We start from the raw sequence: 56200 nt of genomic DNA, 5'->3' as shown, positions 1-56200 counted from the left end.
CACCGGTCGGTGATTTTTCTCCGGCTACAACGACTTTCCTAAACCAACAATCCTGGCACGTCCTTAAATCATCATGGTTGTTAAAACTAAGAATTTAAGATCTTCGACGTGCGATCGTAGTGAAACCAATATTGTATTTCCGTTGATGACGGTCGATGTAGAAAGCATGACGATTTTGTCATTTTTTCGTCAATGCATCATTTTATGCTCTAATTATCTGTATTTTTCGTTCAGTAAAACGTTCCGGAATTACAAGGTTTAAGGATAGCTTAAATTATTTATCCAAAGACAACAAAATATATTATCTTTTAATTCATTAATGCATAATATACACAATATCTTCGAGAAAATAAAGTTAATATATGAGCACTCTTATCGCCAGATCGCAATGTTTTGTCTCTTGATTATTTAATTTTCTGAAATTAGAAAAAAGTCTAAATCGTGAAATTTGGCCCACTTTAAAATATGCAGCTATACAGTAGTTTAAATATACAATAAGACAAAAGTGATAATACTCATCATTCTTGTATACTCATGTTTAATCGCATGAATACTTCAATGTATAATCCAGAATCCTAGTAATAACATCATAACCTATTCTCCTCGATACTCTAGGGTTTACTATCACTATCGTAATATTCATCCCTGAACTATGGCATAGCAAAACTGAAAGCTCTTTGTTCGACGACAATTCAGCAAATAGTTCAGTCGTTTGATGTACGTCGAAAGAATAGAAAAACGGTACTCTGTGTTACTTTGAAGTTTTTCGCCGCTCTCTCTTTGATCTTCAAATTAAATATCTGCAGGCCTGTGATTGGTCAGGTTTTTCTACCTGAACTGCCTTCAGGATCAATATGAGATAGTCCAGTGGTGGATACAGCGACAGTGAAAGTAACCCCTGGAGTATCGATGATTATTCTCATTACACATATCTGATGGGAAATGACATGCTGGTTGATACACTACGAAATCAAAGTGATATGTAAGTTACAAAGTTACTGATGTTTTTAGAGGTGAGGATAAAACCATATGAATGCAGTTACTTTTAAAAGTTAGTAAATAAATGTTTTTATATAGGTTATCAGCACATATACACTCTCATACTGAGGATGTAGTTCAAAATAACAAATCACGCTCACAATTTGAGATTTCAAATTCCGTGTAACAAAAGTTCATTATTCACGAAAACGAAAGCGGGTACTGCATTAAAATATATTTTAAAGCACTTTGACGTTAGGTTTTCCCACAGGAAATGAATAAAAAGTTTCCGCGTTATAGAAACTATTTGTTAATAGATATACAGAAATCCAACTGAATACACGAATTCTATTACCCAGGTGCGCTTACATTCAAAGCAATGCTAGATTGTCAGGGAATGACATGACAGAAACCGGCAATGTGAACAAAGTTCTTCGTACATAATCCGTATACACATTGCTGATTTAAAGCGACTGTTCGTCATATAAATACAAAACTAACGATCTAATCTAAGAATAAACAAGGTTTCTGCGAACACGTGTTATGAACGACCTCTACAATGAGCCAATATACAAAATGTATTAATGTTTCACAGTTTAAAGTTACACACCGTTTATGGAAAATAAAACTAACTGCATGGAAGAATATTCCTAATCATCGAAATAGTTTGGCCACACGTTTTTTTTACAAAGGAAACAAGCATAATGCAGACAAATACTATGGTTACGACTTTGCTCGACTATGAATCAAACCACTTGTGTAATTCCTAAATCACAGTATTTCTTCGATGTTATATTTCTGTCACAATTTTGTCATTGAAATGACTTCTTGTAGCTCATGTTCTCTATCACAAATTCACTTTTTACGATTTATCAACATAAGAAACGTGTGCATGTACACACACGTGCTTTGTAACTTTTGAGAATGTTGACCTAATTCCTGTCTAAATACAATACACTGTTGTTACGGAGCGAATATTTCCTTTGTGGTAAGTTCGCGGTCTCGTTCCTGCTTTTCCTTCGAACGTATATAACGGGCCTTTTTTGCCTCTTCGTAACATTTTTCAAACTTTGGAAGTGTGTGCATTGTCTTTAGCGAACCGTCAACGTTGTACATGTCTGGATCCAGCACAGGCTTTCGGAGTAATTCATCAACCTGCTGTTTAGACATCCGGCGTTCTGGTCGCGGCCGAGGCGCATCTTCCGCTTCCGTTTTGACTGAAGAAGCAGACGTGTCGTTATTGGCGACATATCCTGTGTCAGTCTTGACCTCTGGGTCGGCTGATGTTGTTCCTTTACGACTGGACTTCCTATTCGAACCAGGATCTGATAACGCCGATCCTTTACAACTTGTATAGTCTTTGGACAGCCTCTTGGTCACCTTAGTTCGGACGCTCGCCATGTCAACGGTTGCGACTGTTGCCAAATCTAAGAGCTCGTTTTTCGGTGTTAGATGTTGGTGCGATTCACTCCTCAGCGTCGTTTCTGGCACTATTAATAACGATGTGGAGGTATCGATATGTTCCCTTTGGTGCTTTGATGCTCTCTGTTTGTGTTCTCTTGGTGTTTTTGTCGTTCGTTCTTTAGAAAAGCCCCCTTTCACTTCCCTTGATCGAGCATCAGTGCTAGTCACACTGCTAATAGTTTCCTTTTCTGTACCTTGTGGTGTGGCCTCTGAATAGATCTGTTCCGCTTGATCAGCGTCAATTTTGCCAATCTCCGTCAGCCGTTTAAAAGCTAAGCGTGGTGTATCGATATCACCTTGATTGCTTGGGGAGCGATACACCGGGGACTTTGTGCCTCTTTCACTGGGCGGAGGGGTTCTGGTGTGGATCTGTGTGTTATTGTGCAAGTCACCGAGATATTTGATAATCATAAACCCATCTACCTCTCTGTCGATACTATCCATAGGCAAATGTTTTAAATCCACGACAGAGTTCGTACTTTCTTTCAGTTTTTTCATGTCATACGTACCCGCGTTTGTGTTTGTTTCGTGCACTGGAATATCTGTAAAATTGAATACAGGATGATGGAATTTCTTATCTGGCGTCAATAAAGTTTTATTAGTGGGTTTATGTATACCCTGTCGGATTTTCTCTAATTGGCGTTCGGCCATACTTTGCTCCTTAGTAAGCGTCTGTAGGTCTCCTGGGGCTCGTGTAGGACCCATCGTTCGTATCCGGCCTAGCTCTCGTGCAATCACGCGCTGCTCATGATTCACTTTGTCCATATTCAACCTATAAACTGCTTCCGGTCCATTTTTGCCACTTAAGTTCAAATTTAATTTCCTGTCCTCGCGCTTGTTGCGCTCACGTGCGACTTCTTGTGAACGGTAAGCTTTAAGCAAATATCCACTCATGATGACCAGTCTTGATATTTTTAATTATAATTTTGAATTTATTACCAAATCACGTATAAAAATCAATATAGAACTGATGCACGCGCACCACACCATCTGCATGCGTCATTGGAAGTAACAAGTTCTGATTGCTATTTCCGACGTTGCTCTCCTGCTGAACTTCATTTTTGTTATTTCCAGTCAACTTGAAACACGTCAATTTCTTATTTCAAGTAGATCCTTCCAAAATTTATTCTTGTCATGACGTGAGTCAGTTGTGACCTGAAATGGAAATGAACAAATATTAGACATACAGTAATTTAGACTGTTAGTCATATATTTTGTTATTCTTTGATTATTTTTCTTTCTTTCTTTCTTTCTTTCTTTCTTTCTTTCTTTCTTTCTTTTTTTCTTTCTACAAAAAATATACATGACAAATCAACGACCATAACTAAATTTGAAACAATGCGACCAGCACAATTTCAAACTGGTTAATAGCCAACATACCGTATACATAAACAAAACTACCCATAGATAGCACAGGTTAACCATTGATATGATGTTTATTTCCTCCCGCTTCATTCATATTTTTAGATTTGCTTCAATTGCGTAAGTCATTGAAGTGATACATTATGTACAGTGAAGATCATTCGCCTATGTGTATGACAGCATGATTAGGAATCAGAGTTTCCGCTACATGTGACTAGCATTGGCATTTACGGTATAATGTGACGTGGCTTATTGTCATACGTTTGAAATTAAAGGGCCAACGAGAATACTGATTATACCCAAATGCAAGCGTATCTCCCCATAGTCGAAACATATATTGTGTGATAAAGAATTAAATGAAAGTAAACACTTCGTTTCTTATTTACATTTGCGTGTTCGAAGTGTTCGTTTGTTTGTTTGTTCCATGGAATACATGCATTAATCTAGATATGATTAAATTGAATGAAAATGTATGAATTGCTTGCTACAATGTCGTTCTTATATACAATATAACACAAGCAACATTTAAAAGCGATGTAGAATTTCTTCTGACGTACGTAAGCGATTGTGTACCTTGGTAAACAAATTAAGACGACATTTATTGTGGGTAATAAATCACTTTCAGTTTTTCCCTCAGATTTACGACTTAAAGTTTCATTTTAATGGGGATATTACCGCACACAGATTTTAATTCACAGCAAAACAACGACAATATGTGGAATTTGCCGATAGACCGTTTAATTTATCCAAACAATGCTAAAGCAGCGACATTAATTCAAAGCTAAATTGAATTAAACAAGAGGAAACAATAAATAAACCGTCCGTCAACCCGTCCGTAAGTCAGCATTGCCTTTAAATAAAGTTCCGCCTGGGTTGTAACCAAACCCTTTGGCCAAAAACAGTCTTGGTGGAAGCGAACATAGTCCTGTCTCCTCCACACCGGGGCAGGGGGAACGGGACCAAATAGGAGAAAATATATGTAAATCCTTTAAATCGCAACTAGTCATTGAGTTCTGCATGGAGTGTAAAAATTGGTCAGAAACATCTGTTGGGGAAGGGGAGTAGAATTTGTATAAATCTTGGATCTGACTCCATAGAGCAGGTGGGAGGGGGGACCAGTAGGATAATGCGATGTACATCTTTAGAACTCTTGAGGAAATAAACACTGAACCTGTATCCAAAACAGTACTATCCATAACAAACCAGATAGACGATACTTTATAAATAATCCAGTAATTATTAATCTATTTCATTAGTTCTATCCATGCAATGTTGTTTTATTATTATGTTTTTATATTTTTTTGGTTATTTACTTTTTAATATATATATTTTAGGTGTTACTACATATATGTTTATCAATTGATCTAAATGTTTTTTGTATTCAACTTTTTTACCCATTTCTTTAATGCTTTAAGTAATCAGATTTATCAGATTGTTATTTCCGAGATTAAAAAGTAAGCGTTTGTGCTTCTTACTTTACACTTCACGTATCAACATTTCGATCGATATTAAAATCATTTTGGTATGGGTCGAACTCAAGTTTTCTTTGTGTAAGAGACGTATGCATGGAAATATCGCTGGTATGTTTTTGAATCATAAAATTGTTTTGGATTGAATGTTCGATACCTTAGTCTAATAGAGATAAAATTGAAATACACATTCATAGAGAAATAAAAATTAATTACAACCAAGAAAAGGTTTTTGATATTTCAATTTTCTCATGGGTATATTGAATAGTGTTCAACATTTTGAACTATCATTTAAGAAAATCCCTCCATGCAAATACCACATAAAATTATAGTCTCATATATGTCAAATTAAGCGTTGTCTTATTCAATCTATAAATGAAACTGCATACACTATCCGTGATTGTAAAACCGTTATCAATAAACCTAGCCATATTTCCGTGAAACTTTCTTACACTTAATTTGTATAGGTAGATTATCACCTTTCTGTAGGAATTACTCTGGCGTATGACACGTTTCGGACTTTGTGTACAAGTGTCTTAAGTATTTTCTCTATCTGCATCGCCTACGAACGCTTTTGTGAGTGTGTATTTTTACCTTGACGCGACAGGGAGATTGAGGGGTGGGGGGGCAGTAAGGTATGAAATAAAAATGTAAAATTACACTCTATGTCAATAAAACGTGAAAGAGTATATGTTTACTATGGTGAAACTGTTGTGTGGACACACCAACCGAACTTTTGTAGACGACAAATATTAGAGGATGAGGGAAGCATTAAAATGCTATTCACAAAGAATTAAGTTCATGAAAATATCAGCAAGCCGATCATATAATAAGAGAGAAAATTTGAAATTTTCTTAGGTGCTTAAAATACACGTATCAATGTTATATCGTGTGGCACAGTTATTGCAATTTAACACAGCTGTAAACAATCAACGTGTTTGCGTAACAATCACTATTTCTTGGAAAGAATTGTATGTTAGCCATGTAAACCTACCTCTGTATAAAGACCACCTGCTTATTAAACTACTTTCTTTTGGTTACAAATGACCATTTATAACATAATTTGGCCTTTGTGTTAAGACCACTTGGTTATAGAGACTACTTTACCTTTGTCACTGAGCGATCTTTATTGAGAGTTTGACTTTAATGAATATTTAAGCACAGATCTGCAGTCTTGGATAACTCTCGATTAGGGCATACTCAGTTTTCTAATCAGATAATCGATTTTTTAAATTAGGCAAATTTATGCGTGTAGCATCGCGACAACAGGAAGTACAAAAAACAAGAAGTAAGAGGCATTAATCGCCACCAAAAAGAGATACAGTAGAAGCATAAAGTTTGCTGGTCACAAAGTCGCCGCGAAATGATTTGGTTAACAGTATTGAATTGCTGGATAAAGCATAGTATCTATCATTTTCGGCCAATAAAACTTTCCACATCGTAATCCCCTTATTAGGTCATTAGGCCATGCGCCGTGCGTAAACTGTTCATATTTTGAGTTCTTCGCAAGTTCTACCAATGTGTTTTAGCTGAAACTTGCATGAAACGATCCTGAAATGGTCCTGACCACGTGTTATTTTTCAGGTTGGTCCGAAATTCAAGATGGCCGCCACAGCCGCCATTTTGAAAACATAATTTGACATGAAATGATCCTGACATGGTCCCGACCAATTGTTATTATTTTTCGGGTTGATCTGAAATCGAAGATGGCCGCCATCTTTAAAACTCACTTTGAATTTCTTCTCAAGTTCTACCTGTGCAATTTAGCTGAAACTTGCATGAAATGATTCTGACATGGTCCCGACCAAGTGTTTCGGGTTGATCTGAAATTCAAGATGGCCCCTACAGCCGTCATTTTGAAACCACATTTTGAACTTTTTATAAAGTGACATTGGTGCAATTTGGCTGAAACTTGTCTAAAACGATCCTGATATGATCTTGAAAAAGTGTTGTTACATCTCTGGTTGATCCCAAATCGAAGATGGCTACCATGACACCATATCTAAATAATTTCCTATATGACTTTTGCCAAGGAAGTCAGGTGACCGTTAAAACCCCTGGGCCTCTTGTTGTTTTTATCATATTTTCCACAATACACACAACACTGTGAAAATGATTGAATGTGTATGGGATTGAAATCTCTGTATTATATATAATTTTTTTTTTATTGTTTCCCCTTTTCAATATTAACAATCGAAAATACTTAACATGCTTGACATTCCAATCTGATAAGTTTTCATTTGAGAATAACTGATTTCAATTATGCCAATATTTGTATAGCGGGTTGCGTCATATAACAAGTTGTGCTTACTCTTTCGGAACGCCATATACCACTTTATTCGTTTTCAGATGTTTACCTCGGATTTTCGATTAGTCAGTATTTATTTGTGGATTCACATCATATCCATTGCATTATGGTTACAAGGTACGTATTTTTGTCTTCGATATCGAAGTACATGTTATTTTATCATAGACGTCCGTGTTTGAGCAATATATGTTACGTCTATTAGTACTTTAACTGCTATAAACTATTACTGGATTTTAATTTCGGTACAGATAGTAGTTTGATTTTAGTTTCTGTCTGTATTTGAATGTACAAATATATTCTTCTGTTTTGAATGATAAACTCCCTTCAATCGCCTAAAAACTACATTCTACATAATAATCGCATATAAGTGCTATTCCACTAAATAAACGCTATCTAAAGTAACAGTACAGTTCATTAGCTGGCCTCAATGTATGATAGCTTGCCTCCAGACGAGGTATAGTTTCGTATTAACACAACAGTTCATTTCGGGGTGTCCGTAAGTGCGAAATTTCAATACACATTTCCATATTATCGGTCGATGTATTGAACTTAAAGTGCAATGTGCTAATGGGAATAGCGGATAAACGACACACGGAGTATGTGAATTTGAAGATCTACGTTCGAGTTATTGATGCTGGTGTCAGTAATACGTTATATTATCTGTTTCATAAAAACGTAACAGATCTGTGATAGTTGAACATTGCCTCTAGCGATACCGTACAGTATTGATTTACAGAGCCTGGGTTTCTCATATTCCTACCGGCAGTCATGTAGTGCACCTGTTGTTTAACTCTCAATCAAAGTGATATTGATTTTAGGTTGATCAAACCATCAGTGTTATTAAAGTGTTTAGAAAAAAATGTTTTATGATATAGCTTACATGATAATTCACCTTCAACTTAAAAAAAATCCAAAAACAAAACCAACCAACCACCCACCCCCCCCCCCCCCAAAAAAAAAAAAATAAAATAAAAACAAACAAACAAACAAACAAACAAAAAAAACCCGAAAAAACCGATGAAATCTTTATTTTTTTCAATTTTACAAAATGTTTATTATGTCTTCTAGTTTATTGCCTTAAAAGGTATGTAGGTATAATTGGTCATTTGATCATGGCTAAAATTATCTGTATATTACTTTTATTTCTTGATGACAACAAAAATATAGATTATGGAATGTTATAGGACTTAGGAATATAAGCATCTCTCAGATAACGATTTATTAACTACACTTATTTCAATCAAATATTTAAATATTTAAATCTTTCATCCCTATCTCAGTGTCAAATAATGAATTATGCTTAAAGGTTGACAACTCTTACAGAATTTATCTAATGTGACGCAAAGTATGTGAATGGTAGAGTAAATAATATCCACAAAGAACGTGTGGAACAAATAATGAGCCTAGCTATGTCACTATACATGTATACATTTTATTTAAGTGGGGAGGACTCTTCGATATAAATGATCCGTCTTTTGACATATTGACTTTATGAATATAGTTACGAATACAGATGAAAATAAATAACAAGTTCATAGTCTATAGAAATCACTCATAAAAAAAGTTTTTTCTTCATAGATAAAGAAAACTCCATCATAGTTTTAACTCATTAAACCCCGAACTCATTTGAACTCTCAAAAATCTTAAAAATGCTCCACCGCCGACAGAGCATACATCATATTCATTACTTGAAAAATAATTGGTGTTTAACCGTGTATATATATGTATTATTATCACAAAAAATAATATAAAATAATTTATTTTGCCTTAAGTGCATGTGCATATAGAATATATATATAATATATTGCCACGGAATACTTTCGGGATGCAATTAATATTTTTTTTTGTAATTTTAACTTGAAGACGGCGTCGGCGTCAGCTTAGGCGTCCCATTTCATGTTAAAGTTTTTGAGCAAGTTTCTGTTTCGTCAATTGTTTAAGCTTAAGTCATCATAAATGTTTATGGTTTATTTTCCTAATGTGTATGGATGCTGAACGTGATAATACAATCAATTTAGGGCTTTTTTGAGTCTGTTAATTTGTCATATTTCCATTTTAAAGTTTTTGAGCAAGTTTCTATTTTGTCTATTGTTTACACTTAAGTCATCATAAATGTTTATGATTTTATTTTCCTAATGTGTATGGATGCTGAACGTGATACTACAACCAATTTGGGGCCCTTTAGGTTGTTTTTGAGTCTGTTAATTTGTCATATTTCCATGTTTAAATAGTAAATACTTGAACATCAACTTCTTCTGAATGGGCGAGCTTTGCTGTTCTCCAACACCTCTTGTTTTATTAAACAGCTTAACGAAGTAATGTTTAGATCTTCACAGCTTCTACATTATACTGATATGAAGATTGCACCAAACGAGCTCGGAAATAACAGTTTAGTAAAAAAAAATATTTAAAAAAACGAAATCTAACTGTTCGGGGATCACATTTTTCTGTTCTATCTTCATACAAAAAATTTAAAGGATCCATTCAAAACTTTGACAGTAAGCAAGATGTATTAGTAGTTTGCTGACTAGTTATTACCAATGTTGTAACCGATAAACTATTGTTTCATGTCCTGAAATTCATGATTTGCTCAAACCATATCCACTCCTTTAAACAAATACATTTCTGCCCATAAGGTTTGCCCAGGAAGAAAGAACACATGTCTCTAGTTAAACTAGTAAATCAACCAACTACATAAGTCTTGGGTCAAAGTCCCAGGATCATGAAAGAGTCCTTTTGCTAAGCCAATCTAAGTCATCTGTGATTCCCTAGGACTTTTTCAAGATCTTGGGCTTAGTTTTAGTCCCTATATACCATTTCCTACCTGCCAAATCTAGTTTTATTTGATTGAAAGTCATATAATTATGGGACCTTCAATTCCATTCCATTTCAACCGTATTCTTTTAAAACTTACATTCATACACAAAACTAATTAAAACTTCACTAAATACAATTTGAAAAGAAGAGAACTTTACAAAATGGAGAGGACCGTATAGTCGTTCCTTGTTTATTCTAGTGAGAGGAAAACTAACCGGAACCCTCCAAAATTTCAAAACGTTTAAAATAATCAAAATAAAAATCATAATTGAATTAAAAATGTGTATATTCAGAAACATATTGGCATTCAAATATCAATTGAACGTCTACACAACAAGTCGATTGTACGAGACGCTCACCGTTATCCTCTATCAACGCTACATAAAATCTCAGCAACTATTTTGACACATGTAACACACATAAACAGAACACACCAGGGTTATGTGGATATTAAATGTCACGTTTTACTGTGTGGTACTGGACGACAACTCAGAAACAACCCTATGCAGTACACAGAAATACCATCATATTGTTGAGTACATTGTTGCATATCTCAGCAGGTGCTCCGATATGTTAACGGTGGAAACTACAGACATTCATACATAATCCATGACACTTAATCAAACCATATCATCTTCAAATGAAAGTAACTCTGATTATTATTATCCTTTATGTACTAAATCTGCAATATGTACCCTTACGTTAATGGATAAAGATTGTTTTGAACATTTGAAATTATATCAAGATATTTCCTTACCGTTTGGTGTTGCTTGTCATTTCATATTATTATCAGATGGCTTCATACTACACACAAATGTACGTATTCCAATAATGAGGCATATCTACATTATTTTGTGTCACTGATGGTCCGTCCAGGTGTATTTGGTTACAAACGATTGACATTTAGATCAGTCACACTGCACTGTGAAGTCGTCCCTTTAAATAAAATTACCCGAGAACAGGAAGTTCAGCAGTTGATAAACTGATAAAACTGTATGATAGTTATTAAATCTTTAAAACGTCACCAAACATCAATTGATTGGGAATACCATACATTTCGTTCACGTTATATATGGGACATCTCTGTGTTTATTTTAAACGAAAAAAAAAATCTCAAAGAAATTTTACGAGTGAGCATTCACTGCTTTAAATGGCATATCCAATAAAGTGCTATCAATCTTCATTGTGCCGTGCTAAGGTTTCTTTAAGTTCAGCTTAGCGTATTTAATATACTACAAACGAAATCAATTGCTATTAGGGTAAATACTATTACTTACAGCATGAGCAATACATTCTTAGCGTATTTCAAAATGTGCTGAACGATTGATGGTATTTTCATGTATGACTTTAAATCGACATTCTTTTATAAACCCATCCGTCTAAGAAAATACTGTGCTTGTTTATTTTGATAAAATATATACACCAAATATCCTCTGATTATGTACATATATATAGAGTCTAAGTTAATGTAAGACACGGAATATATTTGTAGAAAAAAATCAAATAAGACAATTAGCAATGAATGTTAATCTTAGTATTCTTTGTTGTTTTGTTCATTTAATGTTACAATGCGATTCTATTGCCAATAATTATAAATAAGTTCAAATTACCAATACCAAAACATTAATCAAACAATGTTAATGTTAACGGGTATATTGGTGATATCTTTGTTTAAGGATTTCAAGAACGTTATTGTCATCCAAAGCTTGACCTAAAATGGTACTGAACTTGGTAACCCACGAGTTCAAAGTATGACCAATACTAGCCGGAGTCATGAGTCTTTTTGGAAAGGTTGAATATTGTACTGATGTCGTGTGTCGTGTCATCTTCTTTACAGATATATGTACTAAATATCGTATGGTATTACGGAGGAATGTAGACAATCCTAAAATTGTATTTAAATTATCTATTGTTCTCTTTGATTATATACCCTTGTACCTACCGGTTAATTAACCCACGCATATACATACATCTGACATAGTCCTATTCTGTATGATCATCACGGCGGAGGAAACGTTGGCTTCTCATAGTCTCAGTAAATGCTCGTAAAAGTAAACGAAGTGTAAATGATAAATAAATATCCACCAAACTAGTAAGTTACACGTGTTTGCATGCTGTTATATCTACCTTTGACATTTTTTATGATATGTATTGAGAATAAAGTTCAGAGAAGCAAGAACATTCTTCGTTATAAGCGTAGTGCGTTGTACACTTATTTAGATATTTTCCCCATTTTATAGGAATATTGACGGGGAATGGAAAATGTTACGTTACATTTATAAGCATGGATGTTTTTTATTGTACATTGTACTTCTAATTGTTCCTTTGTAAGGAACAATTGTTCCTTTGTAAGGAACATTTCTGAAACATTTGGGACCCTAGAAGCAAAACATTTTCATATTCTTCACAGAATTATATAAATATTCCCCACAGAGCATAAACGACTCTCATCATTTGAACAATAATGGGTGTTTACTCGTGTAAATATATGTCAATTTAACACAAAAATGAGATTGTTTTTGATGGATGTGCAATCAGTACTTCATTCCATCCAACGGCATAGTGACATGAACTTATTTTGGACGCAATTAATTATTTTTAATATTTTATCTTGAAGTAAAATAAGAATTTCACACTTTTCAATGGTGGTAATGGTGGTAATGGTGGAAAGTAAGTAGCTTTTGCAACTGAAGAAAAATAATCATTCGTCTGCTCAATTCATAAAGAAAAAACTACCGAACGTCAGCGATGTGACATCTTCAAATATTTTCTATGATAATTTTGCAACTTACCTAAGTAAGATAAACACAGTGTGAAGACTCGTGTCGATACAACAATCAAATACAAAAACTGAACATATTTGTTAGGGAGTGGGGCATCCTGTCCAAAGGATTACCTTATTACGTGTGTAAGTATTATATAAATTGGTATCGTTATCAGGGGGTCCTATGTCTAGGGTGTTTACGTGTGAAAGGAGCATATAAATGTGGAATGCAATGGGTTTTTTATTTACATTGAAATACCATAAATATTATTATTGACGTCAGAAATGTTTGGCGTTTGTAACAGAATAAGGTGATTACATTTCAGTGTGCACAAATTTGATTCCATATGATCAGTGAAATTTGCTCTTTAAAATCACCGTGACTGTGATTGGATTTAAAGCCATATCGATACTGAGTAAACCCCTTGAAACATTGGTTTTAAAAGTGATAAATAATATGCCGCTTTATGGCATTACTGTAAACTATATTCAGAACTTAAATCCACATATACTGATAAAGCCAGTGCATTTTTGTTTGCAACGTAAAGCTTACAGTATTGAATTCTGGCATGTTGATATGCATTCCTTAAGGAATGCGGCATTGAACGCAAAATCGTCAAAAAATGACATAATTCAAAGATACTATGTGAATTCTTAACCGACATATTTAAAATGTTCGTCATCAAAGACGCAGAGCAAAGGACTCTAATGGGTACACATATATTTCGTTAAACTGTCTGAATAAGTTAAATTTAATATCGCCAATACGATAAATCATACTACCCGGTATTTGTTTACAGCGATCGTTTAATTCATAACTCACATCGTTTCCCATAATCAGACTTTCGGAATTACAGACGATACCTTCAAGTCCGAGATACAACATACGAAAAGTATTTGATGTCTTTCAAGCAGCAAATAATCTATGTCACAAGAAACATGCATATATTATCCTATTGAAGAAAGGTTTGGTGTTGTCATTGTTTTGTCATTGGATATATTTATCCGATGATTTTCTCTTCCCAGTAAGCAAATTTAACTTGGTTTTAGTACTTTAACAGTTATATGAACAGTTTTTGTTTTAAATCCCTATATCAAAATTAAACGTGTCATTATAAGTACACAATGCATTTGTATTTCCGGGGTGTATATCCCACGGTCAATCTACCAGTACGGGTTATTTGGAATATAAAATGGCGCGTGTAATACATAGGAAATTACGGTACCATCTTGATAATAGAATTAGATAGAGAGGAGCATATATTTAATCACTCACTGCCTTCGCCAGGGATCGAAATTGAGACCATTGGATTACTAGTCTTACGCTCCACCGATCGAGCTAAAGAGAAATTCTCTTCAGTCGATAGGTATTTAGAGGCTAGTATCGACCAGACATGTTAAGTGTTGAGAATAAAACTGCGTGTTTCGGAGGAGTATGCATTCTTTGACATCCGCCAAATACATCTCTAAATCAGAGCTAGACTTACCTAAGTGAGGTAAAAAACCTGATAGACTAAACTTAAAATTGCGAAACCACTAGACAAAATAACCGCTATACGGTCAGCGTGAAGCATGAAATTTAATCACAGAAGAATATCGCATTTATCGCTCTGATTTCGTTTTAAATTTAAACATATAAATATTATATTAGCATATATCAAATCACTCCAATAGGAGCCATTACGGATGGCTGGCTTTACATTAGGATTTTAACGAGCCCAAGACGAGGCTATCTATACTCAAACACATGTGTACAAAAGTATTGGATTTCATTGACACGTGTAGAAAGGAAGTTAGTTAAAGCGCCATAACTATTTACATGGATATATAAAGCAGATCAATTCTTGGTCAATTCATATGCACACAACATGGTCAAACACCCGTGACTCTGTTACTCCTCTATGAGGATCCAGGGGGCAATGTTTGTCTGTCAACCACGAGTCCGAACATTAATGTGGTGTTTGTCCTTACAATATCATATATCATTAATATAACCGTTACGTACCCTTTTTGTGTTTAAAAGGATTTTAAAAGCAAACAGAACAAGAGAAAAGTAAATCCGGGATGTCCAACAAAGCCAGAATGAGCATTAACGTAATCTTAGATGAAATACGATATATATCAATGTGATATTTGCTGATGTACACTTCTTCATAAACTAGTCATGAATGTTTTCATATGATCAAGCGTGTCTTAATATCCACATGTTTTTTATTGTACAAGAAATACATTGTTAATAAAACTGTTTGTTGTCAATAGTATATCTTACTGTGCAGTTTTCATGGGTTGAATACCTACACAATATCAATATTGAAAGTTTCTTATGGATATGACAGGCATTTACCGCTGGCCAATGTGTTGGTTACGATTTATAAAAAACAACATCATAGCATTATGTCGTCTAACCGTCCAAATAGTTTAAAATCACTTGAAAATGTCTTGTTTTTCAAAATAATTTTCTATGTTAATTGTGATTGGTAGGGTATTGGACTAGGATTTTTTTTCCGTTAACTAAGGTAACATCCAAAAATAAAGGTCGTGGACACGAAGAATGATTAGAAACAATATATGACTCAAAAGTACGAAACACAGGTTCAGTTAATAATCAGTTCGAACCCAAAAATAAAATACGCGATTCAACTCAACATATGGAATGATTGACCTATATAACGACGACAGATAAGTCGCTCTTAACCACGAAACAAGGGGCTAACGAACATTTAATGCAATACATGATATTGAATAAGGACAATGTTAAAGAAATAACCGACACACAGATACAATACGACCAGATCAATGATGTACAACCTTCAACCGACCAAGGGCTATAAAAGCATTCTCGAGCATTCTATCACATTGGATATTTCATGATTTACTTTGGCAATACTTATCCATTTCGGCAGAACAACACGTAAAGTGTGCTTAATATATCATGTGTTTAGGCGACCGGAGTGACATTTTGGCTTATCTGACAATGTGCTTATCTACACAGGGTGGCGAGTCTAAGGTCGAGTACGCGTCAACAGAACCAGACGTCATTTACAAGGCACCTAAGTTATTATAAATTGACTGGTTATGCTCACTTTTCCTCTAAAAATTCGGGGTATTCAAAATTCGCCTTTATCTGTGGTAAAATGTTAGAAAGAAGATGTGAAATGCCCATCGAGCGCACGTGTTTGAGGACCGGTTGACAGAGCTGTGAAGCTATTTATAACTAAACAATAGACTTTGTCTTCGAGAAGCAGTACATTAAGGTAGATAGGCCGATATCATTTACTAGTATTTGGCTAAGATAAGCGCGCGATATTGTCATTATTCATTATGACAATCAAGGACATACCATTATTGAAATGTAAACCTACGGAAACCCATGTCGGCATATCTCTCTCCAATAGACACGTACACGTATCGGCACTTGTATCAATAATTTACTTGGAAATAATAATTTACTTCGTGTAGACATAATTTGATTTAAATGAGAACTAAATTACCACAACGTAATATGCAGGAAGATATAACAATATTTCAGGGTTTTTTCTTTGAATTTTGTGAGTAAAATAAATTCTGTCATTGCGGTCACTACTGTTTAAAACCACCTATTCAATATGGCCACCTTATTTGGGTATCAGATGGCTTATTTCAATACAATTAGACCTGTGTTCAAAAGCCACATGACTATAAGGGCATTTGTCATTGTATATAAAGTGGTATATATTCAGGTATTCTGATACATATTTTAGAACAATGGGATTGTTGAGACATGTGGAATACATTTTTGCTTTATCGCTGGCATTGTCGGGTTTCTGTATTTGGGACTGTAAGTTAAGTTTGGCAGTGTGACCATTTTCCGGTACCCCGTCACTGACACAGACACATTGGCACGTTACCAAGCCCTTTGCCTCGTCTGAGTGACGAGCTCTAGATAATATCATAGTCAACACATTATCAATATATTTATTTTTTATTGACTTTTGTTGGGGTAGATTTGCTATAGTACTAACTTTGAACGAGTTTAACAGACAAAGTCCGATGAAAGTTATTTCTTAAACTAGTAAGTTAGGATAAATACATGTACATGTACGTGGAGATTCGTAGTCTTTGAAAATAAGATATATTAGTAGTTTTGCAACCAAATTAACTTCACCTTCCAATGATGCTACCATGCATCGTTTTAATGAAAATTCCCCCCAAAATAATGTTTTATAAATGTATCGATTGACTATTATAAGGTACTGAAAATATCATCTTGAGCAGAATACAATGCTGGTAATATATATCTATTAAAGAGTCGGAATTTCACGCTAAAATCATGTGTGCCTTTACTGTTATTTCGACATGTTTATAATATATATACTATAGATTAGTACATCACATGATAATTACTAGGAACGCGACTGGATAACAGCCATAGTCTATTTTGCGACAGTTCCCTGTCCTTCTTGACTATGGGAGACTATACCGGACTACAGGAACTATACAAAAGTATAGTCCCCCGGGAATGAGCACGCGACCAAATATATGACGTCATAATGAATGTCATGTGACGTACTAAATCTATTATGGCCCTTTCCCTCGGGAACAGTTCTCCTATAGTGTTGTCTGGCGAGGTATAGTCCCCTCGTCTTCGACTCGGGGACTATATCTCACCAGACAACACTATAGGAGAACAGTTCCCTCTAGAAAGGGCCATAATAGAATAATATTACACGAAACTAAATTCTTTGATTCTTTTTTGAACTTTAATTGTAGAAATTGTAAAGATGACTATGATATACGTTTTGTGCTGTGAACTTTTATCGCATTTTGCCACATATATTTTAGAAGAATACAAATGGATAAATAACAAGTTCATATGCCCAAATCATAATATAATGACATGAGGATAATAGTTATATAAAGACACCGATTATGTGAATGGTTTGATTGCGATGAACTACAGCAGTATACGGTCACATAAATGGAACATTTCCTCATGCATGTCTAGAATCAGCTTAAGCGTCAACGGTCATTTGAATATAGTAGCCTTTATAGTTAAATAACAACGGACACTCAGATTGAACAAATTACGAAATATAACATAAAACTGTAAGAGACCAAATCTCACAATGAAACCGGTCCTTAAACCAACAACGTGATATTATGACAGCATATACGCATAATTAGTAATTGTCTTCAACCAGAGTCATCTATATAAGTCATGACCATAAATCAATTATAAGTGTTATCAAGCATATCAATAATACATAGATTTCGATGAGCTGTAAAGAGAAACACTCATCATATAAGAAATATTACATAGGTTAGAAACAATAAATGACAATACGGTATGATTTATATTGAAAAATAAACTTAAGATCTTACCTGGTCCCAATACTAGACGTTTTCCAATACACTTCAGTATTGTTCAATTAGTGTCGACTGAAGGCATTTAAATAATCGAGTTGTTCTAGTCTATATCATTTACTAACCTAAATATCCAGTCGTTGTTGAACACACAACAAATAAATGCTATATATTGACACAAATGCGTAAACTCAACTGACTTATCAGTCTATGTCCATAGTCTCGACTTCTTATTAGATTCAATGCTTAAAAGGGATGCATTAATCCTGCCTTTGGGAAGGATGTCGACACAGTTCCTTTTAAAATCCGTTCAAGTATTGATATTAACCACAAATGGTAATAAATGCAATACCATGCCCAGCCAGCATGTGTGAGCTGACAAATTACCGCTCAAAACATCTAATGTGGGTTGTATGGGACTGAACTGAATGTCTAACGGTCTGAATGTAAATCTGGGTAGGCCGATCTACCTGAGGGGCTTGACTTGACTACAAAGATAGGTATTGCCATTTATCCTTACTCCGCTCGCTGCCCCACACATCAATGCATTTGACACTATTGGAAAATGGATGAATATATAAATATTACATTAGGCAGCCAGTACAAAAGAAACTTCACCAGGTTTGAACAACAGGAATATAAAATAGTTTATGAAACGCATACTATATAAGAAACAGAATAATGCAGAAGCAGTCATTTTTCGTATATCTTTTCTGATTATCAAACAATAAATTTTGTATGATACTATGTTTGATATTGTTGATTAGTAAAAACTGATTAATTGATCGGTTACAGTGAAAACTTCAGGGAAACAAACAAAGCCATTAGCGCACAGTTTACGCGTTAATTTTAAGATCGTTAATTGTTTATAGCTGAGCTAGTTGACAGAGAGAATTAAAGTCCTCAGTAAAACGATTTTAAAGTACTCGCTTTGCTTTCCTGTATTGCTTGTAACTCATTCCGTCTTTGCATGTTACAGAATTACCTGCCCTTGCATGTAAAACGACATGAGATTGGCTTACAGAACAATGACGTCATAACGATACTTTACAACAATGGAGATAACTTTGTAGATATTGTATATATAAGTATAAGTATTCTAGATGTTGAATATTTAAATCTTTTTTCCTTAAAAAATTCTCGAGACAAGTCATTCCGAATGCATTATTTTTTTTATATATATATATTTTTTTCTGGTTCCTCCTCAACATTGTCTTCTGTTTCACATCTCTTATCTGAGTTATTCCACATGTTACCAGTTCAGTTACTTTTATCCAACTTTTCTTCAACACACTTATTTCACAAAGCTTTTCACCGTTTAAGTTATTCCACAAAATGTATCGCTATACGAGTTATTCCACAAAACATTTAAACCGAGTGCGGACATCGTAGAGCTCTACTAGATCTTACAGAGAACAACAACCATGGTAATATGATATTCTTAGTTGTGGCTTACTATTGGATATGCTGTCCTTAGGGCGTTTTAAAAGTCAATTCTTCATAACAATAGATGTTGCAGGATTGTATTGATTACAAAATATTATGTCCAAAGCCAGGCTCAAAGCGATTTATAGCAAACAGCATAGACTCTTATGAAATGCAAGGAATTAAAAGCATTGAGCCAGTATTTACATAATTGTAACATAACTCAACTCACGGTTTCAGAGAGACTGGCACCTACATAATCTTTATTATTTGAGCCGTTATTAATTTTGCAATGATTTGATAAAAGTCATTTATAAATCCAGAATGTTCTTCTTCCAGGACAATATCGGCTGATATTCCGCCTGTGTACGGTCCAAGTGAGATTAAATCCAGACTTATCGCCTACTGTGATACATTAGTCAAATCACAGGTAAGGCTGGGGCAGTGTGGAAATCCAAGAGTATTAACGACCTCTGTCGCTGGATGTAATAGATGTTGTGGGTGGCAAAATTGTTATTGCTGTATGTATGACAATAGGTATGGTGAGGGACATATAGGGAAAACATCAATACTATATATATACTATGTCAATTGGAAAGACAACAAAAAGAATAAGAACTCGTGTATGATGTATATTTATATACTACAAACCACTTCATTTTCGCGAAATGTACATTATTTTGTAATTTTGCGCGAATCGAACGCGAAACCAAATGGTTCGCGAATAATTGTAAAAACGTATATATTACGAATGCATCATTGTTATTAAGATCGCGTAATATTGTATACACGAAAATAAAAGGTTTACAGTATGTACAGAAGAAAAGTGAAACACAAAATTAAAGAGGTTTTCCACGGTATTACAACTGTGTCACTGAAGTAGTGTTAACGTCCGAAATGCAAGATTTTATACACGTATAAATGTATCAAAACGCCAGGAAACAAAACCAGAAAAGGAAGTTTATGTTTCTGTATAATCAATACTCTTTCATCTATAGAATCAATCAATTTCTAACATTAAGCCGTACCAGAACGTCTACTGTCTGGGTAAACCATAAGAACATAATCATTTAAAGATAAAAAAATATGAGAGATTCATTATTGAGTTTATGCGTTTAATGGTTCGTTGAAAATAATCGTCATCAATGAAATGATTAAATTGATAAAAGTTTTGAAAATAATAAGTAATTTTTCAATTAACATTAATTGCTTTCGTTCATAATCCGAGAATAACAAATATGTTGGATAAACTGTCGTGAGAATCGGCCAATTTTTAAAACTATTCCGGAAATTAGCGTCTTGCTGATTTGCAATTAGACCGCTTCATTGTTCCGTTTCCGTTATAGATGGTGCGTTGGTGATCTTTATAGGCAGCCATATTGGCCCAGGAATAGTAATTCATGTTCATCATAGCAACATTTGGTTTATATTTGATGTTTTTCATTTTGGCGGATAACGTAGGGGCAGAAAGTCGGCTAACTATATTTTTCACATCGTTCTCTCCTTTCACATCGAGACTTCGGCGAATGATAGGAAAGTTCTTCTGGTAACCTTGGAGATGATCACGTGGTGATGAAGGACGAGATGCCCGGATGGTTTTTCCTTCCCGCCATGACGGAAACTTCATACCTGCGTTTTTCTTTTTTCTTTTGTCTTTTTTTTTTTTTTTTTACCTGCGTTTTTCGCTGATGCCACATTCTGAAAAATGGTAAATAAAATTGATCAGCCGACTGCATTTTGGGTCTCGTTTTATAACTGCTCCAGAAACAATTCGTCGATTGATAGAAAAGATATAGACCATTTGCTTACCTATTAGCTACTTTTATTCCACTATAAACTGTAAATAGTGTTTCTTATGACGATGGTACAATGAATCATGCAGTACAAATAATGTGCAGTTATTGTCTAAATTTGAACTTTGGGTTTAATTTAGATTGCTGATAAATGATTAATGACCTTTTAACAATATATCAATCTTGTTCATTTTTGCAACAAATATATAAGCCTCAGTCTCTGAACTTATCAACTTTAATAAAAAAATGATTTCAAGTCATTCGGAACAGTCAGCTAGTAGCGCACATGAAAGTATGAAGTTTGTTGTTTGTTTGTTGGTATACATGTTATGGGACGATGATCCTTCCTTGATTCGGATTTAGTATTCATTGTGTGTATAAATCAACATTATAGTGCGTACAATGTAAAGCGATATAATACGATTGTTAAAGCTATTACCCCTATTCTTTGTGTCGGTGTTAATACTGTATCCGGTTACAGTAAGTTAATAAAGATAAAAATGATTTACTTGTGTGCATGTCTGTGTGTCGTGGTGACCGACTTTCCTAAAGACTGAAAGCAATAATCACACATTTCCCCCGTTTTCTTTCTTTCGTTTACTCTTTTTCTATCCGTTAATTAATTTGACATGAGCAACATTAGTAGCTTTTCGTGGGTTACGAACTAGCAGTCAGAGGTGGAGGACTAGTGTCATTGTCGAAACACATAACCTATCCGCCATCACAGCTAAAGTTGTTGGCCACATGATTCTTTACTTGTTACATTAAACTCCGTAGTCAACTACATCACATTATATTCCTCTTTAACATTGTGTAAGCTTTCATTTTTTAAATTAAAAAAATAAAGGGAATCGTATCTCATCGTTCAATTGTAATTTGATCATAATACACTTTGAAAATTGATATTTCAATGCAGTTCTTTTCATGATTGATTTTTGTATTCCAGCTCGCAAGTAATATTTAACATGAAGCTTCACTTTTTTTTATTGTATTTTGTTTGATATAGTGATTAAATTGGAAAAAAGGCTTAGTTTGGCATAATATACCATTTAAACATGTAAGTTTATTTGCTATTATTTCTAGTAAAATATTTAATTGAACCATATAGATCTGTGTATTTGCGACGGTATTGTGTAGAGTTGGGGGTTAATTGCTGTTGGTAAGAATTATAATACGATTAAATTGGATTAATGTTAAAGCATGATTAAAATTCATTGTTCATGTGATTTGACTAATACATGTAGTAAGGTAAAGACTATATACAATGTGTATAGAATGTAAAACTTAAACACAGCCGAGTGCTCTACGCAGAGCTACTGGTCACCGATGATCGACCAGTCATCCCGCTATATTTTGGTAGTCTTTGAAAATTTAGTATATATTTTAAGAATGATTTGTACTTTTTGTTGTTTACTGGTATGTAAACTGCATTTGTCGGACTGATATTTTAAATGACGCGCGTTATATTGAAATATCTGTCCAACAAATGCAGTTTACACACCAGTAAAAACAAAAAATAAAAATCAATCCTTTATTTACATTTCAACTGACTATTTCTTTTACATTTATTGTTCCGATAAATAAATCTTCGTTTTTTTCAAGGTTATAAGATTGATGTAACAGCCGATCAATTGGTGGAATCCCGGAATAGCAGGCTGCAACTTGACGGGAAATGTGGTCAAGTTCAGAAAGTACACAATATATAGTTCCACAATAACATTATCTTTTTCATTACATTCATGCAATATTTCTCAAATATTTTATTTTCTGAAATATAATGTAAGATATTCATTACATTCAAATTATTTAATTGAAGAATTAGAAATAAAGAATATAGACCTAATCTGATGCGCATTAACACTACTTGCGAAAGTCGTTGTCCCGATGTATGTATTTCTTGCGCGTTAAATGATTTCCAAGTTTGTAAGGTTAAACAGCAAAGAAAAACGGAAATGTAAATATTAGACTACAAGTGATCAACCTAGCTGGCTATCCAATAGCAATATACAAATGTACTTGAATTTCTTAAAATGACAAGATACGAAAATAAAGGGAATCATTAATCGTCAATCAATTCTGATTTGATTTTATCATTTGATATTTTAAAGCCGGTCTATAAGGTTGGTTGGCTGAGAGGGCTTAGCGTCCTATCAACAACCATGGTCATTAAAGAACGACATCCCCTGTATGAGGTGTGTTAAAAAAGAAAGGAAAAGGCCATAGTATCGACATCATATTATACATGTACCAAAGTAATTATAAGAGTATTCTGGATATTTTACATTTGGGGTAAAATATCAAGAACGTGAGCTATGTAATATTGTACAACGATTTCTGAACAAATAAGAGAGTTGGTGATGCTTGTCCCATTGACGACATCCGACCAGCAAATCTATGTCAAGCTACTACGTCACCTTTCTAAAGAGAGTCCGGTGTTTTCAGGGGAAATATCAATCATTTTAAAACGACCCCCTTTGACTTAAATGGGCCTTGCAAAAAAAAAAAAAAAAAAATATTCCAAAGCTAGATTATGCCGATAGCCAAGACAAGTGGCAATGTATCTGAATAAGATCCAATTTTACTACACCAAAATTATTTTAAAATACTTCGTTGTATTAATCATTCTAAGCTGATAAACCAGTATTTTTCGAGACATTGACGGTCACCTTTCAAGATGGTAATATAAAGATACGTCAGTGTTGTTTAAGTTGGTTTTATTGTTATATAATGTTTTGTTTCGCTTATTTCATAAAGTCTAAGAGAAATACTCTGTTTTGTTCAACAATGAAGGTTCGAACAGACTTACATATTTATTATGTATTTAGTGATGCCTTGGGATTTCGAAACAGTTGATACACCTTTCGGTTAGTATGGTTCTTTTCAACTTTCAGGAATCTCTGTATATTTTTGATACACACATAATGTTTGTGCTTTATCTTGAATCTTTTACCTAAAATGTATTCAAATAAAACATTGTACATGTAGTTTATTCTACTACGATGATCTCTTCAAAATTCAAAATCATTACGTCACTGTTGCGACGGTTACGTCACTGTTTTTCTTCATGGACAATTGTAGAGTAAAAATTTAAACTAATGAAGATACTCGTCACAAACAGGAATGAATCATTATTTTCTTAATTAGTTTTAGCAGTGTTGTTTGTGGTGGCGGTTTCTTCGTTCACCACTCTCGGCAACAAGCACCCCTACGGTATTTTACTAATATTTCCTTTTCGCTTTCCTAACTTCGAGGACTATTTTGTTACTTTGTTGTGATGGTAAGGAATAAATTCCATTGACTTAATTTCAACAATGTCTGTGAAATTATTGCGAAAAATGTGTGTATCCTCTTCAATATTAAAATTATTTAAAAGCGGTTTATCAATCTTCATCAAAGATTTAAAGTTTTTTTTCCTAATACACAGTTTCTAAAGACACATTAAATCGTTAGACTTAAAACAGACGATTTTGAGGGGAAAATATATAAACTATTTCATATATTTCATATTTTTCATATCTTATCTAAATTACGAGATAAATGCGTCTTATATTCATAGATCTTAGTCTTAAATACTTTAAAAAATGTAAATATCTCTGTCGCTAGAAATTGTATTGGTTTGAATTATCTAATTCAATGTAGATTCCTTACCATTTTCTTCTTTCGAGAAACAGATGAATGTGACATTGTCATTGGTTTTGTGACATCATGTGAACTAAGAGAAGATTCCGTTCTCCAGCTGATGGAAGTTGATCCTGCAACCGACATGATTGATCTATTGTCTCACCATCTAGCAGCCAAAATGTTCTTCCTCGATTTTGGAATAAGTTTTCCCCAATCCCAGGATATTCCACTCAATTCTCGAATCGTTTATTCATCGATCCTAAAACAAGTTATTCCTTTAGAATTGAAAAAGTGATTCCAGCTCCCCGAATTCCTTGAAACGACGATAATTACCAGGATGAAACATTTATGATGTTTGTGTGATGTCTTGTTGTCTACCTTATCCAATTAACAGGGGGAGATATATTCCAAGTTAAGAAGATCCACTGTCATGAAATTCACAATTTCTTCCAGTAAACACCGATTTCAATGTAGCTCCACTATGTGTTGTTTCCAGTTCCTTCTTATCTAATAAAATACAGGTGTTATAACGACTATCATATACCGAATGTGGTTGTATATGGATAGAGTTGTGATTTAGTGCGAGATTAAAAAATACCACTGAAGAAACCTATTAAGGTCCGGTGGATAAACTTCTTATTCCGGATTAAACAATAATCCAGTTTGATATTTAGTTAGTGCATACATAATGTAATGAAGAAAAAAAATAATCAGACAAAACACATTTTTTTAATCTCGCTGTATTGTTGACCTAAATCGTTTGTTCACAAGGTTAACGATACGGTTAATGTGTTGGTGTATACTTACACTTGCACTAGTTGTAGATCGACAAGAGTTTTCAGCCAAATAAAACGTCTCGAAAACAAAGCTGATTTTCTTTCAAAAGCAAATTATAATGAACGTTGTTCTAGATAATCTTACAGAGGCAAGAATAAATAACTATAATAAGCGTGCCCTATTAGTGTGCGTTTGAGTAACTTGAAATATAATTCGATCTTACTGATAACAAGCATTTGTATGGGGCTTAAAAATATCTTATCATCACATAAATGAAAAGTGGCATTACCATTCATAACGCCGCTTCTGATTGACTTATACAAAGGCGTAATGATTTCATAGAAACAAAAAATCCCCAAATTAGTATGCAAATTTGATAAGAAAATATATAGTTAATTGAATTATAAAGATTTTTTCATTGATATGTTAGATATAGCACAAGTTATAGAGTACCCTCTATAAACCACTTTTTCAGTTACTTTTTAATGTTAGCGAGATATATTCCAAATAAAATGCGAATCCAAATATCTCTGGGTACTTTTTTCCCCTTAACAATCGTTCCGCGATGGTATCAGCCAATCGTTAACGATGTTACAAATATCGACGTCATTTTCTATGTTATGGGACGAGTTTAAGAGCATTTTAGGTCAATCATAATGAGGTCCATTTGCACAGTTTTTCGTCAATGCCAGTAAAATGCAATTGGCGAATAAAATAAAGGATTATGTATGGTTTGGGCGCTTTTCGACCCCAAAATTCATCAGATTTTCAAATCTGTTATTTAGTAAATAAATTGCTGATTCTTTAAAAAAATTATTTCAAAGATAGGTATGATAGTTATGTATCCTTGCAGCCGTCGGGGGGGGGGGGGGGGGTGGTTTGAAAGGGCCTAAACCATACATAATTCTTACAGTACATCCCTGTACTATTTGTCACTAAAACTGTATGTGCCATCGACCTCTGTAGTGCACTACATTCTCGTTGTAATTGTAAAAGAGTGTACATTTTCAGCAACTATTGTAAATGTGGAAATTACGTGAGGGGGTGATTAACGTTAGTTACAAGGAGGCCTTCTGAGTGCGAAATATTTCTCCACACCTATCATTTGTGTAAAACTATTACCAAGCGTATTTATCGGGAAAATTAAATGCTCGAAAACATATTCACATTTACAGTATTTACCACGGATGTATATAAATAACGAAAAAAATGGAGACTTGATTATTAAAGCTTTTAATTTTCATAAAACTTAATATATCCAGTATATTCATCACAAACCGCTTAATGTCCTTCATAAACGGCGTACTTTGCTATGGCGTGTTGTTGATCTGGAATTGCAAATTCTGTAAGAAGGAACTCTTCTCAGAAATGAAATTTGTCAGGCGGGAAAGAATGCCAGGGTCGGTGTTATTGCTTTCTACAAGGTCATTGGTAATGCTAAAATAACAAAAATCTCAAACGTAATACATGACAGTTAAACATCAAGATGAAACACTGAAGAGCACAAAGAAACAGTATATGGTGATGCTAAATCACTAATCATCAAAATATAAAGCTAGCTACAATATCAAAATACTGAACACGTAACATGCATAGTGAAACGATAAACGTCACAATCACAGTTAAACTTTGAACAATACAGCGAACCTCTAAATTCAAAGACGTGAGCCATTTTCGTTTATTCGGATCTACCGGTTTGACAGTTTGTTGAAGTTATTATTTCAAGTAGCATTCCTAACGGTCATTCTTGATACAGGCCTGCGAGGGCTTTGTGAAAGCTCGTCTGAAAACAATACGAAATCACCAGATCCGTCTTTAATTCACAAACGAACAACTAGGTCCAAACAGTCAAACAGTACAATCGAAAACGGCCCAAGGAACGAAACCGGATGTATGTACAAGTCGTTTATTGACCATCTACTAGCTGTAAAATTATCAGGTAAATTTCATTTAACGAGGTTAAGTATAGAAAATTTGACATTTTAACTTTTTATTGAATTTACCTGACAAGTGTATTCAGTTGCTGGTGTCCTATGGCGAGAATGTCTGTTAAGTTGTAATATTGGGTTGGACCTAAAAAACGACACATACTATAGATCGATAAGATATTGGTAATGTTTATTTAAGCATTGAAGTCACTATTTTTTAATTTAATCGGGGTATATACGCGGCTTCACACAGTTTGCAAACAATATTTCTTTCATAACCCGATGAAATTAAACAAGAGGCCCATGATGGGCCATAGCGGTCACCTGAGTTCGGATACAGAATGAAACAAAGACACAAAAACACTATATATTGGCCCATCAGGCCCTTGAAACCAGTCAGTGATTTTATAACTGACTTTTCAATCTATGAAGAGTATCTGGTTCCATAAAATCTGTGAATTCAGAAGATTTTCTTCTTCTTATTTTAGTCATTTTGACCCCTTTTGGCCCCGCCCATCTACCCCTGGAAGTTGCCATGGCCAGGACCAATATGGACATGATGCTAAAATGCTATCACAGGGTAATAATTCTAACCAAGTTTGACCTATTGAAAATTAAGCAAATAATGCTCATAAATGTGTTTTTCCAATATCAATTAAAATAGATTTGACCCCTAATCAGGGGAAAGTCTGAGATGCCAGGGCCATGAAATTCACAATTTTTGTAAAGGGCCTTAAAAAGACCTTCCAATCTATGAAGAGTATTTGGTTCCATCAAATTTGTAAATTCAGAAGGAGACTTGAAATTTTAGCCATTTGACCAATTTTGGCCCCACCCTCTGGCCCCTGGGGGTCGACCAGGACAAATATGGATATGATGTTAAAATACTATCTCAGGCTAATAATTCTAACAAAGTTTGACTCATTTCCTATTACACATGACCAAATAATGCTCAAAAATGTGTTTTCCCTATATAAACTATAGTAAACTTGAGCCCCCTCCCCAGGGGGGAACGTGAGACCCCAGGGTCATATAATTCACGATTTTTGTAAAGGACCTCAAGACCTTTCAATCTATGAAGAGTATTTGATTCTGCCATTTCCGGAATTTCAGAAGAAGATTTATGAAGTTTTAGCCTATTTGGCCCAACTTCTCAGACTCCTTGGGGTCAGTCGTGGAAAAATTGTTAATAGGATTCAATTGCCTTCTCATACTGATAATTCTGACAACATTTGACTTATTTCCTATTACAAATGACCAAAAAATGCTCAAAAATGTCCTCTCCCTGTATAAACTATAGAAACTCGACCCCCTCCCCAGGGGTGAACGTGAGACCCCAGGGTCATATAATTCACAATTTTTGTAAAGGACCTCATGACCTTTTAATCTATGAAGAGTATTTGATTCTACCATTTCTGGAATTTCAGAAGATTTTTGAAGTTTTAGCCTATTTGACCTCTTTTGGCCCCACCCCTCAGGCCCCTGGGGGTCAGTCGTGGAAAAATTGTTAATGGGATTCAATGGCCTTCTCATACTGATAATTCTGACAACATTTGACTTATATCGAATTACAAATGACCAAATAATGCTCAAAAATGTCTTTTCCCTGTATTTGACCCCTCCCCAGGGGTGAACGTGAGACCCCAGGTTCATATAATTCACAATTTTTGTAAAGGACCTCAAGACCTTTTAATCTATGTAGAGTATTGGATTCTACCATTTCTGGAATTTCAGAAGAAGATTTTTGAAGTTTTAGCCTATTTGACCCCTTTTGGCCCCACCCCTCAGGCCCCTGGGGGGCTGGGACCATATAACTCACAATTTCGGTTGACCTTTGGCTATGGAAGGTTCCTGTAAAATTTCAACAAATTTGGTTCAGTAGTTTTGGAGAGGTCGAAAAAGTAAATTGTTTATCGCCATACGACGCACGACGACGGACAAAAGGCGATTAGAATAGGTCACTTGAGACTTCATCTCAGGTGACCAAAAAATTAGTGACTTCAATGCTTAATACGTTTGCACGTGCGATTCCTTTGATTTTTCCATGGGATTTTTTTCCCAAATCAATACGCAACCTCAATTTTTCTATTGTGACGTCACAATAACGTCGGGTTTCCGCGCCATTCTAGGATTTTTTTTCCATCGTGGAATGAAAAAATGAATAGATCAATCAGAGAGCCAGAAACAAAGAAAAATTAATAATAAAGAAAAACAAAAAACTTTAAAATTCTTAAAAAAACCCACAATAGCTTTGAAATATTTTCTCATATTTAGATGTTTTTATAACTTATACATACTGAACACCAAAAAAACTATACACTTTTAAAAATCATATATTTTTGCTGAATGAATTGTTCACTCGAAAACTGTATTTAACACATCAAGGAACAGTATTGTGCATAACATGTTGATATTTTAGGGGAAAAAAATCATTTTGGTTTATGACATTTTACATCTTCCATAGTTTTTACCCTTCGATTGCCAACGCGGCAGAGCGTGCACGGAATCACGTGATAAATATAATTTCATTCGATTGTTTTCTCCTATGTCGATTACGGAAAGTAACGAGTTTTACAGAGTGGCGTATAGGTACACGTTTAGGTGACCGGTGCGAGGTACATACAGTCAAACCTGTGTATAAAGGACACCCAGGGACAAGGCTAAAGTGTCCTTTATAGACAGGTGTCCTTTATATAGAGGTCAGTGTTTCGGCGAATTATGTCCCCAGAGCGGTTCAACCTAAGCAATCTTTCCATACACAAATACATGTATTTGTCTCATTTTCTTTTCATTTTGTTCATTTTGGAATAAATGAATAGTAATATAATTATTATTTAAAGGAATATGTACAGTATATTTATATTTTTCATTTCAGTCAAATCAGAAAAAATAGATCTGAAACACTTATTTAATAAATTGTAAATACAGTGTATATATGTATCTGTGTGTTTCTTATATACTTTTAGCTACATACTGCATATGAAGTAATAAAAAAAACCAAGGTTATTCACGACAACTAATTTATTAACATCTTCTGATAAATAAAACAACCATTTAGTAATTAATAAGTTAACATCAAAAATATTTATCACAATTTAATTTGAGCTGATTAGCCTCATGATTAATAGAGATATTCTCATAAAACAGAGAACAAAAATTTCATTTTATTTCTTTCGTGAATCGGCCAATCATTTTTAATTGAATGATTTGTTTAATTTAACATTATTTCCGCACTTTGATTAAGACTGATTAACCTATGATCAATTTCTGTAAACCTACCTAATAACGTCTACACGTTGTTCTAAGGAAATAGCCTTTCGTTAAAGTTTTGAACAAGCCATTATATCGTCTGTGTATGTAAAATCCCAAATAAAAAGTGGCACAAAATGAAAAAATCGATGATTGGCCTCGTTCAATAATTTTCCTAAATTTGGGGTTGACAATATCTTGGAAGGTTCCATCTTTTCGCCACTCATTGGTCCGTTCATGTAACAGTTCTAAACACATTGTTAATGAGCCGAGTAAAGGTCCACGCTGTCTCGAATCTCTGTTATTTCAGACAAAACAAATGTAAACACATGTAGGCCGAGTCGTGAACTGGCAGACAGCAAAAAGCCGCCTTACAAACAATGGTTCACACCCGAGTCCTTCACACCCAACGAGTCCCGAAGGTGTATTCCAACACAGGTATAAATGGAAACCACAGAGTGTTACGAAAGGCGACTTAAGGGAAACAACTAATTGACTAACGCAGAAGATGCATGTGCGTGTTTTTTTTTTTTCATTCAGCGAGACCACGTTGACCAGTACACACGCTATCTTACAGGAAATATTTATTATCATTTCTTAATAAAGTTTTTGGTTGTTTTTCATGAGCATTTTATCAAATAAAAAAAGAAGTTTTATATGATGGTATGGATCATTTGCTGTGTTGGATGGGGACAAAGCAGAAGTACTTGCACAATTTTTCAGTAGTGTTTTTACAGAGGAACCTAGAGGATATATGCCAACTTTGGATAATAAGCTAATCAAACATGACTCGTTTGAACTTTTATGTACCGAGGAGTTAATAATGAAATTGCTGGGGAACTTGGACAGCAAAAAATCCGCATCCCGGACGAGAGGTCATTCGCAAAAATTAAAGAAAAAACATTGCAAGTTAGATATACGGAAATATTCCTTTGGATTTAGAACTATCGATATGTGGAACAGTTTACCAGAAAATATCATAAACTCAACAACAATAAGAGACTTCGAGATAAGTCTAGACAAGCACTGGGCTAATTTGGAACTTAAACACAACCACTTTTGGGAGCTATAAAATGGAACACGGACGTGCCAATTAACTAACTTCATTTAATAATTGATATCTTATAATCATGGATATTATTTCATTGTATTTCATTGTATGAGATATGGACATAGAGGCATGTTACTTGCCTGCGTCCATAAAATATCTTATTAAATCTTATTAATTTGTGTATTGTGAAAGGCGATTGAGTTTATCAAATCAGTTTCGGCGTGGTCGAGCCATCTAGCTTCGGCGTGTTCGAGCCCTTACAGTTTATTTGAGTTGTGCTGTTGTAAGCGCAGTGTAGTCGATATAGTGCGTAACAAAAGACAATATATGGAAGAGACAAAATTCCTGTGCGAGTTATTCCCCTTGGAGTCATGCACGTGATTTGTACGCAAATTGGTCAATGGAAAATGTGATTTATGAGTGGACTTCGTTCACTACGCTTAGTAACGCGTAGTATTTTCAGGGGGCACGGTCTTTAGTTTCCCCTGCGAACCGCAATTTTGATGATATAATTGGTAAATGAAATCCATCGTGTGTATTAAAGCTGACAATGCAAGTTAAAATTATTAAAATGATTTTTTTTAAATAAGTGTACTCGAATTTTAAGAATCGTTTATGAAACATTCCCCGGTTGAGGACAGCCATTTTTGTTTTACATTCCGACGACTCACCGACCCCTATATAAAGCGCGTGAATCGACACACGTGCGCTACAAATAGGTAAACAAAACCTTCACCTGTAAAACGATATGGGACTTGTTTTAGCAAGAAAACATGTCAACTCCTCTAAGTTGTCATTTAGATGTTTCTCAAAAAAAAAAAAATTTCAACGCAAGTGAATAGAAATCCAAACAATAATCCGTCCACATATCTCCACGTATATCATCGTACTCGATGCACTCACTTGACCATATACACGCGACTATAGTACCTGACCCGAAAGAGCGACAACTATCAAGGACACACACGTGTCGATATACATGCACGTGTAAAACCTAGTGTTTATTGAAGTGTTTTATTAGTTCGTATTGGACATATGTTGGGATATAGCTGACAACACATTCATCTATTACTTCAATGAAATATTGTCAGGTGAGTGCAGTGTTTATTTTCAATTTGGCATTGTTATTTGCAATATCGGGGCATGTGTATCTGAAACAAGACATGTTTAGAAGACACACGTGTGTCAAGTGTCCCGTGCTTTATATAGGGGGTTGGCCAGTGAAGGTTACTAAGCAGAGCAAATGAAAAATGGCTGCCACTTCCTTAGATACCGCAATGTCATAACTAGGGGATGTCTCAGAAACAATTTTCGAAAAAAAAATTTTCGTTATCTTTTTTTTTAATTTCAAATGCATGTTTTTAACTTGCATTGTCAGCTGTAATGAATTATAAACATTTTCACCGCTCGCCGATTTCGGGAAATGCAAAAGTATTTTAAATCAACATATATCTATAATACAGCTAACAAAACAATTAATACGTGTTTAATCATTCAATTTTAACTGTGCATAAAGATCATTAATCTATTATACTACACGTGTCTGTTCGACTACTACATGTACTTAATATGCATTATATCGAAATGCCCAAATATTTTGTAATATACATAATACATAACAAAATCTCTCAAATGATTTAAATTTCTCTCTAAGTTTTCTTTTCTTGCATTTTTAAGTTTCACATCACATATTTTATATCGCACGAGAAAGTTATTCAATATCTTTCTATAAAACCACATTCTACCATGCGACGTTCTGAATACACGAAGATTTACAGTAATTTATATGCTTATGTGTAACATCAAAATATGTCGTTAAATAAATATACAGATCTAGAGCGCACCTTAGATCGATTTGTTCTATTATTTTCGTCTTATGCACAAACCCTACACGTCGCACTGATGTTCCCGGTAGTCGAGCCCTCTTCGTAGACCTCTTCATCTATTTCGAGGGTATTTTAGAGAGTAATAAATTCTGCTCATTGGAACCTTTCTGCGTATAGTCTTATATAACCTACATACACAGAACCCTGAAGTAGATAACCAGAAGTGCATTTCATTTTATTAGTAATATTGTTAAATCATTATTGTTTTTCTTTCCAAAATCGTACTGAAACCACATGAAAATTAGTGTAACTTTTGTAACGTACGATAAAAGTTTTTCTCTTGTATTATTTAATAGTGAATCTAAAAACCCTTAAAGTTGTATTGCTGCTAATTTCATTGTAACGATATGTAACTTAAACATTTGATATTGACATGTAACTTGATGATTTAGCTCCCCAAAAGCATATGTCGGCCTATAAGAGAGCCGAAATCTAGGAATCATATATTCCTGGTTTTGAATAAAGCGCCTTCAATCACCGCCATGTTCAGTGACTTCGGGTTTTGTCGGATTCCTAATCGTATCACGTGACTGACGTTCGACACGACCTGCACGTGGTGAGCCAGGTAACTAGCGTAAGCACACATGTGTTTGTTTCCGTTTTCCTTCTGGCCTATATGAGCAAATCATGCTGGTATATATCCACAGATTGAGTATTTGAAGCATCCAATTTACACATTACCGTAAAATGTTGTGTGTATCAAATATTGTAATGTGCGAGCATTATTTTCTTTGTAGATAGAGTCTGATGAGGTCGACCACATGTTTTGTTTATGAAAAATTGTTGATATTTTCTCTTGGTTGCACAACTCTCGTTTTACTTCGGGATTGTCGCGACGATGTTCGGAAGAGTTCGGAATGATTCGGCATCTTTCGAGCCTATTTTTTACGTGTACACGTTAAAAAGATTTTTTACTTTTATAATTAAAGATACTTCCAGTGCTGCAACTTTATAAAAAGTGGTAAAATTAGAAAGTTTAAACCTCAGATAGACGGAGAAAAATATGTATAAAACTTAAACAGTTTTCACTATGACCAAAAGAGCGAAAGTTATAGACTATACAACTTTAAGCACATACAAAGGTACATCTGCCTTTCTAATATGTTTCTGATTATCACAAACTCTTAATTCAAATACCTTTTCCAAAACGTCAAATTTCTTGAAAACGATATGCGGTGAATGTATCGTAAAAATGAAACAAAATACCACAAAAGTAAACTAACAGCAAATCCAAAATAATTTGTGACAAATAAATTTTGTAATGTATTTTGTATATTACTTCAACATTTGTTTATGGAGTTTGTTTATAGTTAAAATGAAAGTTCTGATAACGTACTGCTTGTTTGGTTTGCATTAGCTGTAATATAAAACAGTAGATTTAAATCATTATTGTTAAAAAACGCCGAATTTCCCGAAATCGGCGTGCGGTGAAAATGTTTATATTTCATTAACACACACGATGAATTTCATTTAAAAACAAAATCATCAAAATTGTGGTTCGCAGGGGAAATTAAAGAAAGTGCCCCCTGAAAATACTACGCATTGCTATGCGTAGTAAACGAATCCCATTCATAAATCACACTTTCCATTGATCAATATCCGTTCGAATCACGTGCATGACTACAAGGGGAATAACAGGAATTTTGTCTGTTCCATATATGGTAATTCAGTCGACCTGCAAGTTGTGCGTGGCTTCAAGATGGCTTTCAATGACCGATCGAAATCGAGAAATTGAGATGTTGGAGGCAGCTAATACCCAAAGACATGTTTTAAGGATTATGCAATATACGAGAGCCACTATACGCCATCTGTGGGATCGGTACAATCGAAATGGACATGTTGGAGACTGTCATAGAACTGGTCGCCCGCGCGTAACGACGGAAACACAAGATCCTTACATAAACAATGGGAACAACCTACGTCACCGGAAGTGATATCGGGCACACAAAATCAATGAAAAAAACGCCCGCTTCAAGATTTAAATCGTCTGAAATTATGACATAAAAGCAATGCATCTTCTTAACCTATCGTGCGTCAAAGACAGTGTATTGTTACAGACTCTGTGAAACTATTAGATATCGTCAAACTAGCTCAGATAATGCAAACACCTCGACACAATATTTTTCGACAGCAGGGATATCGGTCACATTTTATTCACTAAAACGTTATAAATTTTGTTGTCACAAAACTGTCCCGTTTACTTATATGTAATATATGACTGTTGAAGGAAATATTTCATTCATTATATCTGCTAGTGGAGAAACATAGACGGTGTTTAGTTTGAAATTATGAAAGTGATATCGGTCACTTAGAACTTTGCGGGTAACGGTCACATCCAAATATTCCGAATATTGCAGCATTGTACATGAAGTCGTTATTTACGCAGCATGCAACTCCAGTGGATACTCCGCCAAAATTCTTTTATTGAATTTATTTGATCTTGAAAGCAAATGGTTAGCTCCTCTTTTTTTCCCCACGGGGTGGCTATTGGTCACATTTTATTCACTGAAAATATGTCAAGTGTAAATTTTTTAACATTACCGTTATTTACTGATATAGAATATCTTATATTTTAAGTAGTAACTATCGTTCATTTTATGCGATAGAAAAGTGACGTACCTGTATAACCTATGTGTTGTTTTTGAAAAGGATTTCGTTCATAGGGTAACGGTCACATCCATAGTTTGCGAATTGATTTGTCGCTTCGGAAATATTGCAGCGTTATTTTCCCTGTCTAACCATTCAGGTACAAAGGAAATTTCCGCAGTGACAATATACACAAAAAAAACTACATAAATCTTAAAGATGTAAATGCATACTGATCTATAAGCTACAGAAATACGTGAATACATGATAGACAGGATCACTGAGGGTTTTTGGCTGTTAACGTTTGTACAGTTCTAAAAGCCAGTTCACTGATAGTTTCTCCACAGATTTTCAACTCAATAATTTGCTTTATACACATAAACACACAATAACGATTGAAAATGTACTTAGAATAATATCTTAACAATAATAGCACAAATAATCATTTGCAAACAAATTATCAAAGTAAATCAGTCGACATCAAGAGGCCCAAGAGATATCGTGACGTTTACCATTGGATTTGCAAATCAGTCAATTTGATACATTTGTATGTGTGTCCAATATCTTTAGCGCTTCATGTTGAATTAGCCGATATCCAGTAGGCATTCATACTTCCCTACTTGTCAACTGAATGCAATTTAATGCAAATATTTTCATTTGATAACACTTTTATGATAATATCAAAAGATATTTGCATATATAAGGAAAAAAAATCAATATCGTCAAGGACGAAACAGCCATTTTCTGTGATCGTTGGCACAAAAATTATGACATCACATCAAAATAAGCGGATAGCAGACCATGCACCCCTGAATGTCAAAAACGCTTGGTAAGTATATAAAGTGGGGTTGCAGCGAAAAAGTAAATATATATATGAAAGCTATAAAGCACCGTGGTAGTCAAATAATTTCAAGATAGCCAAATATCCGTTATTTTGTAATATTATCTGTCTCAAAAATGAGCATTAACAAATACATTCCTATGACATAAATGAATATCAAAATATCTATATCAAACAAGATATTTGATAATTGTATGTCTACATGGTAACGAACTTCAAGTTGTCGACTACCGCGGTTTAATTGGTGCATTATGCACAAGGGTAAAGAGAGAGATAGTACTTATAAAATTTAAGAAAGGTCCATTAAGTACATCATTTTATGTACAATGGACTTTATTAAGAATATGGATAATAATTCCTATATGAAAACTAAAGATGACTACCAATTGGCCACTTTGTCAATGGATCGGTCCCAAAATGAAATATGCATAACTAAGCTCACATGTGGAATTTGAACCATAGCAGCAAATAAAACTATTAGAATCATGAAAGATGACTTTCTAAAGATGAAATTTAAAATCGGTCCTTAATACCCTCTGGCAAATACATGTAGCGGTATCGAAATAAAGCATTGTTACTTGTTTCCTATCTCGATTTCTGATTGATCCCGAAATATTAAACCACTCCAGTATACTTTCAGAGAAACAAAGGACGGACGGATGACGTGCAATAGGGGAAAGGCTAGTTTTATAGCTCGCCAACCATTTGCTGATTGTTGGTTAAAAAGTCGTCTTTCAAGATCAGATAACTTCAATAAAAGTATTTTGGCGGCGTATCCACTGGAGTTGCATGCTGCGTTAATAATTCAGTTTTCGTAAGTTTGGATGTGACCGTTACCCTCAAAGTTCTAAGTGTGACCGATATCACTTTCATAATTTCTAATTAAGCACTGTCTATGTTTCTCCACTAGCAGATATAATGAATGAAATATTTCCTTTCAACAGTCATATATTACATACTAGTAAACGGGACGGTTTTGTGACAACAAAATTTGTTTATTTACAATTTATAACGTTTTAGTGAATAAAATGTGACCGATATCCCTGCTGTCAAAAAATATTGTGTCGAGGTGTTTGCATTATCGGAGTTAGTTTGACGATATCTAATAGTTTCAAAGAGTCTGTAACAATACACTGTCTTTGACGCACGATAGGTTAAAAATATACATTGCTTTTATATCATAATTTCAGTCGAATTTCATGATGAAGCGGGCGTTTTTTTTTCAATTTTTTTCGGGTGTCCGATATCACTTCCGGTGACGTAGGTTGTCCCCATTGCATAAAGGCCAATCACGCGCGACGAGGTTTTGAGCCAACAACCGCTATTGCTAGGGCAACAAATGGTACGTATAATCGACCAGTCAATGCCCACACAGTACGACGTCGTCTTTCCGAAGCCGGATTGAGAATCTATGTGGAGACGTTGCCAGCCGTACGGAACAACAGTGAAGAACATACGAAATATTGAACGTTTATGTGGTCTGCGTGACATCTCAACACTTACAGTGTCTTGCATAGGGGTGAAAAAAATGACCCCTTCTCTTATGACGTCATCATACTGAGGTTTATTGATATGTAAAATAATCCCGAAGAGATCAAATATGGTTTTCGTAATCATTTCCCTGATCAAAATCCAATCAAAAATAAATATTTGAAATTAAAACCCATGTATATTTTTTTGGTGTTCAGTATATATATATATTTCAAATTTTAAATAATGATATAATCATACTTGAGAAACGATAATATTTCTTTTCTAAGGGAGAAAGAGTTTTGTTAATTAATTTACTTTGATGTGATCTGTTACCTGACTCCGTAGTGGTGGTAAGAGGTAGTCCAAATATACGTGCAGCTAGAGCACTGGCATCGGCTAACTCACTGGCAGCTGGGAAAACATAGAGCAGTATAACAAGGTATAAACGAACTTATATATTCCACTTATTCCTGCATCAATGTATAAACGTATATAAACTTTATTTATTTTACATCGATGCGAAACAAGTTATACAATTTAATAGAAGTGATTCAAATCACTCTCGATGGCTCGGATGTAAGCGCAGGAAGGGTCTTGGAGAAGAAACTGGAGTGCTGGAAAAAACCATGTGGTCGTGCAGGTGACCCCTTACCTTTTCACGTCCGTGCCAGGGATCGAACCGTGGCCGGCTAAGTGAACGGCGAGTGACTTAACCACTACAACATGTGCTTGGAAGATAACTTTTAACACTAACTTTTACGTTTTGAGTACTCTTTATACCTTTATAGATAGAGCTGTTTAGTTTGGTTCGACATCCTATTAACAGACAGGATCTTATATAGACGTGTCAGGTTTAGAATGTGACTGAAAGCCGAAGTACCCGGAAAAAAGCCACCGGCATCGGTCAATTGCTGGCAACTGCCCTGATGGGTGTCAAACCCGCAACCCAGAGGTTGGAAGGCTTGTGATAATATATATTTAACCATTCACATTTTACACACGTATGCCTGGATAATGACCCAGTTCATTAATTGGAAGGTAGTCTTATTAATCAACTCATATCACTTACATAGAGCGTCCCCTAGTACGTCAGGAGGCTGCGTGATGTCATTTGATTTCAAGTCCTCTACGTATGACTTGGTCTTGTTCATTACATCTGTAGCGTATTCTGATATGACCCCTTCTAGTTCTCTGATCATCAGGTCCACTTGAGGGTCACCCATGTCCAGTGGCCGAGTAAGACCGTTACCAGGGAGCCTCAACAGAAGGTCAATGTCACGCACAACATGCCCTGATATGTAACCGATCTCGAGCATCTTAAAATAACTGCAAATTAAAGTCGCGTGTAAAATATCAGTTTAAACCTGGATAACAAGAGGCATATGCGTCCTACGGACGCTGTAATTGAGTTCTATTAGCCCAATTGACTTAATATTTAGTTTTAGAATCTATATTTGTAGTTGACCTTTTGACCCCGAAGTTAATCCTCGCTTTTTTGCCTTCTAACCAAAGTGTTTCAGACGGATATTGAGAGTTCTGTAGCATGTCCATGGTTATACAAAACATTTGTTGTAATTCTGTTGATTTTTCTGTTTTGAAATGACCTATGTCAAGTAAGCAAATGCTTTTTGGCTTGCATTGAAAACAACTTTTGTGGATAAGTGCAATGTTCCGTAACTCGCAATATTTTTTTGCGACAAATTACCTCCTCCCCCTCCACACATTGCCGATCGCATGATCTTTCTACTGAATGTTCTCCAAAACTACCATATTTCATACACGAGAGCACACAATTAAATAAATACCAATACCTAGATGGTATTAGTCTACAAATCATAAGGATTGAATAACAATATAAGCTGTCCAACCCGGAATGATTGCCCGAAGTGGCATGGTTGACCGCCATTTTTCCGTGAAACATATCATTTTGAGTCACGTGATTCCCCACCCTGATTACTTACTGATCAGCAAACTGGCCAGCCACAGTCTCGTGGATTTGGAGAAAGTCGGAAGCTGTGCTGCACGTTGTCACTTGTGGAACCCCTTGGAAAATGTTCCTTAGAACACCTGCCATTATATCCGTCAGTTCAGGGACAGCCAGATGGCTATTGGACTCCAAAACGTTGCGCATTGCAGATCTGACGAAGTGCAAGGCCCAGTCTAAATCTGAATAAAAAAACATGGACATTTAACAGATCATTAAACTTAGAACTGGCCGAACGGATATTTTTGTTTTAGGTGTTTTTATGTATTGTTGCAAAATATATATTCAGACTAATTGTCATAATTGCAATACCAACCACGTCCTCAGTCGAAGGATTTATTGGCGAGATAAATCCTTACTCATTCTAAAAAGTCTTTTGTTACAAATTGTCGCATAAAATAGTATACACTACACTTATGTACGTGCTTAAAATAACCATTATTCACTTCTACTGGTTAATATCTCCGCCTTAATCCACGGCGGAACCAATCAAATGAGGAGGAAAGGAATAATGAATCATTATTAAGGATTAACTTGAATAGATTTTTTATGTTATGGAGATATAACACAAAAATCTGAGTGTACTCTAAATAAACCGCGAAGCGGTTTATGATGAGAGTACACTCAGATTTTTGTGTTATATCTCCATAACATAAAAAATCTATTCAAATTAATCCTTATAATTCAATTTACTAAAGATAATCTCTTCAATATTCAAAATTCATTTTGGGACTCTTTTGTCTATGAAATCATTACGCCGTCATCTCAACCAATCAAAAGCAACGTTACAAACGGCGACGCCATTTTTTCATTTATGGGCTGATAAAGTAAATTTTTAAGCCAATGAAAATGCTCATAACAAGCAAAATTGAATTATATATTCATAATACCAAAGAAAATGCGGTTTGTGTTTTCACGTGTAAATGACCGACAGAGCGATTTGCACGTGGAACAGAAGATGTATCATCCCAGGTTTTAGCCAATCAGATACAGCGTTACATTTGTTTTGGTCATAAGATAGAAAACCAATGAAAGTGCTTGATACAATTTAGATTAATTATAAAAGCGAAGCTCTTTCGAAGCACTGTTCCGGTAACATGTATGTAAACAAAAGTACATACTGAGATCAATGACCTGCATGCATGGATGGCTAAAATTATCATTTTTCGTACTTCCGGTTTACCTGTTCCGGTTGTCTGTTGCTCCAGTACTGCTCTCCACAATAAATATATATTACTTATGCAAATGCATTTACAGGAGTAACAAAACATTTTCTATTTAAAAAAAAATATTAATAATAACACTTTTCAAAATCAAAAGCTATGGAATATACAGTCAAACTATCCACCAAGCGAAAGATGAGCACAAAGAATCATGACGTCACACACGTCAATAAAAGGCGCAAAATCATAGGATTCGCATACGCGGCACCCTAGGCCTGTGAAACTGCATGGGCACAGAAAATCAACGTCCAAATCCGATTCATTTATTTCTGTTCAAATTAAAAGTTTAATTACGCTTGATAATAATTATGTTACATACAAATATAGGTCTACATTAAAGTACGCCCTTTTAAATCATGTCTTCTACAACTGTACTTGGAATAGAAAAGAAAATAAACAAGGAGAGCTTCGCTCTTCCTATACCGTGCATGATTTATATGATTGATGAGTACGTACAACGAAACTCCAATCGCTGAAGAATGTTGATGAGCTCGCCGAAAACATTTTCGTGCGTATCATGTACAATTTGTGCACACAACGGAATCATATCCGGTCTGGACGGGAAGTGATGTAACATTATTTGAACAATTCTACCCAGCATGGACCTATCATCTATGCGCATCATTTCGTCTAGTTGTTTTTTCATCGCATCTGTAATATAAATAAAATGCAATATGATGCTTGGGTATAGAACAGGATTAAAACGCGAAATTATAGACTTATATGTATATAAAAATCTAGAATATCAGGATTATCTTACTGGTTTGTTTTCAATTGTTTCTATAACATTGAGCGGTCTTTTGATACACAGTATATACATATGCTGAATTTTAATTGCCACCCATTCGTGAAAACTACGGTATATTTGAGCTACCATACGCTGCTTAGTCCTTTATTATGGTGTAATCCCGGAATTGGAAATGTGAAATTAAATGTTTGAAAGCATCTTTTGATCTCTTCACAAGACACCCTCGATATACTCCAGGGGTTACTATTATTGACGTTATATGTTATATCAAACCATGGACTATCTCATAGTAAAACCGAAAGTAGAGATAGCCCTGAGGTAGATATAACGACAGAAATAGTAACCCCTGGATTACCGGGGATGTTCACAGGAATGTGCATGTATTAAATGCCTTTGACTGTTTTAAATGAAGTGTATACTTACGTATAAAAACTCTTTGGTACATTGTGACTGTACAATTCACTTGATTGTCCAGGAATACCTGCATCATAAATGATCGTAAATAAGAAACTGCTGGTGTTATATCCACTCCCCTTCATCTCTCTCTCTCTCTCTCTCTCTCTCTCTCTCTCTCTATATATATATATATATATATATATGTATCTATCTAAATATCTCTCTCTCTCTCTCCCCTCCTCTCTCTCTCTCTCCCTCTCTCTCTCTCTGATGAGGATAAATGTGTTCCATTTAATTATCTTTGCTATTTTTCATGGAAGTGTAATATGCAAACGCGGATTATAAGGAATACCTGTGCTATATCACTGACGAGCAAGTCCAAAGTCAGACCAATGTTTCCGACAAAACGAAAGACAACAACTGATCTTTGTAATATGGCTTGGAACACTGTTTGGGGAATCTGAAATGAATCTTGAAATGGGAAAATGTTGGTAAATAAATTATTATTTCTTCATGTAACACACAGGGATCTGAGAATCAGTTACAATTTATATAATTATGGACCCACCAGGGTTTCATGCGTTTATCAGTAAAAATCATACTCTACATAGTCCATAATTATATAAACTATAACTAATTCTCAGATCTTTGTGATGTAATACAAGAGTAAAAATCATACTCTACATAGTCCATAATTATATAAACTATAACTAATTCTCAGATCTTTGTGATGTAATACAAGAGTAAAAATCATACTCTACATAGTCCATAATTATATAAACTATAACTGATTATCAGATCCTTGTGATGTAATACAAGAGAAATCGTGGCATGCATTGATTCATTGGCAGTTATACCAAGTTAAAGTGTTCCACCGCCGACAGAGCATAAATGACATTCATCATTTGAACAATAATTAGTGTTTTATCGTGTATATATATGTCTAATTAACACAAAGAAAAAATATAAAATAATTCATTTTGCCTTTGTTGCATGCGCAATCAGTATTTCATTCCATATAGGATATATAGTGCCACAGAACTGTTTCGGGATGCAATTAATTATTGTATTTATGTTTAACTTGAAGTAAAATTAAAAGCTCAAACTTTTCACTGGTGGTAATGGTGGAAAGTAAGTAACTTGTGTAATTGATGAAAATACTAAATCGTCTGCTTCTGTTTTTGATAGTGAAAAAATGACATTTGTCAGCGGTGGAGCTTCTTCAACAGGTAAGATTCTTTTTACTGTTTTGCCGTTTGACGCAGTGATAGCCAACTAACGGCGGTAATTAGGACGACGCCGGGAAATACGACCCGCGTTATGAAAATTAACATTTATTTTATTTCAATTTAATGGTTCAGAAGGTAATAATAAGATATTAACTCTTGCAACTCTAAAAAAACGATTCATCTCGTTTTACAATCCCTTTTGAAAATTAAAAGCCTTTTCGAACAAAGTAGTTGCCCTTTAAGCTTTTCCTAACTTGGATAGCTCGTTGATATTTACCTACTGCATTCGTTATGTCCGGAAACCCGGACATGTAGTGGTCCATAAGTCCTTCCAGTATGGGACACTCGATCCAGTGCTGGGATGAAAACGGCGAATCGGGCATGTGCGATTCCTCTTTTTCGTTGTGTGCTTTTTCGATGTCTTCTTCAGAAGGCGCGGTGGGGGCGTTTCCTGCAACGGATTCGTTAGGGTTGGGGAGTACTTCTTCAGTGGAACTGGTAGGTAAAGGAGTTTTCTCTTTGATGAACTCGACAACAGGAGGCGCTTGAGTTTTCTCAATGGGGTTAACTAATGATTGGGTTTTTCTTTCTTGATTGGTTTCTGTAGGTGCGATAACTCTATCTGTAATGGATTCGACAACAGAGGGCGCTTTAGTTTCCTCAATGAGTTCTGTTGGCGATAGAACTCTCTGTTGAATAGAGGTAACAACTGACAGAAGTTTCCCTTCCTTAATAGCTTCCGTAGGCGGGGGAACTCTCTCTTGTACTGGTGTGATTTCCTCTTTCTCAGGGGCTTCTGTAGGCGATGGAACTCTAGTGTTAATAGATTTGACCGCTGAATGGACTTTCCCTTCTAGAATTGCACTCACTGTATCAATCAGACGAGAGTAGTGATGGTTCCTAAATAACCTTTGTATCTTCATTGACACATCCTCCCGTGAAATCACAGAACCGGAAGTTCCTGTGGAAATGCGAGAAAGACGCTGGATTTAATCAAAATTTTTTGTTGTTTTACATGAGTCCATAAGACGTGTGAAAAAGAGCAAACATTATTATGTATTTTTGATACACTATTGGAAGCCCTTTAATCACCTTTTCAGTAAACAAACAATCTTTTCTTTTTGGCCTTCTAATCATCGTAATTTTCTTCCCAGCAAAAGAGTAGATAATGAAATAATCATAATCATCAAACAGTATATTTACAGAACAAGATCTTTACACAATTCATTGAATATAAATGCTCTTGTAAACATAATAAAAGACAACTTTACAATTCAAAAATATAATGCCTATGGTAAGGACGAAAATACTAAGAGCAAATTTGATAAAGAATGGAAAAAATGGGATTCACTTATTAATTTCTGATACATGTACTTTAAAAATGTGCATTTTATAGTAACATGTATATTTTTTTTACCACATATTCTTTCTTTATAGCAGTTATATGCCCCTTTGTTTATGCTACCAGTTTTATTTAATCATAATTCAATTTCTTTATAAAGCCCTCCACAAAAGCCGAAGTATATATATTAGATATTGATATCTGTTCTTCAGTTTCCATTTTTTGTTTCTCGTCGCTACCGTCTTGTCTTCAACTATCTTTCCCTTCTTCTAACCTCTCTGCTTTTTTTTCTCTCTATTTCATTTTCTTCAATTTCTTTAATTTATTTATCTAATTTCTCTTTCTTCCAAAAACTCTTTCTTCCAAAAACATTGCAATTTACTTAACATTCTCACTAAGGCATTTTCTTGGTCCTTTTTTTTTTTATAGATTTACAATTTACATGAATAAAATTTATATACCAATGCATCTTGTAGGTGTATGAAAGTAGGTGTATGAGTACTTGGAATATGGATGTGTGCTCTTTTTCTATACTTTCTACTCCATATGGAATAAAACTACGGTTTTGCAGTGACTGCGTCAATTGTATAACTAATAGCATATGTGTGTATATAAATCTCGTATAAATAAAGGATGAGGCATGCACGAGTTTGTACAAATGGGTATATGGTCCTGCTTGTTATTGTAATACCAATTGTGTGAATCAGATGGGTAAGTGTATACTCTCTGAATCAAGTGTTTACTTATTTGGAAATGGATATATATAAATTCTTCCTATACCTGTTATTCAGTACTTATAGCCAGTCAAATGAGTGGGCAGTACTGCTTGTTCATGTAATACAAGCGTGAGTATGTATGTATTTTCTGATAAAGGATTGGTGAATTTCTTGTACATGTAATTATAAGAGTGAGAGTAAACAAGTTGATAGTTATGATAATTTGTAAATTGCAATGATCAAAAACCTGAATAAAAAGAAAATTATTGAAAAAAAAAACCATGTTGGTGCTTTTCTTGTAAATTTTTGTATTGATGACCTTCTATTTCTGATGGATTTTTTTCTGTTGTCATGCACACTTGGTCAAAAACACTAAATTACTGTTCCCTCCCATGTCCGCATTATCATTCCAAAATGTTCAATGTAGGTCTACGAAACGTATGTTAAGGGCCCTCCATTTTCCATGAATATATCTAGATAGAAAATCGTGGCGAAACTCGTACATGTCTCACAAATATGGAACGCAAGAACTGTCTTAGGGGATCATGAACTATTATATTCGGTGGTTTTTCCATTATATTCGGTATACATTTCTTTATATGCGGTAGTTATAGTGTTATATGTTGTGGATGTATCCTTATATGCAGTAGATTTTACTGTGTATATATGTGTTAGTTATAGTGTTATATGTTGTGGATGTATCCTTATATGCAGTAGATTTTACTGTATATATATATGTGTTAGTTATAGTGTTATATGTTGTGGATGTTCTTATATGCAGTGTTTTATGTGTATAATGTGTTAGTTATAGTGTTATATGTATGTATCCTTATATGCAGTAGATTTTACTGTGTATATATATGTGTTAGTTATAGTGTTATATGTTGTGGATGTATCCTTATATGCAGTAGATTTTACTGTATATATATATGTGTTAGTTATAGTGTTATATGTTGTGGATGTATCCTTATATGCAGTAGATTTTACTGTATATATATATGTGTTAGTTATAGTGTTATATGTTGTGGATGTATCCTTATATGCAGTAGATTTTACTGTATATATATGTGTTAGTTATAGTGTTATATGTTGTGGATGTATCCTTATATGCAGTAGATTTTACTGTATATATATATGTGTTAGTTATAGTGTTATATGTTGTGGATGTATCCTTATATGCAGTAGATTTTACTGTATATATATATGTGTTAGTTATAGTGTTATATGTTGTGGATGTATCCTTATATGCAGTAGATTTTACTGTATATATATATGTGTTAGTTATAGTGTTATATGTTGTGGATGTATCCTTATATGCAGTAGATTTTACTGTATATATATATGTGTTAGTTATAGTGTTATATGTTGTGGATGTATCCTTATATGCAGTAGATTTTACTGTATATATATATGTGTTAGTTATAGTGTTATATGTTGTGGATGTATCCTTATATGCAGTAGATTTTACTGTATATATATATGTGTTAGTTATAGTGTTATATGTTGTGGATGTATCCTTATATGCAGTAGATTTTACTGTATATATATATGTGTTAGTTATAGTGTTATATGTTGTGGATGTATCCTTATATGCAGTAGATTTTACTGTATATATATATGTGTTAGTTATAGTGTTATATGTTGTGGATGTATCCTTATGCAGTGATTTTACTGTATATATGTGTTATTTATGTTATATGTTGTGATGTATCTTATATGCAGTATTTTACTATATATGTGTTTAGTTATAGTGTTATATGTTGTGGATGTATCCTTATATGCAGTAGATTTTACTGTATATATATGTGTTAGTTATGTCTTAATGTGACGTACATTTGTCTTTATATGTAGTAGATACATCCTTATATGTCGTGCTTTTCTCTTTATATTCGATAGTCTTTCGTTATATTCGGTACATTTTCCTTTATACGCTGTCGTTAAATCGTTCTATTTCGGTGCCTTTTCCAATTATATTGGGTAGTCAAATTGAAACATTTTATTCGGTACAATTTTTTTTATATTCGGTACAAACTTCTTTATATGATGTGCAAACTTTTTTGTATGATGTGCAAACATTTATTTGACGAAGAGTAAACCCGGAACATTTGGTTGGGGGGAAATTAGGTGACACCGCACGTACAATGTACATGTACGTGTGTCAAAATCAGCTTAAAACGGGGAAAGTCGAAGATATTTTCGGGAAAAAACAACTTGCATTTAATGCATTGCATCACAGATTTCCTACTGTTATATACATAGAAGTTATAGACAAGGTACTGGTGTTTTGCAATAGCTTTGATATCAAATCCTTAATAGGCGGTTTAACTAATTGTATTTCTCGGAATGCAAAACTCTGCAGTAACTTAACCGCGCTCACGTGTTCTTGTTGTAAACTGTCATGTTTGATGCACTCTGTTTGCTTTTCGTAGTGTCATTCATTTTGCTTATATATTCTATGTATTTTTACAGCTTTTATGAATCCACCTGATCTTGTGTACCGATGAATTCTAGATAAATTTGGTATACTTATAGACTCTTTCAGATGTATCAATCTTAAACTTATTTTGCGTTGTGTAATTTGTTAAGAAAAACCATGTATATATGTATGCCGTGCTTTCTCTTTATATTTTTTCTTTATATTCGATAATAACTTCTTTATATACGGTACATACTTCTTTATATTCGGTACATACTTCTTTATATTCGGTGCAAAGATCTTTATATGATGTGCAAACGTCTCTATATTCGGTGCCAAGTTCTTTATATTTGGTACAAACTTCTTTACATTCGGTACAAATTTCTTTATATGATGTGCAAACCTATATGATGTGCAGGTGATTATCACAAACTCTTAATTCAAATACCTTTAAAATGAAAGGTCTGATAACGCACTGATTGTTTGCATTAGCTGTAATATAAAACAGTATTGTTAAAAAACGCCGAATTTCCCGAAATTGGCGCGCGGTGAAAGTGTTTATATTTTATAAATACACACGATGAATTTCATTTAAAAATTAAATCATCAAAATTGTGGTTCGCATGGGAAATTAAAGACAGTGCCCCCTGAAAATACTACGCGTTGCTATGCGTAGTAAACGAATCCCATTCATAACTCACACTTTCCGTTGATCAATATCCGTACAAATCACGTGCATGACTACAAGAGGAATAACTCGCACAGGAATTTTGTCTTTTCCATATATGGTAATTCAGTCGACCTGATATACACTAGGTTTTACACGTACACTACACGTACACTGTACATGTACATCGTCACGTGTGTGTCCTGTCTCTCGTTCGGGACAGGTACGTAGTCAAGTGTCCACGGTCAGTTGAGTGCATCGGGTACGATGATATACAATTGTACGTGGAGATATGTGGACGGGTAATTGTTTGAATTTCTATTCTTTTGTGTTTAAACTTGATTTTGACAAACATCTAAATGACAGCTTAGAGGAGTTAACATGTTTTCTTGCTAAAGCAAGCCTCATATAGTTTTACAGGTGAGGGTTTTGTTTACCTATTTGTGGACTGCTAAGTGTATATGTACATGAATGAGCGCACGTGTGTCGATTCACGCGCTTTATATACGGGTCGATGATTCGTCGGAATGTAAAACAAAAATGGCTGTCCTCAACAGGGGAATGTCTCGTACACGATTCTTGAAATACAAGTATACTTATTTAAAAGAAACAACACCTTAATAATTTTTAACTTGCATTTTCAGCTTTAGTTTATCGTAATACTTCATTAATATGATGTCTGTGATAACAAATGTATCGTACTGTATTTCTCAATACTATGGAAGATACAATGTGCATATTTCACAGAAATGTCAAAACTTACGCTAGAGCTATCGAAATTATGATTTAAGATAGACAGACATAACGAAAAGCTTGATGTAAGATGGATTTATGCAGTATCATTCTTGAAATTGATTTTTTTTGTTCCTACTCGAAAGACAATACCCATCGCGACCATTTTTATCTTGTGCCCAACCTTTTTGTACTGTAACATTGCAAATAAAATAGGTTTAAATCAAAATTCGCAACAATACGCGTGTAAAACACGTGGTATATCAATTCGTAACATTATTACCAAACTCACTTACCTGTTAGTATTACCATCACAACCAAACAGAACAACAGCCTGACAGGAGACATGTTGTAGGTCTGCTCCCCTCACCGCGTACACACAAACTGTCCAGTGATCTACAGGTAAACACAACTCACCCACACAGGCGTCACGTGACTTACACGTGTAGGTACAATAGTAAAACTCAGTAAGTAATGCCAGCTGAATGTGACGTTAGCTATTCCAGGTACATGTGCACGTGAAAATTCGAGTCCATATAGTCCATCGGGCAATAACGCTGTCACTGTACGGCTGGAACGCTGTTGTTCGCCTGGCACGCTCAAAAATGAAAAAAATATATACACTTGCAATATGCAAACGGATTTTAAATGTCCATATAAGTACACCAAATTATATGGTATACGGTGAACTGGACAGGTTCCCTCTAGTCTGTAGAAATTGAAATTAAAACAAAAATTGTTATTAGGCCATGGGTTAGGAGGGTCCCACATGCACCCCTCCGAACCAATATTCTTCTGAACCTTTATGACCGTCTGATCTCTACGGTGGCTGGGAGCGGACATGAAATAAATAAAATTATTGCGTGCGAACGAAATACTATTGCGTGCGAACGGAATAATTATTGCGTGCGAACGCAATAATTATTGCGTGCGAACGCATTTAGTATTAGCACGCAATACTATTACGTTCACACGCAATAAACATTTCGTTCCCACGCAATACTATTGCGTTCACACGCAATACTTTTGCGTTCGCACGCAATACTATTGCCTTCACACGCAATAATTTTTTTTATTTCATGTCCGCTCTCAGCCACCGTAAATCTCAAATCAAAATGTTAACATTTTTTTTGCATAAGTTGGGATGAATTTCCGGTAATGACGTCATCAAGATGGCCGCCATCTCGAATTTCACTAAAAATAGAAAAATAGTCATAACATTAACATTTTTCAACCGAAGTAGACAAATGAGGTATCAAAATGACCACAATAGAACAAAAAATACATATCAGGACCAAAAAATCCAATATCTGTAGTGATTTCTAAGCAGGAAATGAAAAAATCGGATTTTAAGCTCAAAAATGGTGATTTTTCAGCAAATTTTTTATATTTGGCTTGACGCAGCAGAAATGTTTCACAACAGCAAACTATTATTTCTTATAAGCTTTTTGACCACTTATCAATCAGTTTAAGCAATAAAAACAACAAAAACCAATGTTAACATTGTATAAGTTCCGGTTATGACGTCATCAAGATGGCCACCATCTTGAATTTCACTTAAAAAATGAAAAATAGTCATTACATTGCGCTCATTCTTCTTCTGTATGTCTTTCTTCAGTTTGTCTATCTGTTTCTTAAGCCCAACTACAGAAACCGAACACGACGTTATTGAATCCCTTGTCTCACTGAGATCGGATTTATAGCATTTCGTACAGTTAGTCATACGATCTAACATTTGTTTCATCGTCTTTTTCACTCTTTCCACGCCATTAAGTTGGTCGTTATCAAATCTCTTTGGTATTTTCTTGATATCTGTTGTAGCCTCTGTCATTTCTTTCACATCAACTTTCACTTTCGTCACATGTTTCTTTATATGTTCTATTTCTCTATTAGTCTTTTGCTGTTCGTCCTCAATATACTTAATCGTTGTAGAACCTTCCTTTCGAATCTTCTTATCGTCAGTTTTCACTGAGTTTATTTCCGTTCGATTTTCATTTTGCTTTAGCTGTAATTCAGTAACAGACTTTTGCAGCGTGGTTATTATGTTTCAATATTTCGATTTGAATGTGTGCAAATTTTGTTACAACGAACATTATTTTGTATCAATACTTAGTCAACTAATTTTAAAAAGTAAAACAATGAAAAACTATGACTTTTTTTACAATTTTAATGCCAATCATTGAAGACAAATACTGATATAGAATACAAATTCAAATAATACATGTAATAAACTTTAAGTAATGGTTTCGAAGCGAAATATACTATATAAAATATACTTTATTAAGAAGGTTTACACAAAACCACTTCAAATGCCGAATTACAAAGAATATTGATATGAAATTGCAGACTGCCACATTTGAAAAAGCCAAAGGTGAACCATTGATATTTCGTTCGAACGCAATAATATTTCATTCCCACGCAATAATGTTTCGTTCACACGCAATAATATTTCGTTCGAACGCAATAATTCTACTTATTTAATGTCCGCTCCTAGCCACCGTTGTTAAAGGTCTAGGTATATAACTACTTTATATGTGCTTTTTATCTATTAAATGTAATTTTTAAAAGGTATAAAGGGCCTTAAATGATGTTTTCTTACAATACTTTGGGTATGTTGCAAGGGGATCCCTTGTGTCCACCTTTTGAACATATTTTTTATTTTCTAATTATCTTTGTTAATAAAAGATACTTTACTCATTATTTTATACACATTATAATGATATTTACTAATTATTTTACCACAAATTGATTTTTCAAACAAACAAAAAATCAAATTTTTGGCATGATAAAAATTGAGGATATTGGATTTGCTCGAAATATTTGGCATGTTATCGATTTTGTCCACACTTTTAAACCTCTTTAAAAACATACAATAGGTATACTCTTATAATAGATATGATTCAAAGAAAATTAAAATCCGGGGAAAATAGCATTTTATAGGCTAAAATGAAGCCATGAGTATTAAAAAAAGCAATATTTGCCCTAGATGACTGTAAATTAAAAAATGATCACAGGTACAATGATAAAAAAACAGTTAGTGATAGAATTTTGTAAACTAACATATATACTATAAAACCAGTGCATTTTTATTCTTGCATTTTCCCTAACAGTACAAAAAAACCTAACAATTAGATATGCTTTGGGGTGATAGTTTGTTTTTTTAATATCAGAAAACAAAGAATTTATGGAAAGACATATGTTTTCGCCAACAGCTCAAAAACTAAACATACAAATTAAGGTTATCCATCCGTCTTATGTAGATAAAAACTATCTTAAATTGGATTAAAGATAATTGTTACGCTTGATTTTAAAATGAAATATATTTCATCTAAAAAGAATACCAGCACAACAAAGGCTACAATCTTAACTTTGACCAATCCCGGGGCCTTTATTTCGTTACATAAAAAGTATTTAAAACTGTTACTATATCATTTGGCATACCCCATAACTCATATGTACCAATGTTCGCTTATATCTAATTATATCTAAATTTCAACCAATCAGAGGTCTCCATTTTGTTTTCATGTCAACCAATCTTTTTTAAAGTGATACCATGTTATTCAGTATACTTTATAACCCATATATACCAATTTTCACTTAAATCTGACAATATCCTAATTCAACCGATCAGAGGTTTGCTTCCATGGCAACCAATCTTTTTGAAAATGATACCATGTTATCCAGCATACCTCAAAACCTCTATATATACATATTTTCACTTAATTATGACATCATTTAAATTTCAGCCAATCACAGGCCTTCGATTTGTTACCATGACAACCAATAATTTTCAAATGTTTTACCATGATAATAATCATCTAAGATTATAACTGTACACTAATTTTCACATGCATAGCATTAAGGAATCATAAAAATGAAATGCATATCTAGGTATACTAACAAAGAATTCGAAGTGGTCCATTGCATCCTGCGATCTCTATTTTCAAATCCCTCATAAACTGTTTTCCTGGATTTTTATTTCGAAACTTAGACAATCTACGCCATGAGAATATTTTTAATGCGGGGTAAAATTGTGGACAGAATCCGTAAAAGGATGAAATGAGATGACAAATACATGTAATACATGTATTTGACACATTCTCTGGCTCTGATGCCAAGCTATAGGCAAGGGGGAGTAACTCGACGCAATTGTCAGTTATTCATGGAGTAGGCAACCAAAGAAAAACTCTGACTTTCTTCTAACCCGGACACCAGATTTTCACTTTCTGACAGGACTGAATAAGTTCCTACATAAACTTAGCAGAGAAATGCAATACTATATATAATTACATGGTTTATAATACCGTATTCATTCATGTTCTAGATTTGTACTATATAAAAACAACAGCATCCAGACAACTAGAATAAATCAATAATAAATAAATATACAAATAAATACATGTAAATAAATAAATAAAAACAAAGGATAAGACGACAAAGAAGAAGTAAGATGATGAAAAAGATGTTATCTTTGGAGAAAACGACACTTAAAAAAAACACCCGAATCTCTCCATACGTCAATTGTTAATTATTTTGACGGTAACTTATTTGAAAAATAGTTCTTCGGGATTTTTTTTTTTTTGGGGGGGGGGGAGGGGGGAGTGGGGCGAGATTTTTTTTTTTTTTAATTCTTATTTGCAAAAAAAAAAAAAAAAAAAAATGAGCGAGCGGTATTATAATTGAAAATGTGACGTATACAAACATACAGATAATGCCGAATCCATTATATTTGTATTTTATGTACATGCAGGTTTTATCATGTCATGCTTTGTGAGTCGAAAGAAAAGATAGTAAGAATATCTTTGGCCTCTGTGCGATTGACTTGTCTGAAAGACTTTTTTGTCTGAACAATGTAGTACGAGTTTATGTGCAAAGATTTAAAGAGAACAAGGTAAAACAAAACAATATGATATCAAATTCAACATTTATTATCAACAATAAAACCTCACTGCCATGCTTTGGCATTAAAAATAAACAAAATATTAATTATTGTTTGTTTGATTAATTAACGTCCTATTAACAGCTATGGTTATGTAAGGACGGTCTACCATGTATGCGGTGTGTTGCGTGTATGTTGTGCGAGGTGCGTGTTTTGGGAGACTGCGGTATATTCATGTTGTGTCTTCTTGTATAGTGGAACTGTTGCCCTTTTCATAGTGCTATATCACTGTAGCATGCCACCGAAGACACCAAGCAACACACACCACCCGGTCACATTATGCTGACAATGGACGAACCAGTCGTTCCATTCCCTGTATGCTGAGCGCTAAGCAGGAGCGGAAACTACCACTTTTATAGACTTTGGTGTGTATAGACCAGGGGACAGAACCCTGAATTTCATAAATCTTTAAATGTCCATTCTTTTTGACACTCCGTTACTGTACTTGTGACAATAACATCTCCGTCAAAAGTTTTTTCATCGTTACAACATAAACATGCGCCATTATTTCATACTTCTTTTCTTAATATGGTTCCATTTTGCGCTTTACTTTTGTTATCCTACCCTTTCGTTTCAAATTGGTGTGGCCTTATGTGTAGTCTGTAAAATGAGATCTTGAAATAGAAGGAATAATGTTAGTGGTAAGTCTAATTATTTTCCTGTAAAAAATATT

The 56200-nt window shown here is 34.4% G+C and overlaps 2 protein-coding genes and 1 long non-coding RNA gene across 6 annotated transcripts; all 3 read right to left on the bottom strand.

Moving 5' to 3' along the window:
* Positions 1-294: 294 nt before the first annotated feature.
* LOC138321726 (uncharacterized) lies at positions 295-18979 on the bottom strand. 2 transcript variants are annotated; one of them, XM_069265634.1, is made up of 2 exons: positions 18524-18979; positions 295-3597 (listed from the first exon to the last, which is right to left on the bottom strand). In XM_069265634.1, exon 2 carries the CDS (start codon positions 3334-3336, stop codon positions 1942-1944), a length of 1395 nt encoding a protein of 464 aa, XP_069121735.1. In that variant the 5' UTR covers positions 3337-3597; positions 18524-18979; the 3' UTR covers positions 295-1941. The 2 variants fall into 2 exon arrangements, with proteins under 2 accessions (XP_069121735.1, XP_069121736.1); XM_069265635.1 differs by lacking the exon at positions 18524-18979 and adding an exon at positions 11156-11335.
* Positions 18980-21383: 2404 nt separating this feature from the next.
* LOC138321727 (uncharacterized) lies at positions 21384-25877 on the bottom strand. The gene is made up of 3 exons (XR_011208355.1): positions 25372-25877; positions 21604-21628; positions 21384-21559 (listed from the first exon to the last, which is right to left on the bottom strand). It is a non-coding gene; the product is annotated as an uncharacterized lncRNA (long non-coding RNA).
* A 1461-nt stretch (positions 25878-27338) lies between these two features.
* On the bottom strand, positions 27339-51103 carry LOC138321724 (uncharacterized). 3 transcript variants are annotated; one of them, XM_069265630.1, is made up of 10 exons: positions 50885-51101; positions 44993-45676; positions 43839-43957; positions 43514-43571; positions 42799-42993; positions 41097-41301; positions 40205-40461; positions 39451-39546; positions 28125-28194; positions 27339-27558 (listed from the first exon to the last, which is right to left on the bottom strand). In XM_069265630.1, the coding sequence occupies exons 1-10, from the start codon at positions 50934-50936 to the stop codon at positions 27432-27434; spliced, it is 1863 nt and encodes a 620-aa protein (XP_069121731.1). In that variant the 5' UTR covers positions 50937-51101; the 3' UTR covers positions 27339-27431. The 3 variants fall into 3 exon arrangements, with proteins under 3 accessions (XP_069121731.1, XP_069121732.1, XP_069121734.1); XM_069265631.1 differs by having other exon boundaries at positions 39469-39546; positions 50885-51098; XM_069265633.1 differs by lacking the exon at positions 27339-27558 and having other exon boundaries at positions 28176-28211; positions 50885-51103.
* Between the last annotated feature and the right edge of the window lie 5097 nt (positions 51104-56200).

Source organism: Argopecten irradians, chromosome 4 (genome assembly GCF_041381155.1).
Source record: "Argopecten irradians isolate NY chromosome 4, Ai_NY, whole genome shotgun sequence".
Classification (NCBI taxonomy): Eukaryota; Metazoa; Mollusca; class Bivalvia; order Pectinida; family Pectinidae; genus Argopecten; species Argopecten irradians.
The sequence above is the reverse complement of the archived record's forward strand: the minus strand, read 5'-3'. Positions and strand labels throughout refer to the sequence as shown.

What these genes read in the sequence shown, in the direction of transcription:
- LOC138321726 (XM_069265634.1), bottom strand. Translation starts at nt 3,336, where the DNA reads ATGAGTGGATATTTGCTTAAAGCTTACCGTTCACAAGAAGTCGCACGT.
- LOC138321724 (XM_069265630.1), bottom strand. Translation starts at nt 50,936, where the DNA reads ATGTCTCCTGTCAGGCTGTTGTTCTGTTTGGTTGTGATGGTAATACTA. An exon ending in TGTGATGGTAATACTAACAG is followed by an intron (nt 45,677 to 50,884) that starts GTAAGTGAGTTT and finishes GCATTTCCACAG; the next exon opens with GAACTTCCGGTTCTGTGATT. An exon ending in CGTACTAGGGGACGCTCTAT is followed by an intron (nt 39,547 to 40,204) that starts GTAAGTGATATG and finishes ATGTTTTCCCAG; the next exon opens with CTGCCAGTGAGTTAGCCGAT.